The sequence below is a fragment of the Ylistrum balloti genome, unplaced genomic scaffold (genome assembly GCF_031769215.1).
Source record: "Ylistrum balloti isolate Yb309-2 unplaced genomic scaffold, AGI_CSIRO_Ybal_v1 Utg370054, whole genome shotgun sequence".
Taxonomy (NCBI): Eukaryota; Metazoa; Mollusca; class Bivalvia; order Pectinida; family Pectinidae; genus Ylistrum; species Ylistrum balloti.
In genome coordinates this window covers 83,912-156,000 of record NW_026782105.1, presented here as the reverse complement: position 1 = coordinate 156,000, position 72,089 = coordinate 83,912, and the positions used below count along the sequence as shown (strand labels likewise).

Below are 72,089 nucleotides of genomic sequence, written 5' to 3'. Positions count from 1 at the left end.
AATATCTCTACACTGTTTTTGTATATTAAGATATGTCACCATTGTTGGATTTTGACTAGGAGTAAACTGTATATTAACGTTCCTATAGTGTATATTTCGAGAAGAAACATTCAAATTTGTGAAGAAAGTCATCATTATATTCGATAATGCTTATTTATCATCATTACTGAGTAAAAGATATCTTGGTTACCCAACCGCTATGGTATTACAGGTATGTATTGTGCTTAGTCACCAGACCACAGCGCTATTCAGCATCTATAGTGTGTTTGACAACAATTTACCGAAAAGTATGTTTCAGAGGGTTGTTATAATTATAGCAAAACGTTACTTCTCTTATTAAGGCTATCGATATATGCAATTATATCAATAAATTACTTCAGCATCTATATTGTGTTTGATAACAATTTACCGTAAAATATGTTTCAGACGGTTGTTATAATTATAGCAAAACGTTACTCCTCTTATTAAGGCTATCGATATATGCATTATATCAATAAATTACTTCATGTCACTCGTCATCATTCCATTCACATTATAAATGTTGAGCCGAGGCCATAACATTGATAGTCTTGAGAGGACATTAGAGACTGATTGATGAAAAACAGAATTAAACTAAAACAGAATTCTGATATCAGTAAAGGATATCTGAATTAACATGCAACAGATTAATTAATATTCATTTGCATTTAGAGTATGAATAACCATCAAAAAATGTTTTGAGTAATTTTGAGGTATAAAATAATTTAGAGTAGGAAAGGAGAGACAAAAAGGACAATGAATGAAGACGTATGTACAATTCTTCAGAGGACGATCATAATCACAGCAAGGCTATGAACATGGCGGGAAGTAGATAAGTTCGAATTCAGATTACTAGGAGAGTTTTCTTAGTTGGCATCGAAATATTTACCTTCTAGTTTCCATAAGATATTGAAATATCTCTACACTGTTTTTGTATATTAAGATATGCCACCATTGTTGGAACTTGACTAGGAATAAACTGTATATTAACGTTCCTATAGTGTATATTTCGAGAAGAAACATTCAAATTTGTGAAGAAAGTCATCATTATATTCGATAATGCTTATTTATCATCATTACTGAGTAAAAGATATCTTGGTTACCCAACCGCTATGGTATTACAGGTATGTATTGTGCTTAGTCACCAGACCACTGCGCTATTCAGCATCTATAGTGTGTTTGAAAACAATTTACCGAAAAGTATGTTTCAGAGGGTTGTTATAATTATAGCAAAACGTTACTCCTCTTATTAAGGCTATCGATATATGCAATTATATCAATAAATTACTTCATGTCACTCGTCATCATTCCATTCACATTAAAAATGTTGAGCCGAGGCCATAACATTGATAGTCCTGAGACGACATTAGAGACTGATTGATGAAAAACAGAATTAAACTAAAACATAATTCTGGTATCAGTAAAGGATATCTGAATTAACATGCAACATATTAATTAATATTCATTTGCATTTAGAGTATGAATAACCATCAAAACATGTTTTGAGTAATTTTGAGGTATAGAATAATTTAGAGTAGGAAAGGAGAGACAAAAGGACAATGAATGAAGACGTATGTACATTCCTTCAGAGGACGATTATGATCGCAGACAGGACTATCAACTTGGCGGGAAGTAGATAAGTTCGAATTCAAATTACTAGGAGAGTTTTCTTAGTTGGCATAGAAATATTTACCTTCTAGTTTCCATAACATTTTGAAATATCTCTACACTGGTAATGTACATTAGTAAATGTTTGTCATAAAACAATTTCATTATAGCACGTATGGTTAGCATTGTGAAAAAAGAGCTGTGTTTTATTTGGTAAAATATGTCATTAATTTAAACCTTTATTCTTGATAAGCAGGAAAGATGGGTACAATTATCGCTATCTGCAGTGTAAAAGATTAGATAAAATTCGGGAAAGACTAGAGAAAAATCTGGTAAACCTTGTAGCATTCATTTTAGAAAGGATAACAGATTAAAAATCAGCATATTGAGACAATAAATTCAATAATATTTCGTAGACATATCTAAAAACAGGACTGATACAAACTGAGCTGTTTCTATAATCGTCACTAGTTTGCACGTGACCATTACGTCATATGGGGGTTCGTGGGTAGATAGAAAATCATTTAAGCATGTAAGCAGAGCACCAAACGGGACGTTCTAAAGGTAAGTAAATACAATCAACATAACACTGCATTTATTAAGTGCAAAGATTTTAACTGCGTTTTATTTTCATGTAAACTTAACAGAATATATGAAAATACATAAATCACGCTTTCAATACGTAGTTATGACATTCATACGCTATCTTCATCACATGAACTAAATGTGGGGAAAACAATTATTCTGCATCTGACGTAAAGGTCTCAATCCGATTCTGAAATGCCAATACTTGTATATTACACATTCCTCAATATACTTCGTTCGTTTTAGAATTTTAGGATTTTTTTTATTGAAAGCCCTATCATATTGTATTGAACCTGTAGAGACATTGTAGACAAATAGAGCTGTGTACACGTCATAAGCAGATAAACATAAATATGTTTTAGATTAAGTCGAGCTTGAGTTGGACAGCCAAAATTCAAATAAATGTTTATGTGAATATTCAATCCATGCTTTGATATGGTCTGTCAAGCTATGGACGATAAAACACTCTCGGATGTGTTGCACGCCCCCTACTACACACGTTAATGTACATGTGCACATCGGTTCATAGAGAACTTTTTAAAAGGCAAGAATTTACACGCTCTAATTAAGCTATGGTAACGACGCCATATTTGTTGTTTTCAGAAGATATATTTACCTATAATAATCCGGATATACCAAACATTATATAGCTTTTGAGTCGATAAGCATATTGATTAAATATAGAAGACTTTGTTAAATATCAAATTGCATCAAAAGGTTGTAATTGGTGTTCAACAAATAATCTCTAAGTTTCACTAAAGTAGCAGCTGAGGTAACCACAAGATAGTTTCAGAAACACGCAATGGAAAAATAGATATAATACTTACTGACTTATTTATTAGATAAAATCCGATAGTGTGCTCACTACAACATGATTAGGCGAACAACCACCAAAATAAACAGGTGATAAATCCTTGAATGTTATTGATATACATAGTCCACGGCATGAAGTTGTTTCTGTATGTAGAATTCTACCCGTAACAATTATGCAAATGTAGATGTCTGTATCATAAACACGCTTGATCGCCAATTTCAATACTTCTTTAACCTAACTGTATGTGTCCTACAGCTTGGTGACCTAGATCATTCGAATCGCTTAAGTGTCGATTACATAACGCATGCGACTTATACAAATATAACTAGATTTTCATTTTTTCCTCAATCTCTTTACATGAAATCTTTCAACAATTCATGAAATATTGCGTTTCAGGTACCTGTTTGAAAAACTCAGATATGCGTTAACAGTACTAGGTATGAAGTTATTGTATTGTTGTTACGTACATAATGAACTCAGGAGACAGGCAAAAAACACACCACTTTCACCCGTGAATGTTGGAAAACACCGCAAACATATCGCACGAGCAAGCTACGCTTCAGTGTTTACCACTACAGACGCTACATTGAGCGTGTGCGTTCCAGGATTAAAGTAGAAATGAATTCATACTTTGTTGCAAAATTAAAAGATGTACATCACTCCAAACTTCTCTTTTATGAATTGGAACGAACCCGTTCGTTCCGTACTTCGCCTATCACCGCATGTTTTGTTATGCCTTTGATAAAAAATGGACTGTTCTATGACTTTATTAATCGAAAAATCTGTTGTGTAACATGTCAGAAAGAGACAGACATTGCTCTTGTGCAAAATGTGCTGACAAATGCACATTTCACGGGTTGTAGTTTTAGAAACGGAGGACAAGATAAAAGAAATATCACTTTCGATCGGACGGAAGATCTGTTTCCTCTACGACACACGAATCCATTATCAAATGTCGTTCCACAACCAAGCGATATTGAGGAAGGTTACCTCTGCCAAGAGCACCTCGCTAATAGATTCAATGGTTGTGTGGATGCTTGTCTCAGCATGTGTCCATGTGACATCTGTACTTACATTTTCCATGATGATAACGTGCGAATAATGAACGAAGCTTCTGACGCTGGAAATGACGACAATGCGTTGAAATCAAGACAGCTAAAGAAATTATACATTCAACCAGGCATGGAGGAAAACTTGAGGTTTTCTGTATTTAGTGACAGGGTGTCGTCGTTTCCCCATGGTCTTGATCGTTTGATAAGACGATCATTGGCTTTTGCGGGATTCTTTTTTGTCAATCAAGGTAAAAACAATTGTTTTCTTTATTCTTTTCAATTTAAAAGGCGTATTAATTTCGAAATATTATTTAGTATAAAGGTGTTAAATGTATCACAGATAAACATTAGTTTTATTCAAGACAAAAGTGCAATTTCAAGTGTTATTTAGATCCAGAGAAGAATATCTAGAAGTTTTAATGCTCTGGGACTATATTTCTTTCTTCTGATATTATCATGGTAACGTTTCTTCGCTTTAGGCAGAGGACGTTTTTACGTTGTGGAATGTTATGCCTGCTGCCTATCTCTCCGGATATGTGAAACAGACCTGGACAAGCCGTACCTCCTTTGGGTGCGCCACGCTGAATATTTCCCAACCTGTACCTTTTTGAGAAAGATGGCCGGGAACAACTTTATACATCAACGTTTATGGGTAAAGTAATACTAATACGTTTTAAAATGATATATTTATGACAGTATATTAATCATAGGCGTTAATTCTATACGATGTCATGTCAAATGTCAATGCTGTTTTGATTTATTTTTTCCAGAGAAAACGGATAAATTTGAATGCTCAGATCGGTGAGTATTTCCAGGGCCTGTACATGGGAAACTCTTACCGAAGTTTAACTTTTACCCATTCCGATCATATGCCATTAGGGCAAAGGTAAACGGGTGGTTCGTGTATAAAGTTGTACTTCATGTTTTTATTATATCAGTGCGATAAGAGAAACGGAATAATTATGTAAGAGAGAAAGATTGCAGATTGAATGTTTTCCAGTGTATAGTATTCAGTTTCAGCAGAAATGAAAAGATATTCATTATTAGATGCTTTGGTATATAATTGTTTCATTGAATCCATGCACACAATAAAACTGAAAAGAGATCATCTAAATGTGAAAAAATTGAAACTATGATCGATGTACATAGTGTTTGGTATTTGTTTTTGGAAGGATATAATCTGATATCATACACAGACAAATCTATAGTAATAAAAGAAGTCGCTTTTCCTAGTGATTGTGTGCAGTTAGAAGAAGTACACAGCATTACATTACTTTGAATATCTGGAGTGATGTTAATAATTATGTCTTATCTTCGCGATTGCAAGGGGACAGGATAGGAGAACGATTATTCCGTTGTTGGTAAATCTAAAGTACGTAAGTATTTTACATTTGTTAGAAGAAGACTGTTTTTCCTTATTTGCTATTTGACATGATTATATCTACCAAAAACAGTTATCCGATAAATAGAAAATAACAAAAGTTCTGTAAAATGTGTTAGCTTGCAAAGATGGTATTGTATTGAAGACTGTCGAGTAAAGGGAGATAACAACCCCTGATAATATTAAGACCAAGCATTTTATTTTGAATATTTACATGGTCTCTTTTACTAGTTTATCTGAATTGCTCCCAACTGAATTATTTATTTGAGTCATTCAACAAAACCATCGTGATTATATATAATACGTTTCGGCTGATCGCAATCTGAAATTTCAAATAGTATTAACGAGTCATAGAAGGACGAAATAATTGTAAGGTGCTCTGACTCCTTTCTAGATGCTCTACCCGGGTAATACTCCAACTAATTCAACTTAAACAAAGAGTTCATACATACACAGCGTTCATTGTTTACTATATAGGTAGTAAATGTACAGGCCATTAAGAATTAGTTGAGATTCGATGGAAAATATCATTATATCGTCCTCATTCTCAAAATAGTATTTTTATTCTAAATGGACCGTCGTACTTAGCTTTTTTGAAAGATTTGAAAACCCCTCTATAGACAGATCATTGCACACTTCGTATCAATATCATGATGGTGCTACACCTGTCAGAATACAGTGACGGAAAACAGCGGCATTGTAGCCCGTGCATCAATTTGACAGAATCACTTTCCGATTTACTTTGCTATTTCATTAAAAATTTAAATATCTGTTAAAATAAACATTGTTACTGTATACAACTTAATTGATGTGTAGAACTATATTTCCACTTCGAACAAATATTTTAATGTACGTCATCATGCACAATTCAGTGTAACCCTAACGTAAGATAAACAAACACTTAATAAGCCTAACAATAATTTGAGTTTCCACAGTCTGAAAATATAAGCTACGTTTTGAACAGAAAAACAAAAGAGGCTCGCCAAAGTTTATATTCAAGTCAAGGACTATGTATTTTCTATATATTCAGATATAAGCCTATACTTTTACCTTTCTATGCGTTCATCGGTTAACAATCTTATTTGATGTTAACATAATAGAAATTTTGTTGTAATAATACATAATGTCTCAAAGTTTTTAACAATACAGTTGTTATTTATCGACAAATGAGTGCATTAAAGAGCCATAAGGCAAACAATAATTGAGGACAATGCAGAAAAAGCTACCTAGACCATGCTACAGTTTCTCAATGTGTCACCGTGTCTTATTACCCGTTACAATGCCTTGTCATCATACTTAAAAACCAATATGTAAGCATACGCTATGTCTGTTTCAGAAGGACGCGTAGTATAGAGCACTGCAGAGGGAACTTTAGACAGAATCAAATGAGATTAAAGCAACTACAGAAGTAGGTTGATTGTGCAGAGTACACATTTCGACAGTTACAACAAAAGGATTTGAACTAAAAGTGTATTCAAATGATAACCTGTTATGAAAATAAATATGGGTCTTTCCAGACCTCGGATGCATGCGTTGAGTTATGTAGATGAATATTTTGACTATATATTTTGCGTACCAGCTTTGAACGTTGTTTGTGTTTCAAACATCACGAAGCAGGCTTCCAACATTAATTAATTACTTATGTTGGCCTGGATTACTATCCTTTCTATCTATATATAGATAAGTAATTGTTTCGTGATTTTAATGTTATCATGTACATTTTATTTGTGAAGTTACATTTCCATAGCGTAATATGCATTGTGACGTCACCAGTTCACCATAGTATTTTGCATGCAATCATACCAGAGGCTTGGTAAATTATAAAGACTTAGGCTCGTTTAGGTAAGATCAAATGAAATTGCAAATGGTACAAGAACCTCTACGCATTCATTTGAGTAACTTATTCTGAACGGTCATGTAGCCTCGACATGAACGATTGTTACTTTCTTCTTGGCGGTAACTTTACATCCGCTTTATAATTTCTATGTAATAGAACGTATTTAAATGTGTTATTTACTTTCATGTCTTATATACAGTCTTCAAGCTTAAAGCAACATTGTACATGCAAATGATGACGATTTCGATAGGTCACTGATGGGTCACAAAGGGGTATTGCGATTAAATAACACTATGAAATGCTTATACTTTGATGTAGTGGATCTACGGAGTTATTGTTAATTGTATTACTTAAAAATAAATATTTGCAATCCCTCATCCCAAGCTTTATTTCATACATATTGCGGAACGGTTCAAAAGATGTACTTGAGATGTTCCTTTAAGCTTAGTGTTCTTTTTTGTTTGTTTTGTTAAACATAGAATTTTCTTAATTCAATAGTTCCATCACAAATACTTTATCAAATATATCTTTAAGGTCATTTTAGCAATTATATAACAATTGTTTCCATGTTATCTATTAGTTGATTGATTTTTGTCATATCGAATGCTTAAACGTTGATTTTTACCATATCTCGGCTGAAGACAACGAAAAGGACCATCCGATATATATTTTATGATGTTATTTCTATTATTGCTATTACAAGCTAACCGATAATAGGGTTATGAGTGTTAGTAGCACTCTCAATCATGTAGTGAAACCATTTAAGCGTTAAGCATGCTTGAGTTATTTCCCTTTTACTACTATGTAACTTATGTGTACTACGTCATCAATAAAGGAACTTCCTCGTGTAGTAATGGCCGGGTCATGTTGTTTATATTTCAAATAGGGTTTTTCCTACCATGCCGATTTCAAGGCCCAAGCAAATCCGTCTCAAAGACAGTCGTTTGCATACTTACAATATTCATTTCACTATCAAGAGAGATATTCATATATATATATATATAAACAGAAATTATGTTAATATCCATTTTAAGTGATTAATAGCATATTATGGATTATAGAATTAAATGTAATGACGGGAGATAACTCCAAACAATTTGATTGGAATTTAAATATTGTATAGTTCTGAAAGCATACCCTGTACAAATTCCTCGTGTTGTGAGATTATCTGTTTTGGTCAGATAGTGGCTGCGGTCATTTACATAAAAAACTAAGCAATCATTATTATACTTGTTTAATAATTGTTGTCTTTTTTGTATTTTTTTTTTTTTTTCGAATTTTCACCATTTTTTTTTTTTTTTTTTCTATTTATTTTAAAATCAATTTTACAAAACATATGATATTATAATAAATGCTAACTTGTTCTTCTATAGTATTCATAGTTTTACCTGATACTGATAAACAATATAATCACGCATATTTTATCGAGAAAACGTATAAATTTCACTTCCCTTTTATCATTCTTAGTACCAATAGTCGCTTACTGTAACATAATGAGACATTGACTAAAATGCTTTTATATTGGCTGTCGTCTTTTGTTCATGACGTGTCGTCTATCTGTTAATAATTAGTATTTTTACTTCTCAACATCATATGAACAAATTTTAATGACACCTTTACATAGTTTTCATGACTAATAATGAACCGAAATTGTTAATCATATGGTAACACACTTTAGAGGCACGGAGGCTGGGCAAAAAGTGTTCCAATCGATCGAAATTTTTCAAATCTTCATGTGAAGACCGAAAATTGGAAAAGTAAAATTATTTTTGAAGGAAGTTCTTAGAATTAAAAAGTCTGCAAATAATTCTATGGTTTACTTCGGGCGATTACACATAAACGTGAAATATCAATAATACAGTACTGGTTAAAGTACGGAGAACTTCTCGAATTAAATTCGAATAAACCTTATTGTTCAACTAATTTTGTTTACCAAGTGAAACTGGAATTATGTAGAGCAGGATTTTATGATGTTTGGTTAAATCCGTGCATATTCAGTGAAAAACAGTTTGCTTTCTTGTACACCCAACGCCTGGAAGATTATTTTATTCAAGAGGTGATAAACATTCTAGAAAATCCTTCCAAATGTCGTTTGTATAGATACATTGTTGATCATTACGACAAGCACGTTTGCCTCACCGAATCTCTCACTTATAATTATAAAGAATATCTTCAGTAGGTACATGTATGTTGATGATGTTTTAATGTCCTCCACCATATTGCTTTAATGAAGTGTAATATTTATAAATGATCATTTTATCATCATATATGCTATTCGCATTTAGAATAAAGGAATTGACTGAGAGTGTTTAACAGTATTCTTCTCGCGAGGATTAAGTTACCAAAAGAGGGTGAATGATTATTTTTCTCTTACCCTGATTTCATTTTCCGAGTGCAAGTCGAAGGGTATTGTGTGTAATCAAACCACGTGGGTAGCGAATGAATAGTGACGAGGCCCGCGCCAGAGACGCTTCACGCATTGTGATTTAATCTGACGCAAAATATAATTCTAATATACTTAGCGATAACACAGGATGCTTAGTTTTGAGGATAAGACAAGATTTCAGTAGCAGACGAACTAGTGTCTGTGAACAAAAGTCACACAAGTAAATAGCATTAGAGTAAGATAGAGCAGAGCCAAAACATTAATTTAACTGCATCATACAGCTGTTTCGTCCTTGTCGGACTTGTCAGTGATGCTCCATCATACCGATGTTTCATCCTTCTAGGACTCATCAGTGATCCAAAGGCCCTGATTTCATTTTCCGAGTGCAAGTCGAAGGGTATTATGTGTAATCAAAACACGTGTGTGGCGAATGATTCTAATTCTAATATACATACCGATAACACAGGATTCTCAGTTTTGAGGATAAGACAAGATTTCAGTAGCAGACGAACTAGTGTCTGTGTACAAAAGTCACACAAGTAAATAGCATTAGAGTAAGATACAGCAGAGCCAAAACATTAATTTAACTGCATCATACGGCTGTTTCGTCATTGTAGGACTTGTCAGTGATGCTTTATCATACAAATGTTTCATCCTTCTAGGACTCGTCTGTGATCCAAAGGCCTACATTTTGAAGCCTAGGAAGCGACTAAGGGAAAATTCAAAGTGATCAAAAGGAAAGTCGAAATCTGGACGGAAATAAACTTCGTAATTTTCATACATCAGATAATTTTAGAACAACGTCAAGCACATGTGAATGTGCATCTGAACCGTGCCATTATTTGAATGAATTAAAATGTGGCAAGCAGTGTCTTCCGCCTACTATCTTACAGATTGTACAAAAGACAAACAAGTGAAAAGAACTTTGTAAGATACGGCAGAGTCAAACAATGAATTTAACTACATCATAGAGCTGTTTCGTCTTTCCAGGACTTGTCAGTGATACTACATGCTAAGGGCCTAAAGAAGCCTCATAGGCGACTATGGAAAATCCAAAGTGATCAAAAGAAAAGTTAGAATTTAGACGGAGAGGTGCAGCAGCTCCATAATTACATAAATTTCGTGATTTTCATAAATCACATAATTTTAGAACAGCGTAAAGTACATGTGTATTTTCTGGAACCGTGCCATTATTAAAATGAATAAAAAAAAAAGCTGATTGTGTGACCTCATAAAAGAAGTTCCACTTCCGGAGCACGTCAGTGACGTTATGTAGATTGTTTTCAGAAAGAACCCAAGTGTGACACAATAAAATCTCACACCGAGAAGAAGCAAGGATTTACCTGTCGAGGGTGAGAAAAATGGATGTTCTCGCTTCCATACATATAAGTACATTGTATCATTACTGAGAAAGTTGCAGAAATTGTCAAATGTGACCTTCAACTTGTGACACATCGAAAAAGCGACAAAGCAGAGCCTCATGTGTTTCCGACGATGCTTGTGACATTGAATAAGTGAAAGGTACGCGACGGGTGGAATTATCTAAAACCGCCTCCATACCCCCACCTTGACCCCAACCCCCATCCAATCGCCCAAATGATATAACTGGGCTATACGCTATTGAGGTTATTCTGTTAAAGGTATGTAACTCTGTCAAGATGATTTGAATGAAGTTTATGATATGGCACAGCAAGAAAAAAGGAAGTTTGTTACAGACTGTTCACAACACCTCCTGTTGCTTTTGCGGCAAAACTGCGAAGATTTTTTTAAACTTTATACTCTATTGAACTGTAAGGTCGTTATTCTAACATTTTACTTTATATGTATCTCTTGCTTCTTGTCATGACTCTGACTGAATGAAACGTTTTGTATGTGAACATGTTGGCACGTAACTGAAACTAAAAATTAAACTAGTATTTAGGTATTACTAATTTTGAAGTTGCTATACATCTACACTCATGAGACCTCTTATATGCTTCACAAAATAGTATATTGTATACTTTTATAATATATATCATTTTTACCACTGTACATCAAAAGTAGTTATTTATATTGATAATCGATGAAAGCATATGAAATTTGACCCCTATTAATTTGCAACCTTAGCTTTGCCTATTTTGGACCTTATTGTCCTTTTGGAAAATCCCCTCGATAGAGTCCTTTCTGAAGAAATATCAATTCGACAGGCTGAGGCAAAATATAGAATGCCGGAAGGTACGCTGGCTCTCAGAATAAACGAGTTGCATATGACAGGGTTGAGGGATGCGTAAGTAGATACTAATCCTTCAACAAGCTGCTAACTTCCAGAAATAAGTAGTCAAGTCCAAGTGTCTAGATAGCCGATGTTTGAGAGATGGAGGGCTATAGATTCGAAAGAATTGCAATGTGAAGCTTGATAATGTAACAGCAAACACTGGTCTGTCGGTTATCCATAACGTGACCTTGCCAGGTGCCAAAGAGTTCAGCAAGAAAACGAGTGAAAGAATGAGAGGATAAGAGAAAGGCTTTCCAGAATATTTAAGTGCTTCTAAACGATTACTGATAATGTTTTCAGTCACTCCAGCAGTGTGTAATGTCGTTTAGTTTAAAATGTATTTATTCAGGTTGAATCAGACCGGATTGATGAGAAGAGATTTATAATCATGGTATACTAAATTTGATGGGTTATTTGGATGCTAAATCTAGAAAGTAGTAATTTTAGAATCTTCCACTTGATTCTACTTTTGAATAGCTGTAAACATTTTGATAAGTAAAGATAGATCAACAAACAAAATGACATCAACGCTAATTTGGTACCCCACGGGAGTTAAACATTTCCATCGTAGGTCACTTAGGTCAATATGATTTACACAGTGCAAGTGGGAATTATCTTCTAAAAAATATCCACTTGATTACTGATAAAGGAATAACAAAACAATGCGATAAAAGTGTAATTTTATCTATCAACTGTAAATTGAATTTCCCGTAACATATTGAGTTTTATTATATGCATGAATTTTACTCGAACTCGCATTGGCTGGATCCTGTACACGTAACCAGTTCTCAAAAACTGATGAGGACTGGTTTTCCGGTGAATATCGATTTCTAAATATAGCCAAATGGAAATTCCCTACAGCTTGTCGCAGTTCATGCGCAGTTAGACCGGAACGCGATCTGTCAGAAGATCACAGACGTTGCAATGGCTGCCGGCGAACGTTTTTGAAAAACTACTGGAGGATAAAGATGCTGTTATTCTGTATTTGTCTCATTCTGCTGTCAGGATGTTAAAGCATTCAATAAAATCAGAACCTTTGTGTATGTTTTGTGTTCTTATTGAACATATAGTAAAACAGCTTCGCCTCGGTCAATATAATTTTTTTCAGGTTCATATCACATATTCACCAGCACCGAAGTCCATAATTGTATATTGCTGTTACTTGTTTGATGATAATATTAACAGGAGAAATCCAACTAAAATAATTCACCGCCAAAGTATCTTTTTAGATCACACAGATTATGTGGGTATATGCATTATGCAGATTTATGTCGAGGTGATTAGGAGCAACCCCTTTTTCTAAACGCAATCATACATAGTTTTGCATTAAAATTAATTGACCACTTTTAAGTCCTCGTATTGATTTTTTTCTTAATCATTAGTATGCAGTTCCGCTTCCAATAAAAGTGTTTGCATAAAGACATAGCATGTGTGTCATTGGCACAGTGCTTGATTATGGATCTAATTTCATAAGCAGTGTTATTTATGTGAAATAAAAACAATAGAAGATACCTCACTAGTTATTTCTTTTAATGTAGCTTATTAGAATACTCTGTCTTGATGCAATAACACGATAAGTGGCTTCAGATCCTTTGTTGCGAATCTTGCCTGTCTATTGGCCAATTCATTGCAATAGTGAAATTATGAAATTGAACATTTTTAAGACATCCTTTTTTTGCAGTTTTATTATCACTCCGAAAGTAGCAAAAAAAACTATCGGAAATTACAACTTTTTGCAGGACTCTTTCACATTTCAAATGAATAAGTAAATGAACTTTTGTACATTTTCTGATTAAACCACAGGTGGTTTGCAAATAAAAAAAATCAATAGACCCATTTCCAGATATTTCTTTAATTAATATATGTCCGTAGCATCACTAACGAGTCCTAGAGCAACAAAGCAGCTGTATGATGTAGTTTACTTGATAAGTTCAAGTGGGCTATTTACTTGTGTGTCTTATTCCTTATTCACAATCTCAGTCCAAATCATTGCTGGAAATATATAGGTTTTTTTTTTTTTCTTTTCAAAAGAGAGAGAGAGACATTGAAACATGACCAAAACCCAGCCCTATATCTGGCAGGCATAATAATGATTATTTGCTATAATTACCTGAAACTTGAAGAATCATAACAGATGCGCACACACAATATTGCTTATTAACTATTTCGGAACAATTGATGTAAGCTACCAAGTGCTGTTTGCAAATATATCGATTTATGATTTTCATGTATGCATTGTTTTTCTTCGTGTCAGTTCTTTAAAATCAAACGTAATATTGCATGGTCTTGGTTTTGCAAGTTGCTGAACAAGTACTTAAATTTGTAAAGCATTCAATAATGAACTTTATAAACCCAAAGAAAATTCAACATATTTTACAATAGCTTAGTCGATATGCAAGGAAAATAATTTATTAAAGATGGTTTACGTAATATCATTGAACCGTCTTGATATGGTATTTATACATGTTCGATTTAAATGCCAGTTTTTCAACCAAACATCACATTGCGCGATGTACCTTCATAGACTGCGTATCTAATGTATGCAGGTAGTTTATATGGTGGCTTCGCCATGCATTCATAAATATAGGTAAAGAGATTTAGGAAAATGTACGAAACAGTATAAGAAGATGTCGCCTTTGGTCCTAAGTTTCGGCTGTCTCTGGACAATATACTACCTCCTATCAGTGTTCGTGTGTATACAATGCAATGTCATAGCTGAATACTTTTGGCAATGCAGTCCGAACACATTTTGGAATTATTCGTCTCTTAATTCCCAGACAACAGCGTCACACATGAGCTGTGCATTATGGTGCACCAACAACAAAGACTGCGTCGGATTTAACAAGTGTACCATACGAGATGGACTGTCTGTTGAATGCACATTCTTCACAACGACTGCATCGGAGGAACTTCTATGTGATTCACCCTTGTTAATTCACGTTGTTAATTGTACAGTCACAATTAAGGTAGTGTGATTTTTTTTCTGAAGACCACATCTTCGGTCCATTCAGATTTTTTAATCAAAACAAAAGCAGAAAAAAATATCCAAACGAATCTGGATCAATCTGTTTTCCATTTAAAAAAATGTAACAATTTTGTTGCCTGATATTCGTATCACCCTATCACAGAAATAATGATACTGAAATATTTGTTTCAATAAGAATATACTATATTTTTCTCCAGTGAATTAATGCAATATATTGTCTTAGCAAAAGGAAATAGAAACTCGTTTTTTGTCCATAAATATATATAAAGAGTTATTTTTAGTGGTAACTGATGTGTTTTTATAGACACACGTATCTAAATAATTTGTCTGTTGTTTCTGTAGTTGTATACCTCGTTCTCATTTGAGAAAGTGGCATGGCTTACTTGCATTAACAGAATTTTACATGGCGGATGTCATCGATGAAGCAGAAAACGCTCACTCTTCAAGAACATCTGGTCTTATTCTGCTTATGTCTATGTTCGAATCTTTCCTTTGTTCATATTTTGACCTAGTATTACTGCATTTGAGTTTTGATTATGATTTTGTTTGCATGTTGGTATTTTGTTTAATGAACATTTTGTTTCTTTTTTCAGAGACAAATGGATTTTGGGAATGCAAGTAAAGAATTAGGTATGGACTAATATCTATCTACAATGCTATTACATCTCTTTTATTTCTTTATTATTCATGATTTTTCTTTTTTTTAATATGCAATTTTAAATCATGAGATATCTGATACTGTAAAGTAATTATTGTTTCACTACACGGTGATACCACATCATAAAGCTATTGACCTTTGTCTCTGTCTATTTTTCTCCAGTCAATGAATCGGCATCACCATGCCATGAAAAGATTTTTGAAATCGAAAATAATGGAACCATTTTGTATGGCAATAAGACAGAACTGATACAGAGAGTTAGACAAGGTGCGGAGGTTCGCATACTTCTCTGGGAATTCAACGAAAAAAACCACTTATTCGCCACCAATCAGATTAGAGTTAATGATCATGAGGTTTGTGCTCAATCTGTCTTCAGTACAACTGCAGGAAACCAATTCGCGCGCCAAATATTGATGATTTGTTCATCTGGATCTGTTCAGGAGCAGCGATGGTTAATTGGTTTGGACAAGATAGACAGTGACATCACTTCATCAGTAAAATCTACTTGGTTTGTGCAAGGATTTGGTCGAGGACATATTACGGATTTGCATGATTTGGCATCTGCTATCTTAAGCGGTCATGGTGTTATGGTTCTAACTGATAACAACCGATTTCCGTTGCACGCTCTAGAGAATTCAGAGAGTAATGCAGTCGCTCAATTTGCATGGGGTGTTCCTCAGGTGAACTCTTTAGCTAATAGATACACCTCCACTTTCAATGGCAATTATACATGGCTAAGTCGGATATTGGACTATTCTGGTTTTGTTTACAGTACCAGTTGGAAAAGCGGAAGTGGCGGAATTATTGCAAATGCCGTGTATGATAAAGTACAGATGACTTGGTTGACAGACACTAACTGGGTTTTCATTTTCGCGAACTCCGATGTTGGAAACCCCATGTACGGTTGTCTGTCTGACCTGCGTAATTATGCAGAAAATGGCGGTCATCGTTTTAGGGTAGTATACGGCACCCATGCTGCAGAAGTTGACTCTCTTATCATACAAGGTGACATTATTTCTGCTGTTTTTATAAAAGATGTTACCAAGACGGGTGATTTCAGCAGGGTAGTGTCCATAGTAAAAACCACTGGCAAAGTTACGGATTACATCTACGGCCTTGCAAATCCATATATTATACAGGAGCATACAAACACTACGGCAGTGAAATGGTACATAGACACTGCTAGCTGGACTGAAATATTTAGAGTTCAAAATGGTACTGTGGACAACAGTTTCCCAGACGTTAATAAAGAAACAGTCCAATCTGGAAAAGAATTCCGAATAATTTACACACACTCGTATGGAAACATCTTGTTCTCCGCTGATAGTATCTTCGTAAAACCGACAGGTAATCCTACGGCCGTTATTGTTAACCGCCTCGTTGATGTCTTCGCAGACACCGGTGAAATCGTTCTCACCCAACCCGTCGGTAACATTTTCTACAAATTCACTAGCATGGGTAGAGTGACTTTCAAGATATATGATAACGGTGGCTACTTTCCAAGAACAAGAACTAGAGAAGCTCTGAAAGAGGAATCCTTTCGCTGGTTTGTAAAGGATTGTTAATTCTGTCATCATATATGAGAGGAAACACACCTTACTTACCCAGTCAATGAGAATCATTAAGCTTGTTCAGTCTGCAGCATTTCTTTTAATTGTTAATGACCTAAGTGTAACCATCGGTTTTTCAAAATCATTATATTGTGTGTTTATTAGTTCTTAAGCTAATATTATTAACCAATGATAAATATACCGGAATATTGCTTTTCGTATGTCAAAGTCGAAGATGCTGTTCTACCATCCAGAAATTAGGTAAAGGAACAATATTTGCGATGCCTTTAACACAGTCTTTATCATCCTCATCACCTGGCAGTTGTACACACTGCTCAGAATAAATGTAGTTTGAAGCATATCTTTCATTTATCGAAGAATGTCTTAGTTAGTCAGAGCAGGACCACCTGGAAACAAAATAAGTAAAATTGTATACAGTGGTTACATGATACGCTCAATAAGTTCTCTTGTACTAAAAACGAATCACATTGGAGACGTTTCAATTTCGCGGTGAGAGTTGTCCTCCCTTAGCCTAATCGTTGCTTACCTTCTTATTCTTATGACTGCCTCTAGTGAGCCTTATGACCATGACCGTCTATCATGCGAGTGGTTGAGTGATGTTTTCTTTTTTACGATCACTTTTTCACTCGTTATGCTCCCTCCGAATCGCCATATGCCCATTAAGGCCTCAATACATAACAGGAACTCGTAATGTGACGCATTCTTACTTACTAACACATGTTCGCCATTAATACTTATTTACTTTTATCTTAGATCTATCATTTTGTCCCGAGGAAAGTTTACGGTGGTCCTTCGTTCCGTGTCCGAACGATAAGTTCTTTCCAGACTTAGTACATGAATACAATATATATTCTACATCACATTAAAAAGGTCGAAGTAGGAAAGGGGAAGAAACTCCAATTAGTTATTATATATAAAATATCTATCAAATTGATATAGCTGAAGTATACTTTGAGCATTCTATCATAAGTATGCAAATAATAAAAAAATTATTGATAATTTATCATACATGAATCCTGGGACACGGGTCTAAAAGCGCAAGGATCTCTGACTTTTAATGTTCTTAGTCTCACATAGTTTTATTAACTTTGTTTGTTTTACATGCATCAGGACGATTCTTTCTCTATTGTATGTAATATATTTCAGTAAGCCGTTGAGATATTATCATAACTTTCATTTTTTTCCCCGAAATGTTATTTTTTAAGTCACACTAACGCTAAATGTTATATCATTCTCTATATTATCACTGGCGAGTGTTTAATTATAGCGTTCATTTCGTTTTACCCATGTCATTCATACTTCATATTTGTATACACATACATTTGTTTTGGGGACCGCGAATGCTGCGTATGTTCATTTGGTCCATTAGCCAAATATGATAATTGGGTTCTCGAACCTTGCATGCGAAGTTTGCAATGTACAAGACAATACGTCGCACTCTTGGTTCTTCAGTGGAAATCAGGACACGTCTGGCACTGTTACACAGCTGTTCGATATACATCAGTTTTGTCGGAAAGCTTTCGCCCGCATCTCCAAGAGGGTTCAGGATCTTGTCAGGCGCCAATCCCTCCATGAACAATGCTAAAAGTATGTAGATATTTTCCTCGGTTATGTGTTAGAATTTGTAATGTACCTGGATAGGACAATCATTTCATACATTACCTATAAATAAAAGGTTCTCAAGCTATTAAATTTTAAAGTTTCAAATGGAATATTGTTTATTATACATTTGTAATAAAACAGAATTATGGTTGTGTTTTTTCGAAATACCAAAAGGATGGTATTCTGGGCAGTTGTTTGCATTTGGAAATGTTTCGTAAACCATATAGGTGAGTATATTCACGTCCATTTGGTGTTTGGACATAAGTGTGTTATATAATGACAACTGACAGATAATGATCGATATCTTTGTTCGTATCCGATTTTTTTTTTAATTTTTTTTTTTTTGCGACCGTTATCGTGTATATCAGTTAAAGAAATACTTACCTATTTCCGTCTGTCAATTAAGCAGAATTGAGATATATATTATTTATTATCTCTCAAGTAATTAATTTGTGAGAAACAAACTTGGCCTTAAGTCCACATTCCCTCATCGTTATTACACAGTGAAATATTTTAATTGCTTAAAGGTGAAAACAGTATTCATAACATCCATGTGTCGTTAATTATTGGTATATTCGGATAGCATTTATCAATCGATTACGACAATCGATCTCTCGTGTAATCGAATGATGAATGATAAAACCAGTGGCCTATGTTATAGGATCCTTCACGTATAAAGTGTACTTAGAATCTTTGAACAGTGGACGCAAAAAGATGGATCTCAGTTTTAGTGAACATTTTACTGGTTAAGTTTACAAAGTTTATGTTCTGAAGTAAATTATTGAAGTGTTTATCCATTTATAAATGTTGACGAAAGCGACTTTTAAATAATATTTCTGTTCGATTGACTCTCTGTATAGCTTTATGATGTCAAATATATTTTGCATTCTTGTGTAAGATAACACGATATTGATGTAACCTCTAAATAAATTCTGTCGTTATGATCATTCTTGATATTTAACTGTTTATTTTTCACATTTACATGTCCTGCCAGGTAGATATGTTTTTGTATATGCTGAAACACCAAGTGATATGACGTAACACAATTACACAATGAAGTGATACGGTTCGGATGCGTGAAGTGGATTTTTTATCCACAGTCAACTATACTACTTCACCTGATCGAGGTATTGGTATTAAAACGTCTGTTTATTCAGTATAAATAGTTCACATGTCACATAACAACCATGTGTTAATCATACGTAATACAGGAAACAAAAAAAAAACATCCATTATAAAACAACTCTTAACTAGGAGAAAATATCCGAGAAGGGATGGACGTGTTCATGAATGAGGAAACTTGTTGTCCTGAGAGTTAATTCAAGGCTGGGCGATAACGTTTTAACCCCTTTATCACCAATAAATGATCCACAGCTACAATATTGGTAAATACCTTAGTGTATTCATGGAGCATTTTAGTATGGAGGTGAGGGGATAAAATCTGACTACTCATACCAGCTTTGCTTTACAGCAAGTTGGTTATCTGACATGAAGAATAGGTTTTATTGGCGGTACCGCAGACCCCCCTCCGTGGTACCATGGAGGGAAGTGTCCATATTATTTGAATTTACAGAGGTGAACAGGTGATATTATTTACATGTGCATATACATGTTTTTTTTAGTAAACGGATGGAGGTCCCATTATCCAGTTTGCCTCAGAGAGTTGATACTAGGGGAACGGGTCTCTCATGGTATCATGGGAAGCATTGGTATACTCGATTCATTGGCTTTGAGTTATCCGTGGTTCTGATCATACAACGGTCATGTTCATTTCAATATCTGCGTATTGAATTAATGACTAATTGTATTAATTTGAGTATTTTAGCTTGATTTTAGGAAACATGATATCAGGATTTAACATATTTGAATGTGCTTACTGTATGCGTTCTGTCGAGCAGGATCTCCGGTATTTCAATGTCAAGGTGCACTATGTTCAGATGCTGCGTCATGCTAAAAGTATGTAGATATTTTCCTCGGTTATGTGTTAGAATTTGTAATGTACCTGGATAGGACAATCATTTCATACAAGAAACATTCCGGGTAAATATATATAATAACACTTGGTTAACGCAGGTGCTAGTGGACAAGGAAGATTTCTATATAGAACTGTGGAAATATTTGATGATATTTCCTTGTTAATTTTCATTATATTTCAATGAAGGATATTTACGATTTAAGCGAGAATAGCATAACTTGCCAAGGCTTTCTAGGTTTCATAAATGTTAACATGTAATATTGACTATAAATAAAACAGTAAAGTGTGCTGTATTTTCAATATTAAAATCCACATGATGAATCACAAGTTTGTGTTAAGAGAAAAAAAAAGGCAAAAGTTCCTCTCATTTAGGTAATGCAACAATATCATTTATTCGGAGAAAGCTCAGTCAAGAACATAGAGGTTTGATATTGTAAACAACTCAAAATTGATGCAGTAATGTATAAAATGTTGAAGCTCGAACTAATGATACGTTTAATTGTTATTCTATAATATACTGCAATATTATTACCGTATGGCCTGTTATTTTCGCGTCATTGGTATTTTCGTTATTTCGCGGGTAGTAATGTGATCGCAAACAAAAATACCGGTTAAATTTACGACCCATATACATTTCATTATTTATGTAAACTGCGCTTAAGATTTATATCTTATTGGTACAATCACTAAATAAGTTGACTGTCTCCAATTATCTAATGGTAGCTCACATCTGATTGGTACATGATTTTTTGTTTCCTGGTACTGAACACTTGCGTTTATAAGTATAGATTGTAAATAGTTTTTTCTTAATAACTTTTGATATACCTTTAATATATTCTTTATAATTTTTTATAGTAAATAAAGTCTGAAATCCCACATGTGTACCTCAGACCAATGTTGACTGCTTACGTCAAAACTCATTATTGTTTGGTATTCCCCGGTAGTTAGTCGACAAGTTCCGCCATAAAGCATTTCGACATGTGTTTGTTGTTGAAATTTTTTTTCAGAATAAAAGTTGTTCAAATGATGTTATTTCATCATTCATATTTATTTATAATAATTCGTTTTCTTAGATATCAACAAAACATTTGTTATTTTTCTGTGTTATGTATATAACACACCTTAACCTCAAACTCAGTCAACAAATGTATACTGTAAACCTTGAAAATTGGACACTATATTCTCATATCATATTGTACTTCGTTATCAGTTTTTCGTTGTTTTTTTTTTTTTTTTTTTTTGGCTTTCTTTTCTATTTAAATAAAAATTATGAAAATTTTGAATCGCAAAAATGACCAGCTATAAATCATGCACATTATCAACAGATGACAAAATATTTTGAGATGTCGCCATACTCAAACTTTGTCTATTGACCTTATACTATTGTATTTATTTTCACGTCACACATAGTTATCAAGATGTGCACGAGCGGAAGTTTGAGAGCAGGACTTGTCGTCATAGATACGTTTGACACAGGGGACCCTGATGTATACAGCTGTACATGTACCACTAGACCATATACGAATGGCAGTCTTCCTTTTAGCTTTTGCCAATATATTGAAGTTGAACAAAAGAAAAATTGTGATAATATTTTAAGTGTGTTTTCACCAGAGGCGAAGTCTCCTCTGAGCTTTGAATGCTCAATACCAGATTTATCATCTGTTGAGAAACGAAGTTCAATGAAGTTTATTCTCTCTAGGATGGAAGATAGCAGCCCATTGCAGTATGGCTACTGTATTCTATTAAACACAGGTTAGTGCTATGAGGCTCGCTTTTATAAAGGTCTTTGATAACCAAATTGATAAATTCAATCCGATAAACCCAATCTAATACATATCGTATCTTGTAATTACACTGGAATTTCGCCTTATATTGTTTAAAGTAACAATGTTATTTGGATGTGAATGGTTAAAGAATATCTACCCCCTAAATAAGGCATGTACTCCTCCTGAATGAGGTATGTTGTCATTACATGAATCCATGCGTTATTCCGATCACTTATATGATGATTGATTTTGGAGTATAGCATAGTCTTAGTTCCCTGGTAAGCAAGGTTATTTGTACTATTTCTTCAAACGAAGAACAAATAAACAAGTGAATTAAAAACTTCGTAGGAGTGATCAGATTAAAAAATCGCATGGACGAGATAAATGCATTCAATGGTCTCCCGCGTATGATCAAACACATTTTACGATTATGACAGAATATCTATAAAATATAGTTATATTCGTGAAATATGTATGATATTTAACGGGAATATATTTCTGATTTTTTAAAATTACGTTCTAAAGAGAAGATATATCCTGACCAGAAATGTTATAACGTCACCAGAAAAGTTGTATCGTCACCAGAAAAGTTATATCGTCCCCAAAAAAGTTGTATCTTCACCAGAAAAGTTATATCGTCACCAGAAAAGTTATATCTTCTATCGAAATTCCTATAAATTTATGGGGAAATATAGTAACACTAATAAGTCGTACTAGAGAGAAACAGAGGTTGGTTCAGCTGGTGGAGTTTCAGTAAATGAAGTTTGCCATTACCGACGTATCACATTTCAATTCATTCAAATACTGACACTGTTCAGAATATACACATGTGCTTACCGTTCTTCTAAAATTGTTAACAGAGTTTCTTGAAACGATGTTTTTATACGTTCTTCTATCAAGGACACACGTAATGAATTAGTCTTTCGGAGAAAAAAAGAAACCGAGAACTCTCAATGATCGCTCAATATACTCTGTGCATTTGTCTTACTATGGCTATGACAATTATCTCTAACCAGTTGCCCCATAAATTCGAAAGTTTTCATTGTGTTACTTCATTTTCAGTTAGTTTTTCTTTGTAAACATATTGTATATATTGTTAATAAACCTTCCTTACGACGATAACTTTTGGGTGACAAAATTCTGAGCTATATAAGTAATTCTGAAATGATAATTAATGTTATTCCTTGATCTTTGAATACAACAGACGTTTGGCACTCAATATGGAAACAAAGAACAGAGACCATGTCTTGAAACCAAGCGTTTCCATCGTGTACGATGAGATCGACACTGACACTGAGCTTCCACATACCTGGAAGAATGTACGCCAATACGGCTGAGGGTGTCACTAACTCGTAGTGATGTCTGTAGTTGGGTCAAGAATATAGCAACCTGGCCTCAGTATCTCAAACATGAGTCAGGAACATATATAATCATTTCACTGCTTTATATTGGTTGAGACATGTCAGATAGAAAAATTTTGAGCGTTGATTTTATCTTTAACGCTCTGTTTTGCCAGTGACAACAAATTTATTTTTTCACTTACCACGGGTTAACTCTGACTTTTAGTTCCCGAGGCATGAAAAAAATCAGACAGCCAAGTTACTGATAACTAAGTACTACATTCCATTGACGTGCTTTCAACACGTTCCTTTTTTTCTTTTTATTTGCATATTTATTCACTAAGTGATTGTCTGATGAAAATGCTAGAATAAAGGCAAGTGCAAAGTTTCATATCAACTTTTGATTGGAATTATACTGAACTATCCTTGCATAAACTAAAAGGAAAGAGAGTGTACGATTGTAGAGAACACGGAGAGCAAATGTGGCATGTGGGACAATAAATAACTTTCGTCTCTTTAATAGCTCTAAGTACAGAAGATTTCTTTCGGATATGGCAAGAGTTCGCATTAGAGGCCTCTTCACAAAATCATCTACTGACACATGCAGCAATAATGTCCCAAAACCCCAACCTGTGTGCACTTGGTATATTAAGAGGAATGGGAGGAATTGCTCTGTATTGATCGTTTGTTTTTATACGAGATACTGAAAATAATAGAAATGTGAATCAATATTCTAATCTGTGTCATCCCCCCCTCCCCACGTCAATCAAACAAACTGTCGGTGTTTCGTGGTGCATAACGTAACAATATCTTAGCCTTACTTCCCTGTTGGTACTAACACAAAGTCATGTGACAATTTCTTAACCTGGCTTCCCTATTGACGCCAGTATCCGGTTTAACGTATTTTCAAATTTCACTTCCCTGTCGGCTCTATCCTAAGCTGAAGGTGTGTCAGCAACTGTCACGGATCATTGATTTGAAACTTCGAATTTGCATTGATATAAATTTCTGTTATACCTAGCACGGAGTTGTTACTAAAATAGCAACACTCATGATTTTATTCGAGTTTTAGAAATTTTCTGTCCTCCGCTCTTTTATTGTTGTGTCGTGTATGACACAACATGACTCCAATACATATAAATATCTGTAAAGCATTAAAAAATGATAACATCAACAAACAGAATGAATAAGCCCCCAGGAGTATGACAATAATTAATGTTATTTCGGGTAAAGACGGTTGTAGATCATTCTTAGTTTTATTCTTTATTGTATATTTTCTATTTCAAAAAGAATATCGTCCTACAGGAAGCCATCAGACAACGCATTAAGAACCAACTCTTTTTGAGAATGTGAAAAAATATCTCCTTGTAGTTAGGAACGCTAATACTGTAACACATTACCAGTATTTTAAATACAGATTTCATCCAAATTGAATAAACATTTAAACATACAACATTCTTGACTGGTTGTCTGATTTCCTGAAGTGTTATTGTGAAGGTAATGCACTATTAAGAAATGTTTGTTTTTAAATGTATCATAATGCTTAGAATATGTACGAAAACAGTAGAAGTACAGTTTGTTTTCATCAGTTTATAGCAAGTATAACATGTACATGAAAATCGGATACGTTTATAAACGTAAATGTTGTTACGTTTTCCTACAACGAAACCAACATAGACAGTGTTTCCACCAAGCTGCATGATAAAAGTGATTATTTCAATTTCCCTGTTGTGAATTATCCATTTCTAGATAGGATTATCCCTGCATCTCCAATCTCCAATCTATGGTATTAACATGTCATAGTTGATTCCATATTCAAGGGCCTGTTCCCATTATCACGAAGTCGTCGACTGACGGAGCATCTGGTCTTATTTTCCATGGACTTCTTCCAGAAAATCTCCGCGTAAATCTTTCTTTTATTCATACTTTGGCCTAGTTTTATGGAATTAGAGTCTGGATTATGATTATGTTGGCATGATGGTATATCCTTCTTGCTTTATTTACTGTTGATGATGTGAAGTAAGATTCAGAATTACCTACAACGCTCCTATACAGTCCTGTTCAGGTGTTATGTCCACAACAACATTACATTCTCTATCTTTCTATGATTAAAGGGCAATTTTGTTTTTTAATCTAAACAAAAAGTCAGGTTCACGGACATGTGCGTTCCATCTGTACAGTCTAGCATTGTTAGTTTATTTGACTGTGTGGTTGATATATCTTATGTACCAAAATTCGACAAAAAATACCTTTTCGTTTCCTCTGTGAAACTCACTTTCTCTTCCCTCTAAATGTGCTTTTTTCTGTCTGTGTGTGAGGATGTCTGTATGTGTGACTTTGTCTCCTGTCTGTCAGGTAGTGTCTGTGTGAGTAGAAATGTGCGTAATGCCTCTGAGAGTGTTTGTGTGTGAGGAAGAGGTATTTATAATGATCTATAATGGATGTTACCTCGCATTCCTCTGAATATGAGTGTCTTTACTTTGATATGAATGTTGATGATGATGATGATGATGATGATGATGATGATGATGATGATGATGATGATGATGATGATGATGATGATGACGACGACGACGACGATGATGATTATGACGACGACGATGATGATGATGACGACGACGATGACGATGATTATGACGATGATGATGATGATGATGATGATGATGATGATGATGATGATGATGATGATGATGATGACCATTAGATGAGTGTTTGATGATAATTATTAATAGTGATGGATATTGAAGTTGTTAAATCTGATGATCTTATGAGTGAGTGTTGATGAAAACAATTTTGTCGGAAACAAAAAATTTAAAAAAAAAATATGACAAAGTCAAGTCTGGCCAGCACTTAGATAGGTGATCACTCGTTTGTTCACAGATACACGTGAAATTTGGTGGCAGCGACCGGGCGCGGTTTCCTTTAGGATACTATAAACTGGAACTAATCAGTTACAAGGGTAACATAACAGTTCATGGATATGGAAATTTTCAGCTGCATACTGCAGTCTAATAGTCAACTCTTGTTGCTGTGTGGTTGAATGTTGCGTCCATGTGATGAAACAGCGTCTAGCTTGGTCAACAATTGAGTAGATGACCCAACGCACAATACAGTATCATGACTTTATTATATTTCAATAGGTAATTGTCAATTGTCGTGCTTCTAGATTATTATAATCTTCCAAATCTTCTTTGTAAAACGGAACCTCGTTTTTGTGTGTATTTTGATACTGAACATCACACAAATTATCATAGTTCGGATGTGGCATATCATTTAGAGACTACCAAATAAAAAAATGATTCGAAACAAACGAAAATACAGACAAAAAAAGTAATGTAGAATCACCCGGCATTGTGTATTGGGAAAACTGTGGGCTCTGAAATTATAAGCATTTGTATTTGTTCAACTCGCCAGGTTTATTCTAAGAAATACCATGTCTTCAGTGATGAAAAAGAGACAGCTGACAAATAGATGTTATAACTTTGAGGTAACTTCAATATAATTTCTGCATATCTTATTCCTCTATTACTTTGTATGCAGTACATTTGCCAATCTATATAGACATTTAGCGAACAGAAAAGTTTTTTTAAACAATCTTCTACAACTCCAATATCATATGTACAAAGAATATGGTATATTCGTTACCATCAGGTAATATTGCTATCATCGTCACGGGTTTCTTTGAAGATGAAGCATCTTGAGGCATATCAACCAAAGTAGGAATTTGCAGTGGGCAGATTTGTATGTCTAAGGAATCACTCGTTTACAGAGTAAAATAACATGTATTCTGTTAATTTCTTTCTCAACTAAGTAATCAGATACCAGGATTTGTTATGGTCAACATCAGAATGTATACAATAATAAATTAAGTTAACTATTATAGCTACAGCTTATCTAGAGAAAGCTCACAAGTGGTCTTCTGCTTCTGATCTTATTTACGTTAACATTCTTGTCTGAGTAAGACTTACATTTTGCATTAGGCAATACGCTTCTGATAGGACTGAGTATTTTGCGTCGTATAGCAACTCTCTTCTTCATATGATAACGTCAACATGTGAGATGTATCATATACATATAAATGGACGTTTTGATTATCTCACTAAGAGTCAAGTTTATAAAATTCACTTATCGATTTTGGGACTGAATTGTGATACTAGTTTTCATAACATTGTGACAAAAGTTTTTCCCTTCTACGATAGGAGTCAGAAGGTCTTCTGTAAAAAACAATATTGAATGGATCTAGATGATAACTATAAATCAAGGGGTGATATATCTAGAATATTCAGATCTTTAAAAAAAAAAAAAAAAAACAGAAGCAACGGTTTATAACATAAAGTTGACTAGGCCAATAGTAGGTGATCACCTTAGACAATAGGCCGGAGGGTATATGACGGTGACATATATACACAGATTCAATGGTGTGAAACGTGCTGTTGAGCAGACAGGACACAGAAAGGGAAGAGATACCGGATTATCTATAAATAAACTATGGTTTCCCGGATGTAAGTGTTTAAATCTGTTTGGTCAGTAATATACTATCTACATATGGGAATAGTTTATTTAAGAAATATGCTGTTTTACTTCTGACTGATTAGAAAACTGACTGGGAACTTATAATATTTCGATAAACTTGCCATTTAAAACTTTGTTCATTGCTGTATCAGAACAACATGTTACCCTTGAGGATTGTTTGCATTTGGACACTTATATGTTACTGTCAAGGTAAGTACATTGTACATTTTGACGTTTCTTTACTGCATTGGTAGTGTGTAAACCTACCAAACAAAAGCGTGTTCGTTGGTTCAGATAACTGAGAACTTGCCGTTAATTGTTGATGAGAATATTGAGGTCAATACATAATGCTTTACAGTAAATCAAGTTTAATAACAACGGAAAGTGACTTCATAAGAAGGAAACTGAATTGGTCAAAGTTCAAACGGTGTAAATATTACCCCAGTGTTAAAATGAGTCAGAGGTTAAACCGTTCATTGTTAGTGACTGTGATTCTTTTGTCATTTTCTTCGGTACATCATCCACTAAATTAAAAGAAGGACAAAACAGAAAAAGGGTAACCTCTTCATGAGGATAGAAACGTTATTCGAAGTTAGACTGCCATCAAAATTACCGCATGTGGAAGTGGGGTTGTGACATGCTTAAATATCAAAACAACGGTGCTTACATAATTCTACATTATAATAAGTCTTATGTACAATCTTATAACAAACCATGACTATCCGTCGAATGCTGATGTAATTTTTAAACATGAATGCAATTTCGGAATGGATACAAAAAACAGCTATTATATATGCAATTCATCATTATAAAACATACACACGTTCTTATTCTAAATGTGTGTTTAATTCATTGACACCAGTTTCCTCGCATTTATTTTACAAATATTCAACCAACCGGAAAATGACAACGGTATCTTTTTCTAGATGTCAGAGATGTTACAAATCTATCTGGCAGGCATTTTGCGCGAGTTATAATCATTTGACCTGTATGATATAAGAAATCGTGTGAAAATGTGTATCATGTACTATCCATTTAGATATAATAAAAAAGTACGTTCGGCTTTGTTTACGGACATATATGACTTGACATGAAACGTGAATAATTGTTTATAAACATCGCTGAAAGTAACGTTGAAAATACGTTTACACTTATGATACTAGCGAGCAAAGATGGTGATATCATGTTAGAGTAGACATTAGAATAACGCACTTTAGATTCATTTTCAGCTTTGCTTAATCACATGTATCATTGGAACCTTCTCGCCTGATTTAGATCGAGGGCAACCCAGACAAAAACAATACCGAAATGTTAAATTAATCGTATATAATCATAAGATGTAGACCATATAAAGGGTAAAGAAAAAGAGAAATAGATATTCCTATGTCCTTCAGCATCGTAAATAAAATCACGTTTTCAATTGAGAACAAGACTAGCAATGAAATCATTACGAAAACTCGTACATACTCATCGACCGCACTACATTGCAGTACTACCACATTATATAACCTGTAAATTTCGCTTAACTACATTTTCAGCAGTAGAGCGCCTTGCATTCAAATCAGAGGGAATTTCTGCATCTTTTTATGTATCGCATCAGACTTTTTTTGTATTAATAACACTTGTGACAAGAGAGTCTAGTAAAAACCTATATATCCCTCTCTCACACTGTCCATTATGTTGTCAAATGTGATCGTTTGCCTCTTAACGAAGATTATCAGAATTGGATTTTAAACTTGGTAGTACAGTGGTATATTCTCAACATTTGAATTAAAGGTGGAGTTCCAAAATGGTGTGGGAAGCAAATGCAACAGCTTGTATGTGCTATTGGTAGCCTCTGTAGTTGTACCTTTACAAATAGATATTTAAGTCATAACATATACATACGCAAGAATGAAGCACCCTTTTGTATTAAAATGAGAAAACAGTGTTGTTTTTAGGGGAAAATGCTACAATATCATTTCTTCATTTTCTTAAGAAAACTAACATGAACATGCTGATACTAACATGTTAGATATCACATATGCAAAACAAAACGTCACAGTTTCGAATACATTGGGAACAGGAGATGAGAATGTGGTGAATTTGGAGAACATGCTCTTTTTACATTACGCGAAATTTTCTGAAAGTCAAATATACAGCTTCCTATTGGAACCCATTAGTATTTACGTGCTAAATACATCTTTAAACAGTATTAGAAAAATAACCCAAGAATAGCAATTATGATATGTGTGCAAAGTAATTCTTACTGATTAACAATATTTCTAACGAATTTCTACGGAAAGTCCAGCAAAGGGGAAAATCTGCTTTGGATTGAAGCATTGTAAATTAAACTGAAATAAAATGTTTACACTTGGTTTTATTAGTACAAACAGACAGTCACCTACACTAATAACCCACCAAAGTGAAATTTCAACTTTCAAAATGACCGTCATGTTCCCTGATAACCATAAAAATGAATTTACACATTAAACCACCTAACCTGGAATCTAATGTGGCTTCTTCGTTCCAGAATATGATTGGCCATATACGTGTTGGTCTACATCGTAGTTCGAAATGTCCAAATCGACCACACCTAATGCCTTGATGATGGCGGTTGGTAGTAAAATCTACATGACTTGAGGTTTGTCTTAAACCTTTTGACATTTGAATGCAAAAGCTTACTGGTTTCCAAATGCATGTAGTATCATAAATAGTACAGGATACAGGTTACGTGGGCATACACCCCGATTGGTCTCTGTACAGTAGGACACTGGCAATAATAATCCTTTATAGGATTAATGACGTCGTAGCTGTCATGCTGGATCAAAACACTGTACTTTACACTGTTCATATGCCTCGAACGGATCTGACATCGTACAATGTCTCTTGAGTGCCAATAGATCCCGATCTCGTAGCCACCATCATCATTGAGGTGTTATCTTATGTAGCCAGCTGCCAATGATATTTGGTAAATACAACAGGGTATTATCCGACGGTAGTCTATGTCTAACTTTGAAAAGTCACAATTATCCGCAGTAGCATCTAGTTTGACAAATAGTGACTTGGCCCTTCTAGTAAGATCTCATTTTAGCACGCTGAGCTAAGTTGTTGTGAACATTAATGCGAGTTTTTATTTTGACAGCAAGCGTCCTATCCTTCGCGTCTCGTTCTAGTGTTCAAATATATATGGGTCTCCGTGTGTCTCGATGACATCAATAAAATAGTTGGAGACAAGTTGTGTTTTAACAACATAGTCATTGCTTTAATCGTTCGTGGGATGATTCCACTTCCGATCTGTATATAGTTAATGATCTATCAAGGTTAGCTTTTTGGTCGTCATGTTGAGTCTGTCCAGGTTTTCGATAGGACGGCATACTTCTCGTCAAACCACTTGATTCCAAATCTGGCAAAACTCTTGTTTTGACAGCATATGTGATATCTCCAAAAGATAATTGATGATTTTCTTTGATCTGGAAGGTAACTGGGAAGTCAACATTTCACTTTTTTCAGTACGGATTGTCATATCATACCAAGATACGAAAACATCACTAGGAAGCATGTTCCAGAACGTAAACCTAAATATGATATATATGTGATACAAAAATAGTAAAAAAGTAACATGCAATATAATGTAAAATGCAGTATGCGGTTGGTCTGGTCTGCTAAAGCTCGTCGTTTTTGGTAGGGATCAAAATTGTCGGTATTTTTGGTGTCACGCACGTATGTATATTTTGAAATATGACATTATTCAAATGAAGAATTAAGAATAAGATGTAGCTAAATAGTGAAAAACAACTGTTCCATAGAGCTCTTTCGACACTCTTTAGATGACAACGGCTATTGCTTCCTAACGATCTCAGTATGTGTTTGCACGATATTCGAAACAATTCAGCACAAACAGAAACATAGAAGTCTTCGATCAGTCACAGTAAAACTACATTTGATCATGCTGGTTATCATTCATAGAAATCGTTTACGACAACGTGTTATGAACGCGTTATATCGGTAGATAACAACGAAACAATCTGGCAAATACTGGGATAGAAATTAAAAAAACAACACATTGACATGAGAAAAATAGGGTCGAAGAATATTCCGATCTGTCAACAGTATTCGGGGACAAAATTTTACGAAGAAATAATAACGTAAAACAAGCATTAAGTGATACTCTTTAATGAGTACAAGGGGAAAAGTTCCAGAAAGGTAAGTCTCGTTTATTTCATCGACTTCACCTGCCGTGTAATTCTTGGTCAAAATGTCACGGTCTCGTATGTAAACAAGGTTTACAACAAGGAATTTCACCAGTCATACTATCTGGCATTAAAAACATCTAACTTCACAACAACGAAACAGAATATTTCCAAGCAATGTTAACACGGTGACCCTAATGTATTCCCGTAGTCTTCATCAATATAACTGTCTGCTGTAGTCATCATTTACCACCAAAATAACCTCCTGGATAGAGGTCGATTTTAGAAAATAATTAGATATGTAAATCGAATCATTGGAATGTGTTTGCCAATAATTTACTGTCATATAAACATTTATTCGTCTAAATATATGTTAATTTGTTTACTTCCAGAAATACAATGCACGATATGTTCAGAAGCTGCAGCCTCGGAAAAAATTGAAGGTAAAAACCTAATTTTCAAGCAGAGCAAATTAATGTAACAGCCTTGGTACATTTCATTACTTAAGTTAATATCATTATCAATTTACATATAAAATATGGTTCACCGGGAATACTGTAAAATATACAGCAATCCAGCTTTAACATCTATATCGAAAGTAATTTGTAACCAAACGAATTCAGAACAAACACGAAACAGAAAAAGTGTAATTTTATACTAAGGAAAAGAAACAGAACACACTGTTTTAATAATTGGGTAAGCTATAGAAGTTTTACTCTGTGCAGAGATTTTGTGTTATTTCATACACTAATTGAATAAAATGTTGTTGATATAGAAACTCCTTTAATTTATTCAAACATGTAATTAGAAAAATAATATATTTTGACATCTAAAAACATGTCGACACTTTTTCGTAATACTAAAACATTGTTGTCGGTTGACGATCAAGGATTTTTTTCTGTTAATCTGACATCCCAACCTTCACAGTGTTGTTTGTTTTCTTTCACAATAAACCATATTTCATTTCTAATTATGAACTAATCGTAAATAAATAATGTATATACAAATTGTCAATGTGGTCACAAGTTAATTGATAATTGAAAAATTGCAATAATGTAAATTATATATGCACTAATACACTATTAATTAACTTTAATTTTTAATTATAGTGATCAGGATGTGTCGGAGTGGAAGTCTAACAACAGATCGGGTAGTCATAGATACGTATGACACTGGAGACCCGGATGTATATAGCTGTACCTGTACCGCAACTAGATATTTCACATCTAGCTATCTTGTTACCTTTGACATGGTCCATAGAGTTCAACAAAACCTAAATTGTAACAGCATTCTGACTGTAGAAACCCCAGGGAAAGACTCTCGCGAATTTGAATGCGTATGGCCTAACGAAGTATACTCTGAGAAAAGAGAGTCGTTGAAAATTACATTGTCCAGGAAAAATGACAAATCTCCATGGAAATTTGGCTATTGTTTTCGAATTGAAACAGGTCAGTTTTATTATACAAGTCTTTAACGTGAGGACTGGGGTTTGTCGTGTCAACTGCTTCTAACTTGTATAGTAATGTTTTTCGTATTGTAGCTTTTTAATTCCTATTGTAACTTTCGATATTCTTATTGTGTCTATAATAATCCATACAATAAGGATATTAATGCAACATGAACAAGACAATTCGGCGAATTACAGCCCTCAACTGATACACCACCTTACCTATGTGAACCAACACATCAGGTATGAAGTACCAGTAAATAGTAATTGTAGGAGATAGAACCCAGACATACTTTTACTTTGATGTATTTCAAAGGTTAAAATGTATATCAGAGTGACCAAGTTTTGATACACCTCGCACTGTCTCAACAAGATGAACCCATGCTCAAAACAGGTTGTTCAGCTGGCAAGTATTGTAGGGAATAAAACACGTACAAACTTTATCCTTTGCTAAATAGCAAAATGTATGTCATCCTGACCTACTTTCTTCACATAACAAATGGTGTTACCAAAATTAACCAATACCTGAAGTACGATGTTTTAGTGACAAATTGTGAAGGAGAGAGAAACCCGAACATCATATAGGGAGGACGGGCGGACACAACGCATAACTATAGTTCTTCTTCCCCAGTTCACGGTGGAGGGCTAATAACAAAGATGCAATATGAATGACAAAGATACAATAATAATATTGAAATATACCATATGAACAACAAATATACATAATTATTGAAACATAGATAACAATTCTAACTATATACAGTATTTTGCGATGTGTGAAACGCTATACCAGTTGTCGCAAAAATTGCAAGAACTACAAGATATTGCTGATTTTGGCGAAAATTATATTTCAATATAATATCTGTATTTTCAAAAGAAAACAACAAAAAAACGAAAAAAAATACAAAAAAAACGAGAGATACTAATATATCAGCAAAACCATAATCCAAATACAGATTCAACAACGCTATGGCAAATTATGAAGAAAAGAAAGATTTTCACGGAGAATCTTGAAAATGTACAAGGAGATTAAGATCAGTAATCGATCACAAAAGTTTCAGCAAAAACCAAAACAAGATAACACGTTGGAAATATCGTAATCACCAATAGGAATGGGAGTAATGATATGATGGATTTATTGTGAATTGATGCACATTATGAACGCTAAAAAACCACTGGAGTTGTTGTTATGCCTACATTGTTTAAAAATCAAAATTGTTAAACATTGTCTTTACCACATCTTATTCTAATTCTCAAATTGTTGGTATTTTAATTCATAATTCATTTTTAATCTTTTGTTTTCGATTAGAGAAAATATATATTTTTATAAATAATATATATATATATAAATTAATCATTTCTGTGTGCTCTAATGTCGCAGAGGCGATTGAGTTCACACCGGTAGGCCAAATTAATACTCAATTATTTTTAAAAAATATGTTTTAATAATATTATACATATATGAATTACAAACTACGCGATGTAAACATTCCATAATTCCTTTTTATTTCAGAACAATATTAAAATATATATTATAAATTGTAGATGCTGCCAATATACTTTGTTTTATCTATAGATAACACCAAATGGAATATAACTTGTCTCCCACCTGTAAAACTGACAACTACCCAGGAGTCAGTTACAGAAGAACCCTCGTCAACTACAGCGGGGATCAGTATGGAAAAAGCCTGTTTACCACAAACTGTTGAAATGTCAACAGGTACGTCAATATCATTTCAGTAACATAGTAACATCTAACCCCCAACTCCGCCAACATACAAACACACAAATCCTAAAACATGCGAACATCTTCTGATTGGTCTATTTCCGTTAGGTTAATATGTTTGCCCTATTTTATGATATAAAATGTCATAATTAGAAGTTTTGTTAAGTGGTTGTTCGTGGCGATTCAAACTGGCTAGTAGATTAATATATATCTATACTTTGTTGCTTAACAATGTGTTACAGAAGCTGTGGTGGTACCTATTGTCGTCGTTGTGTTGATAGCAGTAATCACTACAGTAGCCAACGTCATACTTTATCGCAGGTAGGTCGGATATCAGTATATCTTCAAATGTAATTCTGAATCGTATTATTTCTTTATTATTGTCACCTTAGAGTGGTAATCTGAATGAAAGTGGTGATTTAGTTACATTACATCTTAATTACTTATTGCCATTATTTACTTTACTTTGTTAAAATAGGTCTACAGACACATCCTTTTTTGATAGTTTTAAAGTAATCACACACTTGTATACTGTATGCGTTTGATTTCCCCCTTTTTCGTCTATGAGCTGGAAGAGCGAATTTCAGATGGGCCGAAAATTTGTTAAACTTATATAACCTTTTATTAAATCTTACGAGGGCGAAATGAACATTCACCTTGTTCGTCTGATATGATACAAGGGCGAAAAATGATCTGGGATGTTATTATCCAGGTATACAGTGTATCAATAAGTGTAAATGCATATATCTTTCTTAGCTAACATAAACCTGGATATGTTGTCAAAACCGATTGGCAAATCCATCGTTTTATTACCAGAGTGCCTATATTTTTAATTGGGATAACGTGATAATAACATTGTTTGTTGTAGTGTTCTATCTTACTTGGTTGTGTTAAGTCGAATTCTATAATTTTATCGAAATGTTTATCCATTGTACTGCAGACGCTTGAAACTCGAAAAGGAAACAAAGAACATCCACCCTGTCATACAGTCGTCTACTTCTGTTGTATACGATACCATCGATACAGATCGTCTCGAACCTCCGCATACTTACACAGAAACTTTTGCCGGCAGAACGTACGTCAACAGCTCCGCGGAAGTTACCACATCACAGACATGACGAACACATATCGTGTGAAAAACATATATATTACACTGCAGCGCAGACTATAACACAAGCAAGGCAGTGTTTGCTGCATTTGGAATTCGGAATTGACTATTCAAATTGTATTGCACAGAAAATTATAAAACTATATGGTAAAGGCACGTGCATGAACATGTATCTCGAGTCCATCAGCTGATGTCATCTTTAGCTCGTCAACGTGATAAATGTTGATTACACATCAATGACACTTTGACCATTGTGTATATCAATGAATCAGCTGAACTACCTTGGATGCTTTCCTGTTGAATCTTTTAACATTCCAACTGATATGTATATGGCGGTAGTACATTTGTAAATCACACAAATATCGGATAATAAAACTATCACATTTATGCTGCCAAAACCCATCGGAACCATTGGTCGTATCCACTTTTGAAATAAACCCAAGAAAGATCAAAAAAGGAAAAAAATGAATAGACTATCTATATTGAAATTTACTTGTGGAATTTGTAGACTATTTTCAGTTAACATCAATAACAATAGGGTTTACAGAGAGGGCAGTCTCCATAGAAGTTGATTTTCAAACCCTAATTTTCGCTCAATATTCATGAAAAAAAAATCATTTCTAATGATTAATATACTGTCAGTGTCATTGAGATATGTATTAGATATTTAAAATCGACTGAATTATTGTGTTAAATTAAATACTCGCGCAGTTATCATCATAAAAACAATCTTTTAGGAAATGTATACATGGTATTTAAGATGCTGGAGAGCATTCCTGTAATTCAGATCCATAACTCAAATCACTGTCAGCATTAACATAAAAAGCAAAGAGCTGCGTAAAAATAGAACAACTGTTATCCTTCATTGTTCTCGTGTCTTGTTGTTTGTTTTTTCACTATTAAGAGTAACGTAATGAATGTATTCATTCGGCAGTATGTATTGCGTAAGGGGAACAACTCGTGCTCCTGTCAGCCGACCTCATCAACAACACCACGTAACATAAGTTAGTAATTCATTATTCTACTAAAGTTGACATAATTTATCATTCCTTTTTTTATGGTCGTAGTAAAATATTTTAGGTTGGCGGGACAAAGGAGGTGCACATACTGAAAAATAACAGCACGTTTTGATAAGTATCGTGTTGCAGCCCTCTCGTAATCCAGGATGATTTCCAGACCAAATATTATTCAAATATTAAGAGATGCTTCCATTAGAATCTATTTTGAATCTTTAACTTGTTGTATATGTAGTGATGTTGACAGATCACGCAGTAAAACTCATTTTGAAACCATATGTCTCTCTTCTTTCTTAGGTAGCGCAATCTTATTTATATTATGACTAAAAGCTTAGTTCTGTAAATAAAACCAAAATGGCTACCTCTTTAATCATAATTCGGTGACCATAGGCCAAACAAAAACATGAAAATGACTTAATTGAATTTCTGGTGCACAATACGTTCCAACACAATATCGACATACCCAGTGGAACATAACACGCCCCTCTCCCTGATATTTTGTCTTCATTGTCATGCGAGATATAATTTATAAAGTACCATATCAGAATAGGTAACAAAAATTTTATCACGTCTCTCAAACTAAGCACTATATTCATTAGTGATGCGTTGAAAACAAACATATGAATGAATAAAAACGACAAAGGCATTTGCATATACCCTTCTGAATTTTAAATCACTTTAGTCTGTACATCTAACTCAACCAGGATGTATAGTTTTCCACTGAACTATATGAAAATTTTATCAGCCTATTCATGATAACTTCCTTGTTATGAGTTTTATATAGTCAAAAAATCTTCATTATGATGTTAAAGCATGACGTTAAAACGATACTCTAAGTCTCAAATATATGTGTCCCAGGTTCATTGATAAATGTCGACAGCCGACAGAAAAGCTTAAAGCACCGGATTCTACATTTGTGTCCATGTAATATGAATGCTGGTCACACATATCATAACATATATAAACAGTAAAATATATAGATTTATAGAAAGTTAATGACGTGACGAGAATAAAGAAATCTATACTTTCATCAAAAATCATACTTCTACTCTGTGAATTCTTACCAGTAATACTGCTCAGTATTCCCTATCCTCTAAATATGTACTGTTTCAATCAATTTAAATACTAAGTGTATCAGTACTATGTACAGAATGTACAGGTACATATACAATGTATAGATACTATGTACAGATACTACACGTACAGATACTACATGTACAGATACACTATGTACAGATACTACATGTATAGATACTACATGTACAGATACTATGTACAGATACTACTATGTACAGATACTACATGTACAGATACTATGTACAGATACTACACGTACAGATACTACATGTATAGATACTACATGTACAGATACTACATTTACAGATATTATGTACAGATACTATATTTACAGATATTATGTACAGATACTACACGTACAGATATTATGTACAGATACTACACGTACAGATACTACATGTATAGATACTACATGTACAGATACTACATTTACAGATATTATGTACAGATACTACATGTACAGATATTATGTACAGATACTACATGTACAGATACTATGTACAGATACTACACGTACAGATACTACTCGTATAGATACTACATGCACAGATACTACATTTACAGATATTATGTACAGATACTACATTTACAGATATTATGTACAGATACTACATGTACAGATATTATGTACAGATACTACATGTTCAGATTCTATATACATATACTACATTTACAGATATTATGTACATATACTACATGTTCACATACTATGTAGAAAATTTACAGTCATGTGGCCAGATCAAATATTGAGTCATTTCCGTGTGATTCTTAGAGATAAAACAAAATAAGACAGCTGACTAAGTATGGAGGAAGTATCAAAATAACTTGTTGAATATTACATCACATTCAATTTAAATTCCACTCACAATTTTATTTATTGGACGCCTTTATGTGTTTATTGTTTGTAAATCTAAATCCTACAATATATAATCATATATTTTATGTATGCGGACCAAATATTTATCACAGGAATGGCATTTTATCGAGTTAACCCCCTTACCTAACTTGGCAAATATCCTACCCACTTCATATCAATATTGATACAGTATTGCAATGGTGTTTTTCAGTCTGTCCACCAATGAAAAATACCACTGTAATAAACGAGGAAATTTCGTTTAGGAATTTTAAATATTTGATAACGTGTATTGTTCTTTTGTAGAGCTTAATTGATTGTGGGTTGATTATCTGACTAACAAAGACACTTTGTACTTATCTAAAAATAACTCCTCTCACTTTCCAACGTAAATATCTCTTGCAACTTATCGTTATTGCATGCGATTTATAATTGTTCAGATGTTTTTTTACAGATTTTATTTTCAACATGAAAACACCTTTATCGCTAACCACCTTCAATATTTCAATATCCACAGATGACAAATAATTGACAAATGTATCATTTTTTATACCATTGGTAACAACAGATATCGACAGCAATACTTCATATGAAACAGCATCACCGTAGAAGGGGATGTTGGTCACCTCGTGTGTGCTGAACGCTGATTTCTTACGTGTTGGTCGTAAAATCCGTGACCTAACACCCACCCCTGAAACATTTTCATTTGATGACACTATTAAGTTAGTGTATTGCAATAATTAGTGACCTGTAGATAAGTACTTTCTAAAAATATTTATTCCATACACGACTCAAAAAGGTCTTTTCAATTAAGTCATTATATCATGTATTTAAGGAATGGCGTCAGATTTTACACAATTGTATAACCAACAAATAAATAGATCAATAATAAATGCTGAAAATGCAGAATGTTATTTCCATGATTAATCTCTTAATTTAATTAGATATCATCTCTTTATAGATGTCATATTTTTATGACATGTTATTAATAACGACACGTTTATCTGTTCCGATGGCGCGACTGTCAGTACTTTGATAAAGGATAATAGAGAATTCAACCCAGATAATAGCAATACATTTATTAATCAGTCTATCAATAATATACCTTTACGACGCTGTGGTGTGAGTTCATTGTACGATGCACGTGCTTTTGTGAAATGAATCATGATGATTATCAACGTAAATATATCAACAAAATTAATTGTGACGTCATAACGAGAACAAAAGATATAATTCGATTTAAAAATGGCTATGACTACAAACATTATAACTTGAAATCAAAACTGGACTGGTAGCAAAAATATCAATATCTTATTTCTTTTTGACTATTTTGATTTTGTCTCTTCTACATAAAAGACTTTTCTGTAGTTGGAACCGGAAACTTAAATAAAAAAACTGTAATTTTCAACTTCATTGTTTATATCAACAAATGACACAAACAGTGGGATGTCATCTAACATTATCCCCCATGGGAAATTTAACATGAAGTCAGTGATCTTTTAATGTCACCCCGAGAGATATCGCCCGGAAATGTGAAATGTGATTCATATTTCCTAGTAATAACGTTCTTCACATGACCTCAGAAAGTTTCATATTTAAATCTATACTAACTATAGTCATTTGTCGGTCACGTTTTAATAATTGATTTTTCCGCATTTATAAATACAAGTATGTATTGTTCTTTAATCATATTCTAATTTATTTAGAGAACTTTGCATGTAACTAGTAATAATCAACACCATTTTAAGGTTAATAACTAACAACAAGTGACCCTATGGACCTGGATTGCTCAGCCTAACTATAGACCATAATCTGATATGATCGAGACCGTTTGTTAACATTTGTAAGTTTAAAAGTCCAATCCCCAAACGTTCTACTTCACTATCATTTTGATTCCTAACAGTTGTAATTAGAGCAAGGTACAAAGAAACTTCAATGAAACCTATATCTTGCAACAAACTATGACATATTTTTTTCAAAGCAATTATTAAACACAAAAGTCTTATGGGCCTGAATCGCTCAACTAGTCTATATTTCACAAATAAGACTGTGAAATCGTTAACCAATTATTTTTTGCAAGTTTGAAAGCCTGATTCCCAATAATTCTGGAAACAGACACCGTGACAATTGGCTGACTGGTAATTAACAAGCAGTCGTTTGAAGATTTTAACACATTGATCCCTGTGAACATGCAAATGGTTAAGGTCATGCATTTGTACAAACTTAGTACGGGTTGAATACGAAGTTTCATATTAGTATTTCCATCTGTCAGAAAGTATATAGAGAAAACTCAATCAGTGTTGGACGGGATGACGACAGCATACCGAAAATGATATTCCATTTTCAGCTGGTACTTAACATGATGTAAATTTAGTATAAGTAAGGAATACAAAGTAAATAATAACCATTCGAAAACGTGGAAGTTTCGGGAAATTAACTATTAATTTGCTGATGCTAATGGGGGCCATTTTAAAGATTGCCCCAAAAAAATAACAATTCAGACGATCGGACCGAAATGTTCAAAATACCAATTTATCTAATTCAAAATTGATTATAAAAGGAAAAACATTTGCACGAAGATAAAATGGCTGAGTTTCCGGAAACAGAAATAGATTCAAACTTCCATTTTCTAAATATAATCGTGAGTGTGTGTGTGTGTGTATATATATATAAGTATATAAGGCTCGCCGCGCGTTGTAATATTCGCTATGCTAGTTAACACCGATACTTCGCTTGGCTAATTAATACATATACATAGTACATTGTTCTTATTGTATATTTGTAATATTACAGGAAACAGAAATAGATTCAAACTTCCATTTTTTCTAAATATAATCGTGACAAGTCTAGCTTATGACTTGTTTATATCCAGTGCTCTAAAAACGTTTGAGCATTTCAAAAATACTAATTTGAAACTAGGGCAATGTATATGAGGACTATTTGTTTGGTGTTATTTTTCTTTGACAGTATGTTAAGGCATGCTGAGTACGGTATTTTGTATTTTTCAGGTTTCATTTTCATTGTAAATATCATCATCATGCAGTTTGAGATACGAGAAAACCGACAATTCCCCACCTGTGGGTCACAATCCAACAGCTACAGGGATTCTAAGACACCCCCCGGAATGACGGAAGACGACCAAGTGGTTGGTCAATACAATACAACGGATAGCTCAAGATCCAAGCCCCTTGCACACCCTCGATTTTCTCTCTATGCAGATCGGATTAAGACTTTCTCCTCCTGGCCTACAGATTTGAACCAGCAACCTCACGATTTGGTCGCAGCCGGGTTCTTCTACCAAGGTAAATATAGAACATAGCGTTGTTATAATATTCGCAGAAAAACAAATGTAAGATATAATTTCTGTCGGGAGCCGGAAGGTCAGTAACAGCAGCCAATATCATAAAATCATTTTCTAGGGATTGATAAATTCTGTGCTAATATTTCTATCGTTCTCCCCCTCCCCTTTTCAAAGTAGGATGTTTAAATGAATTATATTTTTTTTCAAAATAGGGACGGCAGATATTGTGACATGCTATTCCTGTGGTGGAAGTCTCAAAGAGTGGGAACCGGTTGACGACCCTATGATTGAACATGCTCACTGGTTCCCTAGCTGCCAATTTCTACTACAATTGAAAGGAGAACACTTCATTATGCAAGCACAACTACCCGGACAAAGAGAAGAATCACCAGCCTGTATTGAAAAGGTAACTATAAATGGTTCAGCGATCACAGCAACATAGTTAATATATTGAATGATCCTGGTACTTTAACATCCTGAACACTGAGTATGTGTAACATATAGGTGCAGATATAGTTAAAACAGATTGCTTAAGTTTTATAGCGCTATGATTATCTTACTTAATCATATGCAGATACAGCTTTATAAATAACTCTTAATACTTTCACATATCTACCTATATATTGCAACAGCTTGTCTTTTCTACTAAGTTGCTTATACATATAAGTTAGATTCATAATAGGTGTGGAATACAGAAATAAATTATCACATCTAGAGAATACTGTTGCATCATAAAAAGCTGTGCCCTACTGATTAGTACTCATCTTTATGATTGTGTGTGCTGTATCTATATTGTAATAATCTAGGTTCACGTGAGGGAGATAATAACTATTGTAATTAGAAATATTAGCATAAATTTAACTATCAGAGTAGTCTGTCACGTTGAATCGAATCGAATGGAAAATTTCCTGACCTTGTTACTATTATCACGGATAAAAGTCTGTGCTATTATTAACTGGAAATTCTCAGTAATTTATCTAGGCCATGCCTATGTATAGCGATCATTGTTATCGGCAATGTATGGGGAGTTTTAACATTAAACCAGCGATATATATGCACTTTAAAATACCCATAACAACTCAAGGTAACATGTATACACGTGTACATATGTACACTTATGTACATGTAATATTACCACCTTGTAAAATAACAGTCTATACATGTATATGTAATCCAATGCCGATATGAAGTATTTTAGTTGTGATTACAGAAAGAAATTTTTAGGGTCATGATAAGTGGTCTCTAAAAAGTCTGTAAATAGCTGTAAAATTACATGTACACAATGTAGAGAATCTATTGCAAACAAACGTTTTCTGCATAATTGATCATAATCAATGTCTAATTCATTTCTACGAAACGTGATGCATATGTGTTTAGTGCTGCCGTAGTTTATGTGTTTTCTAGATCAGACGAGGATGAGTAATTTTCGGGGAAATCTACTCGTTTTCGAAAATGTGTCGCGACGTTTAAGTACATGTTCCGACGGAAACCGGTAATCCGGACGCCCTGCCAAGCACACCCTCAAAACAAATACCATATAGATTTTTGCTGTCAGGAAGTGATTACATAGGATTTCAAACCGATAAAAATATCGTATATATTACGTGGCAGTGGCTAAACCTAAATTAAGAGGAAGCGATTGTTGTTGTTTAAGGATAACTTATTTGAACGAAGAAAACAAAATCCCATTTGATGCCTTTTTTCAAGAAAAATATAAAATCTTTTTATTCGATGTAATTTTTTCAAGAAATTCATACTTTTGTGAATACAATTCATTTGAGTTATATAAGAAATCTATTATTAGAGGATAATCAGATGGTATTTTGTAGTCATGAATATTCTTCGGTTTAATTCAAAAAGAGACAATACTGAAGTACAATAGTGCCCCTCCCGTAGCCGTATTTAATTTCTTTCGATAGATTTCTAACACAAAATGATAACGTTTGTATTGACAGAATGTACGATACAATATGGCGGATTCCGTTGCTACAAACTTGCAGACACGGACACAGACCCCTCATTCACAAAATGTTACGTCCGGCGAGAACATGGAACAACTGTTAAACACCCCAGCAGCACTCAGCGTACTGATGATGGGTTACGATAGGGACACCGTCATAGGGGCTATAAAGAGATGCCTCAAATCAGGTACTTATAAAATGTTTTATTTTATTCAGATGTAAAGCTTCTCTCTCACGAAATAAAAACTGGAAGACAAAATATCCGTAGACAGTAGGTTACTGCAAAATTCACATTATAAAGAATTCGTCAAAAGTCAAACAAAATGGTCAGAGACGGGTAAGTACAAGTGTTTAATCCACCGGTTATCAGAGAAGGAGTACCTCTCTTATACAGGTGACAGAAATAGCGTTGAATTAAAAACACAATTGATCATGTATACAAAATAAATAGAAAAGGTATCTTTTCTATTTTATTTAATAGTGCGCTAATTGCATTCAAATGGACAATGTGGAAATGTAGAAATGATATAAAACATAATAGTATTAAATATAGTATCAATCAAATGCAGAAGAAAGTTCAATCAGTAATAGTTAGCAATCTAATTTTATATGTAAAGTCCAATAAAAAGAAAACATTGCCTATTGAATATGCACAAAATATACTTAATAAGATACTAGATCAATGAAAGAGGCATTCTTTTATTACAAGTTAAATGTCAAGCTATGTTTAAACATATATATTGAATAAACAACTCATTTGTAAAGAACAGGATTACAATTAAAAGTATAAAACGAGCACTGTGATGAAGAGAAAAAAAAAAAGAGTTGATGTGACGTGATTTGAGAAGTTCCAAAACATGTAATATAACACTTGTTAATTCTCTTATGCATCTGTTGTGTAGTTAAAAAATTAGACTAATTATCATATATCATATATGTCTATGATTAGGATCTGTTATGTATACCGTTCTTTTGTGTATCTTAATATTTGTGACTTGTAACCGATGATAACGCAATCTGTCTGTCGTCCGCATGTTTATCGTTTCATTTTTCATGGAAGGCCGTATGTGATTTATCTGTGTGTCTGTGAGTATGTCAGTCTATGTGTCTGTCTGTGTATGTTAGGGTGTGTGTGTCAGGATGTCTGTCTGTGTGGCTGTATGTTTATTTGACTGTCATGTGTTTGCTAGTGTGGCTGTCTATGTTTATGATTGTGTGCATGTCTGTCTGTCTGTTTCTCTGATTGTCGGTGTGTCAGGGTGTGTCTGTCTGTGTGTCTGACTGCCTACATTTCTGTCTCTCTGTCTCCTTGTGTTGTCTGTGTCTTTGACTTTATGGCTGTCTATCTGTCTCAGTATTTACTTTGTATATTGGTCCTGTTAATGTTTGAGTTAATTAATGCTAATATATTAGAATGAACGTAGACATTTAAAGAACGTCACGCTTATAACATTCTGAATGAACGTAGACATTCGAAGAACGTCACGCTGAACGTCATGCTGATACTATTCTGAGTGCTCAAAAAAAAAAAAGAAAAAAAAAAAAAAAAAAAAAAAAAAAAATAGAACAACCATGTCACATTTGACAAACTGTATTCCAGGATTTCATAAAAACTGAAAAAGCTACAATTAAGTTATTTGAGAGAATTATTCCACAAGAAAACGGGCTCAATATATATGAGTAAAAAAAATGTAAAATCACGATGTTCGCAGATATCCGTCAAACAACTTAACAACGGTCATAGTCGGACGATATAATAGAAATGTACAAATACAAATTTGAAGGAAAGCGATTGAAAACTACACCAGAATCAATTGCCAAAGTGCTGTTAATATTTTTACAAAAAAACTTGATAAAGCTCGAAAAGTTACACGGTTACCAGATGTTCAAGAAGGACATTCGTCTTTTGCTAGATCGATGGCACAGATTCTATGCAAATTCTGATTATCACAATTTTATTTGACACTTCATGTCTCCCCCATTTATTGTTTTCATTTTTTTCGATTTTGTCTTTTTTCCAAATATGCACTTTTTTTCCAAATCTTATTTTCATTTCAAAAACAGGACAAACATTACCCTCAGCCACAGATATTATGAAGGTGTTATTAGACATGGAAGACGAAAATGAAAACGAAAATAACAGCGAAACAGAAATCGTATTCAATGAGACAAACAATGAAGACACAATGAAAAGTGAAAGTGAAAATGAAGTAATGAAAAATGAAAGTGAAAATGAAGTGGTAAAAGGTGAAAATGAACGTGTTGATATGAGTCAATTCCGAAATGAACCTAGGTACTCACAATGTACGGAAGGTCCATCGTCTGGGCCAAATACAACGTACAACACGACATCGCCTTTCTCTACGTATGCATCACAACCGGTTTCTGACAAATGTCTGCCTGCACAAACCAAATCGACTCCACAGACACTCTCTTCCGAACTCAATCAAATGAATGGTGAGATATTGTTTAATACTTGATATTTTCGGAAGAACAACAGTTGTAGCAATGCACATCACCGACAATAATGTCTCGCAAATCTGTAGCTGAATTCGTTTTTTTAGAGCAAAACTATATATTAACTGGCTATTTCATAAAATTCTGATAATTTTGGTTTCAACGTTTAATTTTCTGTATAAGTTTCATCGGAGGACCGGTCTGCTAATGCCATACCAAATCGTCGATCGTGCGCTGTCCGTTTTCTTAATATATCGCTAAAGATTGATAAGATGTTGTTCTAGTCAGAAGCATCCTTAGGGAGAGTGAAACAAATTTTGTATAAATGGTGGCTCTATGCCCTTTGGGACTTGAGGGGTGGCGTCTAACGGGAAAATTTAGAAAGTTCTTTTCTACAGAAATTATTAGATTTTGTCCAAAGCTGGTTTGGCGCACCCTTGGGTGAAGGGCAATCAATTGTGTTGATCTTGACCTCCTGAGGCGGGAGAGGTGGGTTCCAATAGAAGGAGTAGAGTAAATTCTCTTAATTCTTTCTGCCTCTGTGGAATTGCTTGGACTATGTTCCAATTAGTTCTGAAACATCTTGGGGGAAAGGGGAATTAATTTCGTATAAACGGTATGTCTCGGCCCCTGAGGTGTTAGAAAGTGTGCTCCAAAAGATGGAGTGAGGGACGTAGACAAAAATGCTTAGAATTCATCTGTAAGCATGTCTGGATAATAATTTGACCAAAAACATCCTTGGATGAAGAGGAATCGATGATCATGAACGATAGGTGTTGGCCTCCTGAGGCATAAGGGATGGGGCCCAACAAGGGGGAATAAAGCAAATGCTTTGAAATTCTTTCTTTTTTTTTTTTTTTTTAGGAATTATTATATGAATATTGACTTACTGACAGTATAGCATTTAACTCGTATAACAACAAAGGAGATAATAATATCAACTGGGAGAGTTGTTTTAACATATGTTCTCTTGTTTTTCGCAGACCTCGTGGAGGAAAACAGGATGCTAAAAGAAAATGGCTTGTGTAAAATATGCATGGACAAAAACTCTAATACTGTCTTTCTCCCCTGTGGGCACCTGGCTACATGTGCGGAATGTGCATCATCGCTTCGTACGTGTCCATTGTGCCGGATGCATATACATGGTACCGTTAAAGTTTACTTAGCGTAATCATTCTAAGTACAGCAAGACCATGCAGTAAGTAATTCCGCCATAGCAGGTCCCAAGCCCTAGTTGAGAAAGGAAGAGGGAGTAAGAATATTCCATATAGGTTGCACAGGACAACATTAACGCACCTCCAAAAACAAAAGACTTTCAAAGATGTATCTGTAATATGTATATAGATTGCATAACAATTATGATCCGAGTGTTAAATATATCATTTGTTTCATATGATATCCACGAACAGTTTGTATTAGTGTATGGTTGATCTCTCTTATTCATTATTAAAACAATACTGCACCACATGCTATGGCCTGTTGTAAATAACAGATACATGTAGAACCATAATACATTGTAATAATACATTGATATAATACATTGTAATAAAACTAGTTTATTAATTATACTTCCACGTAGATTAACCAGTTATATGAAAGTACCAATATGATCATAATCATTGTCAGTGGAACCAATTAACTCTCTGTTTTATCTTCATTAATACCATGTTTTAGGTAGAATATGTTTATACAAAGTTATGAATTAATTTGACAAATTTATTGATAATGCGCTCTTCTTGATAGGATATTTTAACTGTATTTATAATTGTTCAATTGTTAAATCAACCTGATGATATATTTTAACTATATTTATAATTGTTAAATCAACCAGATGATATATTTTAACTATATTTATAATTGTTAAATCAACCTGATGATATATTTTAACTATATTTATAATTGTTAAATCGCCATGATGAGTTGTAACAAAATGTCAACTACTTGTATTCCTATGCCAGGGTGTCTATGAATATCGATATAGAAAGTAGTAATTTAAGTCAATATTTGGATTCTACAAAGGACAAAGAAGAGAATAGAACCTTTCTATAATATGTAAGTGAATCCAAACAATTCATTAAGCGACATCGTATAACGTTATCGGCCTTTTAGACCATTTCAGTTATACTATGTGTTTAAGCCCTGAAGGTGACAGAGGAACATAAAGATTATCCTAAAGAAATATCAAAATCCAGATGTTATGGTCCACTAGCCCTTTATTTTCTTTCATAAATTCCAAATATCAGATTGATTTAAAAGAACATCAAATATATGTATATGGTCTGTATTCCGCAAACCATTCGAATATATTTAAATGTGACATGAAGGTTTAAGTCAAGTTCGGGGATTTCATAATCAATCAAATTCTAACCATACCGATATGCCATACATCTGATAGGTTATATAAATTGACCTAATTAGTGATATAAGGTTTCCGCTCTTAATACGTAGAAATAGGCTATAAACACTGTATAGTCTAATGCTAATTGTGATGGAGACAAAATTTACAAGCGTTAGATTCCATCTACATACTGGTGTGTAATTCTACGTATTTAGTATACATTTATTGGATTTGGATGGGTGCCAGTTTTGCGCCATTCTGCGGTAATATGATTATTACTTCTAGGATGACGCTTCACGCTCACCTGCATATAATATGTTATTCATGTATGGGGAAAAATGGAAAATTTGGTAGTCAAAGTAGGGAGATTTTAAAATGAAAATGTAAATTTAGTTGATATTGATAGAAAGATTTTGTTTTAAAAAATGCCTTGAAAGTTCAAGTTTTACAGTGTGTTAACTGAGAATAGAAGAGTCTTAAAAAGTATGCAGAAGACATAATTTCACATCAAGTTATTTTTAAACTTCTTCAAAACCTTTTATTAGCCAATCTTAAGATAGATTGATTTCAGATAAGGAAATTATAATATAATCTTAACAAATTTCCTACCATACCTGACCACGGCACCGTTAATGAGGTTACATAATGCATTTTAATTTTCAATCAACTTTTCTGGGAGAACACATTTGACCCTGATCAGAGAATGTGTTTTTACTCTAGAAATTGACCGAGCCGAATGAAGAATGGAAAGTATAGTTGTAGAGAGGTAAACATTGAAATCAAGATATCTTAAGATTGCTTTACTTAATAGAACTTCAGTAATTTCCAGGCTTTGTCACCTGATAAAGACGGTTATGAATTATGTGACTGTAACATATATTATCCATTATTTGTTACGCATTTAGTTCTGAAGGTCTTATACATTGTTAGCAGAAAAATGCAACTTTCATTCTAATGTTAAGTTTGTAAGTTACTTTCCTGCTTCGACACCCAAACCAAATTTCTGTAAGCTCATTAAAAAAATCTTAAGTTTTAACAACATACAATATGCAAGTGACCTTCAAGTGCCTTTCTGCTAAAATTAAGCTGAGTGATCACATAATGACCCTTCTTTGCATTGGAAGATGTTTATCTCCAGTGTGTCTTTTATACAATCGCAACAAGGTAAGTGTAATCGGATGTAGGTAGCTTATATATGTTTCCATGATAAGATTGTCACATATACGAGAAATATTAACGCGGGCACCTTAAGTAACACAACAAGGGTTGTTGTTATAATACACTAAATGGTATACTAAGCGTGACATTATTACGACAATATTTTTTACATAGATATGACCCTACAAAACGCTGTCTTTAATATCAGCTATAAATGACATAACATCTCTTCAGTATTTAACGTCTAGAATTAAGAAAAGTTGTCTATAAAATTAAAGTGTCAAATGGCCAGTTTCCAACTGGTGTCAAAGTACCGATTCTTAATTGGTGTCGACATGATAGGCAGAATACCAAAAGAGCAGTTTATTAGTCATCATAAGTAGGATTCTCAGATGTTATACTTTCATTGAGGTCATAATTGGTAAGATTGACAAATTGACGTTGGTAGGATTGTCTTATTGCAGTTGACGCAATCCATATAATTGCCAAATTACGGCTTAATAAGGTGTCAATCCTCGATACTCCAGAAGTACGCTCTCTTTTGTTCTCTGCACCCATGTAACATATCATGGCAAAATTGAAGACACAAGATGATTTGTTCCAGGTGAGAAAAAAGGACCAATCGCAGGCTGGTGCGCTCCTCTGAAGATTACAAAGGTGCAACACCCAAATTTAAAATCGCTAAAACAAACCGTTATGCGACATTCATCCTTCGAGATTCGTTTGATGTACTAACTAGTCTTGTCCACAAGGTGATGCACCCGAAACCTTCAATTTTGTCATGTACCAGTGGTGCAGAGCGATAGTGAGCGTAAACACTGGGGTATCGATGGTGATAAGATGTCGACATTCATGTGAGAAGTCTGAAGTTCTGTTTTTAACTGACGTCGACATGATAGGCGGATATTCATATGTCGACATTCGTGGTAAAGTTGTTATTCTGTCAAGTATCCTATAAATGTCGACATAAATGGCAGAGATGTAAGTTGCTACGTCCTTTTCTCAATTTATGCCGACATAGGCGGCAGAGTTGAAAGAAAACTTTTTCTTACTCTTTAAATATCACCATAAATGATAAAAGATGTCCTGTCCGGTATTCAGTAAATGGCGAAATAGATGATAGATTTGTAAATGCCCTGTCAAGTACTCTTGTTAGATACCCTGTCCGAAACTTCATAAATTTTGACATAAATAGTAGATTTGTGAGACGTTCAGTCCGAAACTATATAAAAGTAGACATGAAGAGATAATTTGTAAGACGCTTTATCAGTTCTCTATAAATAAATTTTGTATTATGTATTGTCAAGAAGTTTATAAATGTCAGGTTTCTTGTCTATTAACACACTTGATTTACACACTGGGATTATTCATAACATACATTTGACATTTGCAGTGTGGAGATACGTGATGTAATATTGTTAAGCAGAAATCTATCTTTACACAGAATATATAAACTATGTACCAGAAAATGTATGAAAATGTTGTTACATAAGTTCAGTAAATCCAGAATGAAATCATAACTCGATTAAAACCCAATTTTGATATGATCCAAGTTCGGTAAATATATGTATGTAAGGAAATGTAAATTACTATGTTTTATTTTGAAATACTATTAAACCAAGACAAAGTCAAAGAAAACAATACAGTATGGGGTATTGAAGTACATATGGGAAGAGCCTAACACAACTTTTGCACTAAGCTCATCTTTCTCTCCAACGGTCCTGAACCCAATTAGAAATCTCTTAATCAAAATGTAGATAGCAAAAACAAAAATCCTTGTTCTGTAAGGTATATGTTGAAAGGAAAACGAAATAAAACGAAGAAAAAGGAAAAATGAAACCGATGTATTGTCTTTTCAGTATTAGAAAGATAGATCTGAGGTACTTTATAGTCTAAATCAATATTGTTACCTTACGTGACATAGCTGTCCATAGCTACGTCCCTGTTTTAAAGGAGTGTTTTCGTCTATGATTGTATCAACTTGAAGTTTATCCATGTCACAAGCTAAATGATAACTTGCAAGCGTAAACATATTTGTTTAATCGATTCTATTTATAAGGATACATTTATGTGATTGACCTTTGCACTTTCTTTTGAGGACAAGTTGGTATAGTATACACTATAAGCGTGAGTCAGTGCGTAAAACTGCATCGTCATTCTTATATGTTGTATAAATGTGCACTGTACATGGTCATTGATACTTGATTATTGACATCCAATAGCCAGGGATGTGGTAAGTACAGTTTGTTTCAGAATATACACATACACTTAACATTGTTTCTGTATCAGATAACAATTATTTGTTGAATTTTGGCGTGAGTGCAACTTACAATTTTTTGACATGGTTTGGTACGTTTTGATTTTAAACTCGGTCGCGCTAGGTTGCATTAACTAAATAATGGTAATCGCGGACGAGTCCCAGAAAGAATGAAGCGGTAGAATGATGCTGTTTCATTCATTATTTAACTTTATTATTAGTTTCCCCCCTTGTAGAATTATTTCATAAATATTTTGAAATCAGATAATCAACAGAACTGGTAGAAGACATGAGACAGTAGAATGCCATCTGGACTGTATTCGGTTATACATCATATTTTGTTCGGAATGTATTATATCCCACAAGGGGTGATATGAATTTTGTACTGTTTAAATGCGAACATTTTACGTAATGATAAAATGGTAAATGTAACTCATAATTGTTGAATTAACGTCATACTGCAGTTACAATGCTAAGTAACAGTGTAATTACTTGTCCAAAAATTTACCTCTTGATTCATAAATATTGAAAAAATGAAGAAATTATTCAAAAATCGTCGGTAAAGTTATGATGATCGTCTGAATTCGTATATATATAAAAAGTAATATCGTTTTAATTATTTGTTAGATCAGTCGACTTCTGGAATGACATTATGAATGTTTATTCTGTTTTACAAATAAGCATAATCAGCTCTCTTAATGTGATGGTCTTTAAACATTCTTGTGATAGTAACAGTTTATCAAATAACATTTTAAAAAAAAAATTTTTTCATTCAATTTAAACAGCTATGTGTTGATGTACGTTCGTTTTGGCATTCCTTATATGTTTTTATTCGACACGTATATAAATAATGTATGTACATACATTGAACCCTATAGTTTAAACATATTTTATTGCCAAGAAAACAAGACAAATGGATTGGGCACAAGTTATATCAACATTATCGACGCCCTCTCCAATCAAATATACATATAAATTTTAAGGCAATGGCATACAAGAACAAAATAATGAGGTATGATATACATGTAACAATAAATATATCATTATAATTTTATACCAAGCTGGTTTCTTATCTTAAAATGTAAATATATTGCTGGACCTTATGTAAATTTGCACTAGATTAAAGATATTTTCATTAAGTTTTAACGGTAATTGTCTATCCCCATGAACTAGTAGTTCTATGTCAATGCCATAATTAATATTTAATACGTTTAAATTATTAAGCATTGCTAGTCTCTGATTATGATAATTGTGACAAACAAAAACGAAATGATGTACATCTACACAGGCAAAGCCACAAGAACACATTGGGCTAGCCACAAGGTTAACACGAAAAAGATCACAGTTTAATGAACTGCACTTATGTCTTAATTTTGTATGAATAATAGTAACTTTCCTTTGACCGTAATCAAAATATGGTGGTGAAGTCAACTGTCTTTGACCAGAAAGCAATGGTTTTTAAAATAAACTAAGGGATGGCTGTAATCTATGTGATAAATCTAATTCAGCGTCACCCCTAAATGTTTATGAGTTTCGCTAAAATCTGAAAATATTCCATCAAACTGCAGTTCAAAAACATTCAAATTCATAGCATTAGAAATAAAAATTGCATCGGTCTTATTAGGATTAAAATTTACCAACCATCATTTAGACCAGACATTTAACGCTGCTAAATCATTATTCAAAACAGTTATTTCTTCACAAGAGGAAGAAGCATGCATTGAAAAGGTATCATCAGCAAAAAGCCGAGATGCTGATCGAAAAACTTCAGCTATATCATTGTTATATATATATATATATATATATATATATATATATATATAAGAAAAAGTAAGGGTCCAAGAATTGATCCTTGAGGAACTCCAGCTTTAATAAAACCGATATCCGAAACAGAATTCCCTACAAAAACTTTCTATTTGAAAGATTATTTTCTAACCATTTCAATAAATTTCCAGAAATACCATAAGAATTTAATTTAATAAGAAGACCTTTATGCCAAACCCTATCAAAGGCCTTCGATATATCACAAAACACCAGTCATGCATGTTTCTTATCTTCTATGGCTAAACAAACTCTATGAAAAATTTCTATTAATTGATAAACCGTGGAATGACCTGACATAAATCCTGATTGGTGTTCGTATAACAGAGAGTTATTTAAAAATGATTATGCATATGTTTAAAAATAACTATTTCGAAAACTTTTAAAATAGTGAATAACAAGAAAATTGGTCTATAATTTGTAACATCATGTTTGTCACCTTTAGTTTTACAAAGAGGCACAACCTTTGCTAGTTTCCAGGCTTTAGGGTAAATTCCACTAGTAAGGGATGAACAAAAATGTATCATGTGTAAAATATGTTTACAAACAGTATCTGCGGTGTACCTTAGCATAGAGTGACTAACACCGTCACTTCCTGAAGCTTTTAGAAGTTTCAATATCCGTAAAATATCCTTAATCTCTGAGTATTCAACTCTAATAGTACGTAAAGGACACTCTGTCATGTCCTGTCCTGAATTTCTTCATTATCATCAGCTGCATCAGTAATAGAACTTAAGTAAGAATTTAAGATATTAGATTTTTCAGCATTTTCAATTACAATATTTCCTTCAGTGGGATGTATGAGGGCGGGGATTTCCTGAGACGACCCAGCATAAGATTTGGAATCACTAGTTGAATATCGATCTATTAAACCATCAACATGTTCATCGAAGTTTAAACTAGCATGCTTCTTCATATTATTGACCCTGTTACGTTGCGCTTTAAATTTCATAATATCGACAGATTTACTGGAAAGCCGTGCCTTTTTATGTAATCTGTCCCTAATTCTAATATGTTTCCTTAACTCGGAAGTCATGCAGGGCTTGTCACCTGGCCTAACAGTTACTTCTTTGTTATGGATACATGAATTAGCAAAATTAAGATAAGTTTGCGTAAAACCATCACAAGCACCATCAAAAGACACTTTCCCAGTCTTATTCTGAATCAAATTATTGAAACGATCAAAATCCGCTTGTTTATATAACCAAATCTTCTGTTTATACTCGGGTTTCATATGCAATGAGATTTAAATAGATGCCAAACTACCGTCGTGATCACTTAAAGATCTGTCAATGTTTAAAAAGTGTGCTTCGATTCAAGTGACTGAGGCACTCAATAGAATAGGATCAAGTAAACGGGCCCTAGTATTGCCAACTCTAGTTGGTTCTTTACTAAGACCATAAGTCAAAAGTGATTTTGACAAACTATGTCTAGGTTGAACTGTTAACATGTCTACATTTAAATCGCCATTAATAACCAAGTGTGAAGAAATATCAAAAGCTCTCTCTATCGATTCACTTAAACTTTCCCAAAACGGATTGTTAGAGTTTTCTGGTCGATAAATAGTACATACAATAATAGAAGAGTGCTGAAATTCTATCTGGGTCCAGAGAATCTCACATCCTGGAATTTCTAGTTCACGTAGACGCTTAAATTTGAGTGGTTCGTGGAAAAAAGCAAACTGTCTGAAGAAACATGCTCGTCTAAATGTGTTTCTCTAAGACATACTCCTCAGTCAGGTCCATTAAATCCTGAATTTTATTTCGGACATTTCTGATGTTCAAATGAAAAATAGATAATTCATTTGGACCTGGATTTGACTCAACATCCATATGAGACAACAATAAAATTAACAAAACCAAAGTGAATTCTGAATCTTAAAAACAAGAGTTCAGGATCAGGACTATGGAATGTATCATAGATAAAAACTTCGACGAGAAGATGGACAGATACCCCAAAACTGTTCTAATGTTTAGGTACACCAGAGTACATACATTTTGGACTAAGTCGCCACCATAGAACTTGGAATAAAAAGTGGCAATCGCCGATCTGTAGTCATAACGTCATTAACCATTATCGAAAGCTAGGTTAAGTACTTGACGTCAAAACGGCGATCAGCATAAATAACATAAGTATGTAATGTCCAGCAAATTTTCAAAAGGTAAGTACAGCAAACCAGCATCATAACTTTCGTTTGTAACTGAGAATCAAACACAAAAACAATATGTACATATAAACAAAAGCAAATCTCCATCAAGGTGAAAGCTGAATGCTAAGGGCTCATAGACATGATACGTCGATCGTGATGAAACTATTAGTACGTCGGGGAAAAATAGATGGCTAAAAAAAAAATTAATTAATTCAATCTACCTAATATTCGAGTAGAATAACCTGAACATACAAAAGTGATAGATCAAACTAGTTCCAAAATGGATCCTTTTATACACGAAGTACGTAAAAGATAGGTGTTATATTTTCTGTACAAGTCCAGTGATCTACAATAACACTGGTAACGTGAACAGTAGCACAATACACATCATAGTTGAAATTGAAGTGAAAAACATCATAGCCCCTTATTTTAAGATAATTTGCAGCCGTAACATATTGTACATACATAAATGAAAACAAGGCAAAAATGGAATACATTTGAATTGGTACATATCATGATACTCATACGATACACATGTATTAACCATAATACTCTATTTGCTTCTACTATAATACCCTATAATCAACCCACCTCTATAAATAAATCTTGTTGTTATGTAAAAAATAAAATTCTCATTTACATAAACTAAAAGGTAAAGGTCGCGATCTTCTCAAAATATTTCTGTTCTTTTCATATTGCTATGGCGAGCTATTAGTAAAAAATCATTATATGATATATTTAGCATGCAACCTTGCCAATTCCTTGCGGAACTTTTTCATTCACACGTTAATTTTCACAGTGATAGTAACGAAGCGGATGTAAACAAACTCCAATATACAAAACGTGCTATTAGAATAGTCTCTAAACCACTTCTGTATTTACAGAGAGGTGCATGGAAGTGCATGGTAAGATAAACATTTTAAACTTTTTAATAACACTTCACATTTTAGCAGCAATTTTAGACATTGAAATTAATGCTGGTAAGATACTGTATGTAAATATTTTTGCAAATATGAACTTGAACAATAACCTAATACTATCACAGTTGAATATACAATGTAGTTTTGCGTATATGAACTTGTATCATAACCCACTATACTCACAATGTAAAGATAAACGCATCATCGCTATTTGGGATGTAAATACAACGGTCTATTATCGTATACCGATTATGTATACCACAAACTATTTCAAATCAATATAGTAAGATATTTCTTCATTACTATATATATCCATCCTACCGATATCGTGATTGGTGATGGAAAAACCCAAATGTTACTATTAATACATAAGCTTACGTCGGTGACACATTGCTATTTATAGACCTCAGCACATGGTACAGTGTGTATAGGGTAAACAATGATGCCAGATGGAAGTTTTACACAGTATGTTACCGAATTACAACGGTGGAACTGGTAATTAATTTGTATTCATGAATGTTTTTTGTTGTACTCTTGGCAAGTTAGTTAGTACCTGTGTGTATTTTTTTATAACAGTATACGATAACAATAACTGCTAATAACATATCTTTACTTCGTATCCGATAGAAATGTGTTACTTATCAACAGGTGTTATGATGCATATATGATAACAATAACATGATTTAATAAAAGCGCGTGGAGACATATATGAAATAATGAAACCTGACCTCAAAATGTATTCAAATTGTATAATGTATGTTAATTAGTAAATGACACATTCCCATATTTTTTCTCCGATTTCACATAATCGTTTAAGATAAAAACTGAAAATTTTATCAGAATGTTTACATTATAAATGCTTAAGTGCTTTCACGCCAGCATGATAGTGTGGTTAACTTGGCTACATTTAGGTGATACTGCGTTTTGAAATGTGTGGCGGTAGATCGCTATTAAACTGCTATAGATATCTGTTGTCTCCATTAAAACTGCAACATTATAATTACGATAAACCGCAGCAAAAACAGTAGGGTTATCCATATGGTATTGTATATATAGATTTAAACAAGATTAACAGAGAGAAATTAGAACCATCAATGTACATAATTTAACAAGTTTGAGTTACTCTGATGAAGATTCCTATACACAATAACGTTCGAAAGCAAATTTGGGCAAATATCAATTACGTCATTAATCATTTAATCGTCATTCGGGCAAGAAATGCAAATGAGAAAAACAGGCTGTCAATATCGGCCATTGTGCGGTGGTTGGACTCCATATCTAGGGCATGTACATTATTGATCATAAATACTCACATGTCGAAGTTATATCTAGATATAACCGCAGATACAATCTCACGCTTATCAATTATTACCGGAACAACTGGTTAGATCAAAAGTAATTTCATTGCATTGTTATTTCATAGTGAAATCGGAATTAATAACAATAATGTGATAAGATGAATGTAATAAAATGTTTAGTATGCACTCGTCGGTGGAAAGCAAAAACAACGCACAAGTACAAAGAAAGTCAATGTATCGCATAGACAAACTTTATTAACGTTTGTTTTAGGCTCTTAGTATCACTGACGAGTCCTAGAAAGACGACGCAGTTTGTATCATTCTTTGGTTCTACTGTAACTCACTCTAAATTATGAAAAAGTGCTATTCACTTGTGTGTCTTTTGTACAATCTTACATAGCAAGTGCCAGACACTGCTGGTGTACGTTAAGTCCCCGAGGTTTTCCGTTACCTGTTTGCCACGTTTTAAATCTCTCGAATAGTGGGCTGTGTTCAGCAAATAATATGTACTTGATGTAACTATAAAATTATATGATGTATGAACATTATGAAATTTATCTGATTATGGGGCTGCTGAACCTCCCCGTCTAGATTTTGATTTTTCTTTTGATAGCTTTGGAATTTCCTTAGTCGCTTCCTAGGCTTCAAACTTTAGGCCCTGAGTATCACTGACGAGTCCTAGAAGGACGAAACAGCTGTATCATGCAGTTTAATTCATTGTTTGGCTGTATCTCTATCTCACTCTAAATTATGAAAAGGCACTTGTGTGTCTTCTGGACAATCTTTAATATTGATATATCACCTGACCAGCTACACTATTTTCTCAGTGCTGTACACCCGACCCGTGATCTAGTATCAACATTATGCTGTTTGTGCATGGACATATTATGAAATACCTGTAAACAGAACGCTTTGGTTATAACAACTGGGAAAACCGCTCGCATAATGATCAGTCACTATTAATAGATTTCTCGGTCAGCTGAGTAATGTATCCGCAGTTTGATGTCAGACAGAGATGGTACTTGATACGATATTGGTACATTCTTAGAATTTCTTAATCTTAATATTTCTGTTGAGGGTGATTTAGAACACTATACAATTGATCATCAACTACTCGGATGAATAAGGAGTTAGTTAAAACTTTCCAAACATTTTTATATTTTGCCCAAGTTTTAAGAGTAATAGCCTGAATTATAATGTAAATATAAACACCACCTATCAAATAATTGACATACATAATTCTAAGGACAAACGGAGTCTTTGTCGATATTGATACAGTTGCTATAGTTACAGACGGATGAGGTTGACATTTCCATCACTGTGGTAACGCCTGGAATAATTTACCACTAAGCTGATTCAATTTTCAGATTTACACACTGTCTTAACAAATATATTGCTATATCGTCCGGTGCAGGTTATAAAACTAATATGTATGTTTTAATTAAATCATTTCCTGAAAAAATCAAGACTCGAGCCAAAATCACATATATTTCATATCTGATTTTGCAATGTAGTTGTTTCATATTTGTGTCTTTCTTATTAGACATATTTTCTGGACGTGTCTGAATACATAAACATTATTTAATTCGATTTTATTAATCGCGATGTATGTAAAGAATTAAAGACAATACAATATGAATCAATCAAGCAATTCAAATTGATTACATGCTTTGAATTACCCTTTATTTTTATTTCTATAGTACGTTGTAACTTATTTCAAACTTTATTACAGGACAAGTCTGAATTTTTCGTACAAGTGAGAAGTGTCACCTTCGATTGGTAAGTTTACATTTCATGTTTACTCTTTTATGAATGTGTGATTATGTAAGTAAACAGTAGATGTGGTATAGAACCCCTTGTTTTCCTTCGGTATAACATGTTTGCTGTGTCCTCGTCCTGAATAGTTTCTTAGCCAACCAACATAGCTTTGAAATCACTTTCCTTGTCAGGTGATTTGTCGCTTTGATAGCTTATTTCTATTTCATTTTTGGTTTATGTGAAAATAACTATTACCTAACCAGTAACCCCAGTTCCTGCTCTCTCGCCTAGAATTTAATGTGCTTCGTGGAGGTAAAGGGTAATCCGATGTTTGTTTACTATCAGTAGCTTTTTTTATCCAGGATAAGGAAAGCTTATATAGTGGACTGGTTCATTAATAACCAGGGTTGGAAGTATCTCTTGTATTTTCCAATGAGTGGAGTAGAACGTTTCGTGTGTAACGTTGAGCAAATATTATGTGATATATTGTCGTTCGTAATTACCTACCCGTGTAAAATGGTATCGCGTGTCGTGTTATTTGATTGGGTGTTTAATACTGAGTCATTATGCTATGCTTTCTTATATATAGTCATGTGTGGATGACTAGACGTGCTATATTTGGAATCTTTAATCATCCTGTTGTCGTCACTAACCAAATGTTTTGAAGGTAGATACAAAACATGGTTGGTATTTTTGCATTTATTATCAAGACAACCTGTCTACGAAGTGTTTCTTTCTTTATCATTGAAGGCTCAGAAAGCCAGCTATCGTTTGAATTTAGTGCGTTACTGCGTTTAACACTATGGTACCAAAACATTCGAGAATAATTTATAGAAAATGAAAGGAAAACTAACTTCAGAAGCAATTAAATGTATTAATTTCGAGAGCTCCAATCTACACTCATGAAAGACAAGACATGTTAGATTTACTTTATACATTGCAATACACCTTCCGTTGTTCATGTCGTTAAAAGGCTTCCGATTAGGTATAGTCTTTCTCTGTTTTTATTTAACATGTTGACAGCATTTTCGAAAAAACGAACATGATATCGATTTTGGAATACCACACTTTCGGCTGATAATTCACTAAATTACATCGAAAGATGAAAGACAAAACATGAATGTAGCTAACGAAATAGTTAACATGATAGTATAATAATTTGTGTGGTTTATTATTATTATTATTATTATTATTATTATTATTGGGGATCACAGAATACATGTTTTGATTTTCGGTATATTTTCTGGAAATAGGTTATGATGCAGTTGGTGTAAATACGAGGACATGTTCAAAGACAAGGCTTCTTATATTGTTCACAAATCATATCTTTTCCGAGAATAAGAAAGAATAAGAATTGTTGTTAAAATCTATTTTTACCAACATTTCATCAACAGATATCTAAGATATTGGAAAATTCATAGATGTAAAAAACAATGGCATCCATTGCTTCTAAACAACAAAACTTGAAAAAATATAATTAGTTTTGAATAAAATATTTTACTTCCACAGTCAAATAACAAATTAGCTGTAGCTTATTATCATTATCCCTTCCATGATCTTTCATGGTTTTTTTCATAAGCTAAATCCTTTTTATTCAATAGTCTGGTTAGGACATTTCGACTACACAGTTACCTAAATACAATCAATATCACGAAGTAAATTGAAATTATTGAGATAGATTCAATTCCTCACGGAGAATATTATTCGCTTCGCGTTAGGTTCACTGACACCTTTGGGTACAGCAGTTACTTTCCCTGATATTCAAAAAGTAAAACCCCTATGTTACTAGGTTAACACTATTAAAGTATAAGTGTTATAAATTGTGTGAATTTAGTCGTGACATGCTTGTTTAACACTTAAAATAGTCATATCCTGTTATGATGTTATCATTGTGTTATCTGTTATCATTTCTATTCATTTCAGCCATGCTTGGTTTTCGCTATGTCCGGCAAGCATAAAAAAGCTTGGAAACTTGAGCAGTATAGCAAAAACTTCACAATACATCACTCGGGGGAAAGTCGGAAATCTAAAAAAGAATTAATAGAAAGATATCTTTGTAAACTTCTAAACACTTCTAACCACCGTCTTATCCGAAGTGTTGGAAAACATAGGTGTTTACTTGCGTGCTCTTCCTTTTACGGAATATGGGCAAGCGATGACCATGGTTTAGCAAATGACTGCCTGGATGATTAATATTTCATAAGAAAGCACAAGATCATTTATTTCAGTATTACTATTAAGTGTTATTGATTTTTATTCGTATAATTGATTATGACCCCTTCATCAAGTTTATCTTCAACTAGTTTGACTAGAAAATCACATAGCAATGCTGAAGATACCAGTGATGATTATCTATCGCCGAATTCTGATAATCTTACTGAAGTAGTAAGTGATTCATCATTGACTCTCAATCCCATCTTGGACTGTGTACATGAAAAGAATGGGTTACGTGTGACGGATGCAGGTTACATGGAATTGCACAGAAGGCACCAAGCGCAGTACAAAGTCGATTTAAAATTCTCCAAACTTGATCGGCGGATGCAAACATTCAATAACGACCTGCATTATCTTCCTGTTGCAAAAGCTGGATTTTATAGGAAGGATTCTGGTGAGTATTGAGTTCTTTCAAATGCCGCAAAGTCCGGAAAACGCCGTTATAATTTATAAAGCAGCGAGGGAATCAAATATATTTTCTATTTCTGCCAGAAAAGCTAGGGTTGGGAGGTAGAGATATTTTTATTTTATGTTTATTTCATTATATTAATAATGTTTGCTTGCAATTGACACTGAATTCTCAAGTCCCACATATTGATTAGGAAATGGTTTATACCCATGAGTCAGACAGGAGTGCATATGTACATTATGTCTGGAAAGCCTTATTTAGCATTTGCATTTTAAGAAAATTCATGATGTTTTCTGGCATATGCGTGAATTTTACAAACTTAATCGCCAAAACCGATGATCGCAATGCAAGCGCTATCTTTCCAGATAGATGGCGGGACAATGTCTGACAATGGTCTGCATAAATATATCTCAAATGTCTTAGGTGAATTTGCCTTAGAAAACTAGTGCTGGGGATCAGGAAATATAACAAATATATTTTAGAGTAATATTTTGGCAAGTGTTGAACAAAATAAGGTCGGTAGAAAAATATAGGGACGGTCGGAAAAAACAGGAAACACATAAATATATATATATATAAGTTATGCTTTTCATTTAATGTATAAATGTTGTGATTGAACTAGAAGACTTGTGTTTCTTAATCTCTTTATCAACAGTGCTGGCATGTTTTTGTTGCCCTTTTGAGCTGAGAATGGAAGCTTTCATCAACCCCTCAGCACCGTTACAAGACCATACACGTTGGTCCCCTTTCTGTCCTTTCGTCAGCCGGTGGGAAAATGAAGATGTCAGAAGAGCTATAAAACAGGTATTAAGTCAATCAGTACTCCATCCAACTTCTACAACTATCATTTTGGTTAGACGTTTATTAAAGTTAACGTGTATAATTTAATTTTCTATTTAATAACTTGTGAACTTATGTACTGGGTACATCAACTGGTGTGCATTTCAGAGATAATATTTTGATGTATATTTCTGTATTCTACAGGAAGTAGCTACGACGGAGCAACGACCAGACGGTAAGTTCAATTATTTTTCTTTCAGTGTGTTTTTTTTTTTAATTTTTTTTATTGAATTTCATTCCATCTTTGAAAATAGCGAAATAAAAATACGACTAAAAACAACTTTTACAGTCCATTTCATTTTACTGATTAAGTGTTTATAACAAACTTCAAATATTCTTAAAGTAGAAACATAGTGAGGGTTATGTAGTTACTCAAGACCGTTAAATAACACCTTGTTTTGTTCGATTGTGGTACTGGTTGGAGAAAAAAATATCATATATCGAAGTTTTGTGTCTTTGCATCAACAGGCAAATCAATATTCAAAAATAGTTGGTAATTCAGGCCGATAACATGGGACTAGATCATGTAAACAGATATTTAAATGGAAAATATACACAACTGATGGAAATTCCATTCAACTTCTACCTACTTTTTTCAAAAATAAATATCATTTACGTCGTGTGATAATTTTAGTGACTGGTATCCATCCTTGGCGAAGAACCACGTTGGAGCTCAACATGTTGATTGAGATTTCTGATGCTGGCTATGAAAACTCTGATATCAAGGAAGCAGTCGTACGTTTTTTCATGAGAACTGGTAAATAAATCTTGTGTTTTGACATAGATCTGTAAAATTATATTAAATAACTAGCTAGAAGATGTCGAGGTGTATCAAAAGGAAGGGCCAGTTGTGAAGAAAACAGCTATTCTTCGACCTTAAGTCTTTAATGATGTTCTACATTTGTATTAGCTTTAGTGAAAAAGTCACAACTCTTGCATGTGTGATGTGATATTATTAAAGGCACATTTAATATCGATTTTATTTAAACATAATATGATTATTATTAATATGATATCCAACAATTTTTATGGCTTTTCTACGAGCTTTTATACATGCCTTTGTAAAATAAATAAATTTTCTAGATTCTACGACACCATGTTTGATTTGAATCATCTAATGATAACAACACAAATTCTAAATGAATTAAGAGTTGAAATGATAAACAATTGTAAATAAATGTTTGACTATATATCCATATCTCAGTTAAATGAATTTCATATTAATATTTATCTTAAAGTTTGGATAACTAGATGATTTTAGCGAATGATTAAAAAATGTTGAAGAAGTGAAACTTTATGAAAATATATGAAGTGAAACTCCAACTAAAGTCTATCAAAAAAGCACAATATGAAGAACTTATTTTTTCATGAAATATATTAAAGATTTAAAAACAAACTTAAGAATACTTCAGGTTTTATCGAAACATTATTTACGTTATCACTAAAGTTTGAAATTTCTAATTTGACAATATATTTACAATGTATTTCATATCCAAACAAATACGAAAATTATATTCAATGTTAAAGATGTCAAAACTCAAAATTCGTATTTCAATACATATACTATTAGCAAAGTAGTTTTCTGAAAAGTTAGCTTTTGAGGTTTAATAATTATATTTTATCTTTTTCTGAACTGTAACCAATTATTTTCTTTGATTGTTCATTTAAATGAAGGAGCATATCCGAACGTGGAAAGCCTTCGCAGGGAGCTGAAAAAAGAAAGCGGATAACTGGAAACGTCCCGGGATTTTTGTGACACATTTGTCAAGAACTTATCAAATTTGGATTTTTATTATGGATCGTAACATTTTAGATGTGTATACATTGTTTATATTATGCATGGACATGAATTCTAGCTATTCCCTCATCTGGTCAAGATCTGACTGAACTATGATTGAATTTATTTGCTACAATTCAAAATTTAAATGAGGGAAAGATGTACATGACGATTTCAATCTTTTAGATTTTTAATGATTGATGTGTTTGAAAAACCACATAGTCTCAACAAGACTATGTTTCTATGTCATTGTATATCTTTTTTGCACATAAGTTTTTAGTAATTGATAAAAACATGGTATATTTTGATAATTTTTATGTATAATCGATCAAACAGTCTCAACAAAACTATGTTTCTAGGTCATCGTATATCTTTTTTGCACATATGCTTTAGTAATTGATAAAAACATGGTATTATTTCGTATTTTTATGTATAATCGACCAAACAGTCTCAAGACTGTTTCTATGTCATTGTATATCTTTTTGTACATAAGCTTTTAGTAATTGATAAAAACATGGTATATTTTCATACCTTTATTTATAATCATAACAAAAAAAGTATAACCATATATCAAAATATTTTTAGTGTGATGTAGATAAGTTTGTAACAACCTTAAATTATGCCATTGTCGAAAATAATTTACTTCCTTATTCTCAAAGAAAAAATCTCAACGATTGCTTTTTGCCTTCAACACAAATGACTGAATACAGTTTGGCTCACAAAATTCGATAATACTGAATTTCGACGATATATATTTATTCAAACAAATATGTAAAAAAAAGGGGGGGGGGCGATATTTAACTTCAGTATCAGTGCATTTACAGGAAGCATGATAAGTAATATGTTCTTGAGCATTCATATCATTTAGAAATCTCTCAGTAGCATAATTATCATTCTTGTTATGTCGATTATTAATTAGATCGTGGTATTTGTTACAGATAATAAACATGGATCAAATATGTAATAGGAATACTCATGCTTAGCATGAGTAAACACGCTGGAGTAGTGAGATCAATTATGTTGTATAAGTATATCTAAACTTAATTTAGGTATGAATATTTTCGATGTTGTTCACGTAAAAGTATAACGGGATAGTAATAGGGGTTAAACACTCCCCTTACTGGTAAGCATTATAATGCATCAGACATATTTTATAAATTCAACCCTTACCTAAATAAGTAGTTAAAAAGATTAGGTGAACGAAATAGCTTTTGAAATGGAATATGTATTTAGCAATATCAAAAGGGGTATGTTGGGTTTTTTTTCAAATCATAATATAGACGGTGTTTCGTGTAGGCCTATTAACAATACCATTTTTGAAATTGGATTTTGAAATGAGCATATAATATGACGACTGAAATAGTATTCACGAAAACGTCTTTTTCGTTTAAGTCTGAGCATTGCCTCCAAGTGTATGGCAAAATTACGATATAAGTTTGTTGAAATCTAATGGTACTATTTAATTCAGAAAGTCTTGGAACTCTCGTCAAGGTTTCATAATGCTAGTTGTATCAATAAATATTCAGTTTTCAATTAACTAGATAACCTTCTCTCGTTTGGCAAATTAAATTGATTTCCATGACTCAATATGGCCTCTTTCACGAAACGGATGTCGCTATAGACTACCTAGCTTGCTTTCTGCAAAGATCCATGTTGCTCTCATTCTCTACTTTCTGCCATGCCATTCTTAAGATTCATGTCTGCATTTTGTTTCATACTTTTTACTTTACACATGACGCCCGTTTAAGGCTAGACATGTTTGATGTTCGATGCATGTTGATTCCTTTGTTTTATACATTGTTCTCATTTGAGAGCGTGACATTATTTGCATGGAATGACCCAAGTTTATATGGATGGAGCAGAAAACACTCACTCTTCCTGAACATTTGGTCTTATTCTCATTGTACTTTTTTCAGGAATATCCGTGTAAATCTTTCTTTCGTTCTTTTGTTCATATTTTCCCTTGTTGTTGGGATTATGCTTATCTTGACAAGTTGGTATTTTCTTGTTGTTTTTTAATTGGTAAAATTCAAAGGCAATATTCTGTAATATCTATCATGACATCCTCGTATATCTAATCTCTATTTCCATGCAGTCATGTGTATCTATATATTCTATATACCGTCTCATTTACATTATGTAAATGTTTAGGTGATTCGTGAGAAAAAAAAGAAATCTCAAATGGTGTGCGTGCTCGGAATACAAACTACAGTATTTGTGTAAGCAGTAATGCAGTCTGTGAACATATTGGAAACAGATACGCACTCCTAGAAAATGGTGTTGTTAATTTCGAGTGTTGCCGTTCAGTTGTTTCGGTTATTTACAAAAAAAATAAGTAATATTACATAGATACTTATGTAATTATTTCATTAAAGCATCTATGTTTTCCCATATGTATAACTACCATTGATTGTATTTAACAAGTCATATTTATATTAATAGTAGTTTAAAATATGATACCCCGGAGATCTTTATAATCGGAAAAGGTGCACTTTGAATGTTTTAAAAAATAGTTCTTGACTATATATATATTCGGAATCATTTTTGATATCGACTAAAATAATAGGAGGTATTATCTAACTGGATTTCTGAATCAGTTTCAGTGTTACGATGTCTTCATTATATTAATTCCTCTTATTACTCATTGGTAAACGATAGACACCAAAACGAGTAGCATTTTCTTTACGTAACAGATACACTAAAATACAATTTAACAGTTAAGAAATATAATTTCTAACATCAAAATTTTGGTATCATATACGAGTGTGTTGTGTCATTTTTATCTACCCTTTACGACTGTTTGGAAACAGATTGGTGACTTACAGTTTTTCAGGATTAGGATATACGTTGTTAGAATACTAATTAGCACGACTTTCGTTCTATTTATGATCATAGTTATTGTAAGAGTCGTTACATTTTATCAATGTTACTTTGAGACACAAATGCAAATCAACAAAATGACAATAAACATACAAAAACATCAGATCAAATTCTTAATCTACATGTTGCTATCTGATTGATCAAAGCCAAACGCAAATTTGATCAAAAATGTTGATATACTTTTACATGGCGATGACTTATTTCAACATATCTAAAATAGATGGTAAGTGTATGTCAAGCAAAATCGCAAATAATGATAACCGTATTCAGAAACAAAAATCCGCCCAACATACAAATTTGCAGTCGATCAGGCTCTCTACTTAAATAAGTGTTGTTATGAAGATAAATATCAGCATTGCGAGTGCAGAGGATAACGACCTAAAACTACAGAAGAGTAGCAAAGTAAATAATTAATATATCTACTCACCAAGAGATTGCAACATAATTAACACTGCGTGGTGATTATCTATATATATGCACAAATTGTGAATTATGTGTCTATTTACGAAAATGAAGCTTTTATGAAATCAAATATCTTTCTTCTTTGCATCTGATGAAACTCTGATTTAACTTATATCTTGCGCTGCCAGTATAACATATATATAAAATATGAGAAGACCGCATGCTAGATCAAATTTTCGAATTTTTTGTATAGGAATATTACGTCATCAACTATTTTTCCGAACACAATATATAAGATAAACATATCCCCTTCTGTCAGTCTTCACTTAGGTGATCAACAAATTAGGATGTGTGTGTACAAACAAGACGACTGGAGTGAAATTGTAAGTATAAAAAATGTTAATATATATATAAATATATTTGTAAATGCAAAAGAATAATTACATATCGAATACATTTATATCTAATGATATATTTTTGTTGATAGATAAATATGGGTTTAATGCACAAAAATCATTGTGTAGTAAATAGTGTAATACCTAAATGACTCAAAACTTCTATGTGTGATAATCGTAGCAAATTTGCTGAGTAGTGGGTAAAAAACTACTAAGCTGCTCAAATAGATAACCTGACCCTTATCCGTTACAGGTAAATACATTTTATCAATTATTTTGCATGTATACACCAATGCGTATAGGTTGTGTGTATGACTAGTCATCGAAATTCTGAAAAATTTCCAGTGCTTTAAATAGTACCACTTTGGAAATAACCTGGCTATATATAAAATCGATTCAGAGAATTGGATTAGGAAAAACTTATCGGACGTTAGTACAGTGTTCCTATTTTTGGCTTCTTACCTCATGCTATAGGACTCCGTATTGTATAACAAAGATCAGTTAATTTAAATACATCATCAGGAGGATATATTTCTCAATACAGCAATTACCGGACGGTACAGTATGAAATATATTAATTTGAGTGTTATATAATATTCTTGTTTGTGTTAATTACTGTAAGCACAATTTTTATAAATGTACATACTTGTATTTAAAACCAGATTTTATGTATTAGCTATATTCAATTGAATTCAATAAAATTCATAAATTTTTTTGACACAATTAGGTAGCATTGCTTTAACAATGTCATGTACGTATATTTGATCCTAACGTACAGCTTACTTAATATAATAAAAGTAACTTTTTACATTATTGACAAATCCATTCTGTGTTTGTGTACTTTACAACACTCCGCAATAGCTAAGAAGACGTTAAGTTTCTGATATGGCCCAATAATTATTTTCTGTCATCCTAATGATATAAAATCTTTGAATTAATCTCAATATGATATAAACGTATTTACAAACATATCGAAGAAAAGCCTTACTCAACACCCCTGATGGGGTACTTAAGTTAACCGTACAATTGCAACAGCAGAATGGTCAGTTGAAAAACGATAGTGAATAAAAAATGCGTCTTCAGAGACGAGGGATCACAGCTTACCATCAGATTATGTCCACCTAAATGGAAATTTTAAACGAATAACCATACTTACAATAACATAGACATTTCCCGTTAATTGCATAAACAATACACGAGGCAGCATAAACAACACAACAAAAACATATCAGTTATTAAAATTCAGGCAAACAAGGTTACTGTCCATCGCCATTATGTCTTGAATATATGTACGTGACAATGAACGCTGTTAACAACTTTAGTTGGATACTTTTATCAGAAAAATGATTCACTTGTCCTTCATGTTCATGTTTTTTCGAAATATTGTATGATATATATAATAAAATATCACAAGCAATTCTAATATTTAATTATATCTTAACCCAAGTCCTAGCTCACTATGGCGATAATTTTCACATCAATTTCAGTATGCTTATAGCTAACTTATCTCCCATAGTAACTACAATAATGCATTAAATCTTATCTTTGTGTCATCGATCGGTTCAGTGTATAATCATGTATTTAACGGCATCCTGAAGAAGTATGCAAGGGAATAGTGTTTCATTTGTGTTTCAAATCGATCAGCATTATGTGTGTTATCAACCATAAACTCCTATATAAATATAGGAATCAGTTAGTGTCATGAAGATATGGTGAATATATCACTGGAGGTGTGATTATGGTATGTTCAAACAATTCGAACCGTCATTACGACACATAGAAATACTAAATCTGGAGCAAATAACTTATTTTCGTACTTAAAAAACTAACTATTCCCCCAGTTTTCCGTAAGTGAAATTGTTTATAAACTGTTCCTTCATTACACAACCTTTTGTCTCTCGATGGCCAAATGCACAACTCGTCCTTCCTCTGGAAGGAACACGTGCAAAACAAATTAATTAATTAATTAATTAATAGCACTAATGCTGTATCAGCTGAATTCATATGCAT

At 33.3% G+C, this 72,089-nt stretch overlaps 3 protein-coding genes across 3 annotated transcripts; all 3 read left to right on the top strand.

Moving 5' to 3' along the window:
* The first annotated feature begins 28,474 nt into the window (after window positions 1–28,474).
* LOC132549314 (uncharacterized) lies at window positions 28,475–36,808 on the top strand. Its single transcript, XM_060213237.1, has 6 exons — window positions 28,475–28,555; window positions 32,910–32,960; window positions 33,627–33,965; window positions 35,541–35,684; window positions 35,933–36,011; window positions 36,631–36,808. The coding sequence occupies exons 1-6, from the start codon at window positions 28,504–28,506 to the stop codon at window positions 36,806–36,808; spliced, it is 843 nt and encodes a 280-aa protein (XP_060069220.1). The 5' UTR covers window positions 28,475–28,503.
* A 6,044-nt stretch (window positions 36,809–42,852) lies between these two features.
* LOC132549336 (baculoviral IAP repeat-containing protein 3-like) lies at window positions 42,853–48,634 on the top strand. The gene is made up of 5 exons (XM_060213261.1): window positions 42,853–43,046; window positions 43,258–43,451; window positions 45,001–45,193; window positions 47,071–47,463; window positions 48,447–48,634. The coding sequence occupies exons 1-5, from the start codon at window positions 42,869–42,871 to the stop codon at window positions 48,632–48,634; spliced, it is 1,146 nt and encodes a 381-aa protein (XP_060069244.1). The 5' UTR covers window positions 42,853–42,868.
* A 14,618-nt stretch (window positions 48,635–63,252) lies between these two features.
* Window positions 63,253–66,562, top strand: LOC132549312 (uncharacterized). The gene is made up of 5 exons (XM_060213236.1): window positions 63,253–63,770; window positions 64,441–64,589; window positions 64,770–64,800; window positions 65,260–65,382; window positions 66,300–66,562. Exons 1-5 carry the CDS (start codon window positions 63,434–63,436, stop codon window positions 66,353–66,355), a joined length of 696 nt encoding a protein of 231 aa, XP_060069219.1. The 5' UTR covers window positions 63,253–63,433; the 3' UTR covers window positions 66,356–66,562.
* Window positions 66,563–72,089: the final 5,527 nt, after the last annotated feature.

Bases quoted from the DNA above. Each gene is read 5' to 3' on its own strand.
- LOC132549314 (XM_060213237.1), top strand. From the start codon at position 28,504: ATGTTACCCTTGAGGATTGTTTGCATTTGGACACTTATATGTTACTGT. The intron at 33,966-35,540 runs GTCAGTTTTATT...TTTTATCTATAG, and splicing joins TTGTTTTCGAATTGAAACAG to ATAACACCAAATGGAATATA. The intron at 35,685-35,932 runs GTACGTCAATAT...AATGTGTTACAG, and splicing joins AACTGTTGAAATGTCAACAG to AAGCTGTGGTGGTACCTATT.
- LOC132549336 (XM_060213261.1), top strand. From the start codon at position 42,869: ATGACGGAAGACGACCAAGTGGTTGGTCAATACAATACAACGGATAGC. The intron at 43,452-45,000 runs GTAACTATAAAT...TTGTATTGACAG, and splicing joins CACCAGCCTGTATTGAAAAG to AATGTACGATACAATATGGC. The intron at 45,194-47,070 runs GTACTTATAAAA...TTTCAAAAACAG, and splicing joins AAAGAGATGCCTCAAATCAG to GACAAACATTACCCTCAGCC.
- LOC132549312 (XM_060213236.1), top strand. From the start codon at position 63,434: ATGACCCCTTCATCAAGTTTATCTTCAACTAGTTTGACTAGAAAATCA. The intron at 64,590-64,769 runs GTATTAAGTCAA...TGTATTCTACAG, and splicing joins TCAGAAGAGCTATAAAACAG to GAAGTAGCTACGACGGAGCA. The intron at 64,801-65,259 runs GTAAGTTCAATT...TGATAATTTTAG, and splicing joins GACGGAGCAACGACCAGACG to TGACTGGTATCCATCCTTGG.